The sequence below is a fragment of the Lacerta agilis genome, chromosome 2, assembly GCF_009819535.1.
Source record: "Lacerta agilis isolate rLacAgi1 chromosome 2, rLacAgi1.pri, whole genome shotgun sequence".
NCBI lineage: Eukaryota > Metazoa > Chordata > Lepidosauria > Squamata > Lacertidae > Lacerta > Lacerta agilis.
This window is the reverse complement of record NC_046313.1, coordinates 36897599-36969687: the sequence shown is the minus strand read 5'-3', so window position 1 is coordinate 36969687 and position 72089 is coordinate 36897599. Positions and strand designations below refer to the sequence as shown.

The 72089-nt window shown below is 45.3% G+C and overlaps 1 protein-coding gene across 2 annotated transcripts; it reads left to right on the top strand.

Moving 5' to 3' along the window:
* Positions 1-14163: 14163 nt before the first annotated feature.
* On the top strand, positions 14164-45767 carry PMP22 (peripheral myelin protein 22). 2 transcript variants are annotated; one of them, XM_033139530.1, is made up of 5 exons: positions 14164-14421; positions 17878-17978; positions 19303-19402; positions 38552-38692; positions 44028-45767. In XM_033139530.1, exons 2-5 carry the CDS (start codon positions 17901-17903, stop codon positions 44192-44194), a joined length of 486 nt encoding a protein of 161 aa, XP_032995421.1. In that variant the 5' UTR covers positions 14164-14421; positions 17878-17900; the 3' UTR covers positions 44195-45767. The 2 variants fall into 2 exon arrangements, with proteins under 2 accessions (XP_032995421.1, XP_032995422.1); XM_033139531.1 differs by lacking the exon at positions 14164-14421 and adding an exon at positions 15953-16083.
* The last annotated feature ends 26322 nt before the right edge of the window (positions 45768-72089 follow it).

Here is a 72089-nt window from a genome sequence, read left to right as displayed (position 1 = left end):
AGTCGTCTGTCATGACTGCTTTAGCTGAGATTGCTGCATTGGAGGGGTTTGGACTAGATGACTGTGGAGTTCCTTCCAGCTCTACAACTCTATGATCATATGATTCAAAGACCTTTTGTTGCTTTTGCTGCAACATAATAACATAGCCACCCCTCAGGAAGTTGTTGTCAATATGTACATAACCACCTGTCCTCTCAAAGCTATGGTGCTGCAAAACAGGGATGGGTTTTCTAGAAGGTGCTCAGATCCAGATCCCATCATCCCTGACCACTGACCATGCTGTCTGGGGCTGATGGAGCTTGGGAACCCAACAAATATGCTCCTGCCAGTGAGTTTCCACCACACCAGCCTCTCCATCACCTTGCCCCTCTACCTCTCAGTGAGCAACAGCAGCCCACTTTCCAAGAAGCCAACTAAAGTTGATTAATCTATGCTGTGTGTAGGTTAGCTAAGTTTAAAAAAAAAAGGACAGGGGCTCCTGCACTATTAAGAGTTGTTAGGCTGTTGCAAAGCCTTTTTCCAAGAAATGACAGACTAGCTGATATTGTTGGTGGTTATTGTAATTTAAATTATGTTTATTACATGTGATTAATTCATTTTATAAAAAGGGGAAAAAATAGAGTTGTCTAGGTGTGGTAGCTGCCTTACACCAGCCTAACTCACAAGGATGTTGTGGGGATAAAATGAAGAGGGGGAGAATCACGTATGCTGCCCTGAGCTCCTTGGAGGGAAAATTTGGACTACAAGTGAAATAAATGAATAAAGAAAGAGTGGGAAATAGGAAAAGTTGGGGATCTTATAGCCTATCACCCAGGGGGGGCTGTTTCTTTGGCCACCATTTCCTTATTGTGATTAGTCCCCAAATAACTCTTTTTTAAAAAAAATCCTTGTGCACATCTAGCTCAGTTTTCCAAATCTTCTGCATTCCCTCTCCATTCAGAATTCCTTTCTTTAAGCTTTCCTGTTCTGCTTCTTGTCACAATTCCTGGAATTCCCAGGCTGTTTTTATTGCCACCAGGACAGCAAACTTTCTCAACAGCCAGCCAAGCTGATATAATTAGTTTGTGGAAATTCCCTTTTATCCCAGAACTATATCCCCACCCTTCCTGCTGGCCTATTTTGTCTGTCATTTGGGTATATTCCTGTGCTGTTTTCTTTTTTGTTATTATAGTAACTTCAGTAAAGAAAATTCCTGTGATAATGTAACTATTTGAAAGTTGTCAGGCTTGTGCATAAGCATAATCAGGCTAGAATCCCAAAGCCACAAAACCATTGTAAATTGAAGGTTTTAAAAATCCTCCTCCTCCTCCTCCTCCTCCTCCTCCTCCTCCTCCTGATTTATAACTTTGCTTTATACCTTTCTTCTGCTTCTTTGGCAATCGCACATAGTCAAGTAAGATTGTCTTCCATAAACACGGATTTTAACAATGAGTCCGTAAGTCACTGTGGAGGCCAATTCTGGACCCACAAGTCCTTCCACAGTGGGGATATTGGTTCTCGGGCAGGAGTTGATCACGGTGTGTTTATAACATTAAAACACAACAGAGAACCATGGGGGATTCTGGTGGGGATGAACTGAGCAGCCTGATTCTGTCACGTTTCAGTTTTGATGGCAATCTGTCATACAGTACATCTATTCTATCTTGTTTTGTGCAGGGGTTTGGTTTTTTGCACATTTTTTTCTATAAAGTACACTATTTTCAACAAAATATACATTTTGTTTTCATTTATAAAATGTGCAGTTTTGTGCACACTTTCTGCACACCAAAGTCAAAAGATAGCTCAGTCAGTAGAGTAACAGATTCTTAACCTCAGGGTTGTGGGTTTGAGCCCCATGTTGGGTAAAAGATTCCTGCATTGCAAGAGGCTGGAATAGATGACTCTCATGTTCCCTTTCCTCTCTACAAATGTATGATTTTAATCTCAAAGTTCTAAATCACAAAATCTAGAGCAGCAGGTGACCTGGTTGTGTTTACATCCACATGCAAGTTTGGGAGTGTCAGATTGGGACAGTCCGCTGCAGAAAGCAGACTGAATGAATTCCATCTCCGTCCCTTGAATCTGGTATTTTAAAAAACCACGCAAGACTGAAGGATATCTACTCCTGCTGCTGCAATCCCACTTTGTACAGCAGCCTGTCATATCTATATATAGCAAGACTACCCACATTAGAAATGATTCTGAGTCATTATCACCCTCATTATCCTAGCTGCAAACAAAATACCCAGCCCACTGTCATACCAACAATAGATAATCTTGCCACAGTATATTTCCATGGCCTTCCAAATTGCCCAGAGTTTCCTGTTTGACTCAAACAATTCCAAACCACTTGTAAAACTCAAACAGTGCATCCAAGATGTCAGAGGAGGGAGAGAACGAGCCAGTGATCTCCCTCAGAATCATAGAAATGTAGAATTGGAAGGGATCATGAGGGTCTTTTGCCCAATGTGGGTTCAAACCCGCAACTATAATATTAAGATTCTCATGCTCTACTGACAGACCCTGCAGGTGTCCCTATTTTCCAGGGACAGTCCCAGATATGCAGAAGCCACCCCACTTTCTGATTTGAACCCGGTATGTCCTGCTTTTCTGTAGGAGATCCCTATTTTCATCGGAGAAATGTTGGAGGGTATGGAGTTCTGAAACCCCTGAGATAAGGAGATAAGTAACTATACAACCTTTAGAAGACATCTGAAGGCAGCCCTGTATAGGGAATATTTTTAATGTTTAATGTTTTATTTTTATTGTGTTTTCATATAAGTTGGAAGCTGCAAAGAGCGGCCGGGGCAACCCAGTCAGGTGGAGAAGGTAATAATAATAATAATAATAATAATAATAATAATAATAATAATAATGGAATACGACATCCCTATTTTCATCAGGAAAATGTTGCAGGGTATGTACTGACTGAGCTATCCGGTTTACTTCACTGGTGTTTCAGCAGAATACTCAATAGATCATGATTAGTTTTGTGCTGGTCAAGCATGAGATATAACATGCAAGGTGGTTTCCAGGCACCCCAAACTGAGCAGCAGCTTGGGCTCTGTCTCTGTCTGAGAGGAGCCAATCAGAACAGTACCAATGGCAAAGTAACTGGTAACCTACCCAGGCCACAGAATCATGATCAGACTTTGAGCCCAAGCCCATCAGTTTGGGGTTTCTTGAACAAAAGACCTGGGAATCGGGGCCTCGCAAATTCATGCCCTCAGAGCCTGCACCACCACAAAAAAACCTGACAAGGGACCCACATCCCTGTTTTCGCCTGGCAACTCACCTGCAGGGGCTTGTCGGAGAGGAGGAGGAGGACTGCTAGGATTCCAACCAGAACCCTTCAAGGAAAGGGCAGAACTTGTGAGACTTTTCAGTCAAACGATAGGTAGCATCATTTGGAGCTGTCCTTACTCTGATTAAGTCAGTGACTGCAATGAATTTCCTTTTCAGTAATTCTGTTACTTAGCTATTGAGGAAACTGCTTTTCCAAGACCTTTAGATATCAAAACCATTTCAAATGAATTTCTTATTGTCCCACTTTATGAATCTTTTTGGGATCCTTGTTTAAATATTCATATGATCTTATTTCCATCTTCTTAAGCTCCAGTTTTCTTTCAGCAACTAGATAGCAGGCCAATGATGGCCATGGCTTTGCAGTACTTCTTAGTTGTATTTACATTTCAAAGTTGTAATGCAAAATCAACAACACATGTACTAATTTATGAGGCTTGCATAAGAAGTGAATTATCCAAACGTAGGATTCTGTTTTTCTTTGGGGGAAGGGAGTATACAATTTCTCAGTTGGACATGAATGCTTTTTCTTTTCATATTGATTGATAGACTGCATTTCTATGCAGCTGCCCAATAACAAAAAATATGTGACTTGTGTTAACAGTTTCTAAATCTCCGTAACAATATGCAAACTTTATGAAGCTCTCATTGCTGAGCAAATGACTCACCTCTGCTCTGGTGAGACTGAATGAGGCATCCCGTCTCAGACAGAGGGGAGGGGAGCTCTCACAGTGATATTGAGCCAGTTCCAAAACAGACTTTGCAACAATCCAGAGTGCAGGCTAATCAAAATTTGGATTTTGCATCCGAAAACACAGTACAGCAATATACATTTCTGCCTGCCCAGCTATTTAAACAAAAGCTACTTCCGCAGCTTCTCCATCGCCATTCACATCCACCCATTTTCCAAGCTCTTTATGAATTCCATGTTTTCTGACCTCAATCTAGACTTCTGCCTCCCCCTCCCCCCTTCCTCAAGCACATTCCATTCCCCCTCGCCATCCCCCTGCTTTGTATGGTTTTAATCCTCAGCAGAGGAAATGAGAAAACCATTCCAAAGTTTCTGGTGGCAGAACAAGGCTGTTACATTAAAACTTATTTTTTCCACAGAACGCATGAAACCCAACCCTCTGGGCTACATTTAGGGGGTCAGATGCATTCATTCCGCACACCTTGAAGATGTGTGCAAGTGCTTCTGTGCGGGATGTTCCCATAGCCCTCGGCCAGCACCTTCCTTGCATCCAAGCTGTAGGGGTTTTCATGAGATAATGTTTCCGTCTTTATATAGTGTGTACAAGCCCCAACCTTCTTGGTGCACAAGCTCTGTCATTCAGAGAAGAATGGCATGTGAGCTGGGTAAGATTACAGAGCCTATGGCAATTCCCTGGATAGCAGCAACTAGAATAACAGAGGCAGAAATCAATGATCACTTCCCACATTGCATTCTTCCTTCTTGGCACATGCTGAAGGATGGCCAGGACTCCCCATGTAAGCAGAAAGAAAACCCTATGGGGTAAACCAACCTACGCATTATATTTCTTAAAGAAGGTGGGGTGTAGGATGGGAAGGACCCTGCTTTTAGATTATCTGGACAGCCCCTGGCCTGTGCTAAGTCTTCTTCCACCATTGTATTCTGTCTGTAGACATAGATTCTTGAAGGATCTACACAAGCTCAGGTCATTCAGGTGTCCTGAAACTGGGTCTATGAATAGATCACAGGGGCACGCAGGAAATGTGCACAGCACAAGAACAAACCTTGAGTTGTGTCCAACAAAACTGTCCTGTTAGTGCAAAAACTTCCACTTGTACAATGAGACTTCATCTCTGTCTCCTTTTTCTCTGTGTCCCCTACATCTGGTTTGGGAATTTCCCCAACCTTCTGGAGCCGATGGAAGTGGGCACCCAGGCAGAGGCGACAGAGCAAAAGTCCCATTGCACAGATGGAAGCCCTTGGACTAACCATCATATGGCAATTTCATTGGATAGCTATCATATTCTCAATGGGCAAAATTGAGGCTTCTGATTTTGTGTGTGTGTGAGGGAGGAGATATTTATTTCCATTTGGTTTTCCTATTTATCTGACTTGTATAAGGTTTGTGCAAGAGTGATGTAAAAAGGTAAAGGACCCCAGGGTGGTTAAGTCCAGTCAAAGGCAACTATGGGGTTGTGGTGCTCATCTCACTTTGCAGACCGAGGGAGTCAGTGTTTGTCCACAGACAGCTTTCCAGGTCATGTGGCCAGCATGACTAAACCGCTTCTGGTACAACGGGACACTGTGACGGAAACCAGAGCACACGGAAATGCTGTATACCTTCCAGCCACAGCGGTACCTACTTATCTACTTGTGCTGGCATGCTTTCGAACAGCTAGGTTGGCAGGAGCTAAGACAGAGCAATGGGAGCTCACCCCGTCGCAAGGATTCGAACTGTCAACCTTCCGATCGGCAAGCCCAAGAGGCTCAGTGGTTTAGACCATCTGCAACATATATGGGCTGGGATTTTGATGCCCATTCCTTTATGCTGGCACAATGAAAAGCAAAATAAAAGGGAAACCCCTAGAAAAGTGCATGAGAAATTGGTTATTCCACGTGTCTGGGTATGTAAGCATGTCTCTGTTGCCAGTGTAAAATCTGAATAGCCATGCCCCCTAATGCATTCTCACTGCTGAAGGCAGGCAGAATAGCTTTCCTTTGTGGCTTGTTCACATGATTAAAAATATTTGGAGGCAGCACAGTATTAAAATCCCTGGAGCTATAATGGAAACCACATGCGTAATAAAATGTCCAGGGGCCCCAGTCTGCTTGGATCACTTTGCTTTTCAAGACAGAAAAAGAGAGAGAGAAACCTTTTTTCTGAGACAGACTTGCTGGTGGGATGGGATCTCATGTATGCATTTCCTTCTCATTTCCTAATCTATAAGATTGTGCCAGAAGAGTCTTCCTTAGCCCCAGGCTATGCTGAACTTGTGTTTAGGTTTTGCATATTTCTCACTTTAAAAGCTGTGCTTGGCATAAGGGGAAGAAAGGAAGCTCACCCTGGCCAGTTTCTTCTAGATAAAGGACAAGACATAGCCTCTCTTTGCAGCACACATGCCATATGTGTAGTTCCTCCGTCAGGATCTAAATGTTTTACAATTTGGGACATTCATTATTGGTGTTTTTATTTGAGGAGCAAGTGTTATTCAGAGTTCAAAACTCTGAACTCTGAACACAAAAATTCAGAGAGCCAGTGTGGTGTAGTGGTTAAAAGCGGTAGACTCGTAATCTGGGGAACTGGGTTCGTGTCTCCGCTCCTCCACATGCAGCTGCTGGGTGACCTTGGGCTAGTCACACTTCTTTGAAGTCTCTCAGCCCCACTCACCTCACAGAGTGTTTGTTGTGGGGAAGGAAGGGAAAGGAGAATGTTAGCTGCTTTGAGACACCTTTGGGTAGTGAAAAGCGGGATATCAAATCCAAACTCCTCCTCTTCTTCTTCTTCTTCTTCTTCTTCTTCTTCTTCAGAACAAAACTTAGGCACTCTTAAACACGCTTACCCACTAGATACCATGAGGCCCACCTCTGCATAACTATGCCCAGAAGTGCACTGGTAATATATAAGCTAGCAACTCAGTTTCTCCAGCTAAAAAATAATCTGCATTACATTTTGGAGCTTCCTTAACCCAAGAATAACCCTGGATCAATGCTGAACTCATGGTCTTAGGCATTAGGCCAAGAGCAACATATTTTGGCCCAGAATTTGCCTGTCTTTAAACTGTGCCCCAAATTAGCTGCCTGATGAGGTGAAGATTTCAGACTGCCTCATGATGAGGCCAGCATTGGCTTGGCCATAGAAGTTGCTGCAGCTGTGAGATGTCAGCTCACAGATTAAATAGCTTGTGTACATAGACTTTTTCTTGTGAATGGAGGGAAGAGGGGGGAAATGGTCAAAGGGATCGAAGGCTATTGAAACGTGGTAACTGGGAGTGCTTTCCCACTGCGACTTGCTGAATCAGCTCCCTCATGGAAGGCTTGAAGTGCACGAAGTGGGAGGTGAAGGAAACCAAATGCTGGCAATCCTCAATGTGTGTCAAAGCACATTGTTGCAACACACATCATTTTTAAAGACTGGCAGCAGTTTTTTAAAATAATTATTATTTAAGGGTTTTCCACCCTTGTAGGAACATAGGAAATCGTCTTATGCCAGGTTAGACCATTAGTTCATCTAATTCAGGGTTTCCCAAACTTGGGTCTTCAGCTCTTTTTGGACTACAACTCCCATCATCCCTAGCTAGCAGGACCAATGGTCAGGGATGATAGGAACTGTAGTCCAAAAACAGCTGGAGACCCAAGTTTGGGAAACCCTGATCTAGTTCAATATTGTTGGTGCTGAGTGGTAGCAGCTCTCCAGGGTTTCAGACAGAGACATTCCTAATCCTATGCAGTGATGCCAGGGATTGAACCTGGAACCACTGAGTTTTGGCTCTTCCCCGTCTTCCTAACTACGCCTAGTTCTTTGCTAGGCATACATTCAATAAGTCAATATTGTCCATTATTTTCCCCAAAATGCCCCTTCAGGGGGCTCACCTAGCCTTGTCTCCTGTTCCAAGTATTTTTTCAAGTTCCAAGTTGAAATCATACAGTGATATGTATTCTGACAGGACAGTATACCGCTGACACCACCATCTATTTATCCTTAACATCGGGGGTGGCTGGGGGAGTCATTTCGCTCTGATGCTTGCTCAAGGACTGCAATCCACGGATGGTGAACCTGCTCTACATCTCCTGAACCAATGGCCATGCTGGCCAGGGATGGTGAGAACTGGAGTCCAACAATATCGCTATGGCACCATGTTGGCTACCCCTGGTGTAAGGAGCAGTTCTGTGAATTGACTGAGATTGAATCCAAACAGGACTGAATATATCAGGTGGATCAGTGACTTGGAGGTATAGATAGACACCTGCCATTGGCGGCATACTGTTCTTCCTGGTCACTGAGTCATGCAGCCTTGAAGTGATCCTAGAGACCTGGATTCAGATGCTGCTCCAAGTGTCTCCACCAAGTAGCCCGAGGCCTTTTCAAAGGCAGGAGGACACACCCAGACCATGGAACAGTCTCTCGGATAGGCTTAGCTGGCATCTTCTTTATGGTCTTTTTGTTGCCAGTTAAATACCTTTTTATTCACCTTTTTCAAAGAATCATAGTTCTGTAGAGTTGGAAGGGACCCCACGGGGTCATCTAGTCCAACTCCCTGCAATGCAGGAATCCTGCCCACAGCTGCCCCTGGGTAGGCTTGAACCACCAACCTTCTGGTTAACAGCCAGCCGCACTGACCCAATAAATAACTTGTGATCTAGTTATATAGTCTATCAATGCCTGATCTATGTTATGTTGTATACCTATACCCTCTTTTTTTCATTTGCTAGTTTTAAAATTCACACACACGCACACACACACACAAAATCTAGAACAGGCATGTCCAATTTCCATGAGACTGCGATCTACCCCCACTATAAAAAAAACCTGTTAGGAATATTATAAGGATAGTTAAATAAGTGTTTGTTAAGATTTTTGTATTTGTATTTTTGTAGTTTTTGTAGTTTTTCTTTTGTAGTGTTTTGTAGTGTTATGTTGTATTTTGTGTTTGTTGTATTATTAAAATTTAATAAATTCTTAATAAAAAATAAATAAAACAACTGGCAGTGATCTACCCATCTAAGTTGTTGAGCTTTTCTTGGGGAGGTTGATGAGCCAAAGTTGTTGAGCTTTTTGGGGGGCGGGGGAGAAAGAGCCAAAGTTGTTGAGCTTTTTGGGGGGAGAATCAGCCAAAGTTGTTGAGGTTTTTTTTTTAATGGGGGGATGGCGATTGGGGTCCCGTGATCGACCAGGATCGACCAGGGACACCCACGATCAACTAGTAGATCGCAATCAACCTGTTGGACACCCCTGTTCTAGAAAATGCATGTTGTTGAGCACCTTATACAAAAGCAACAAATAAATAAATGGCAAACCACACTGCAGAAGTATCATATCAGGATGGGGAGGGGCTGAATTACGGCCCTGGTTTGGGTGCGATTGCTGCACCAGCTCCAAGCTAGGACATTGACTTGCCTCTCTACCGTCTGTCCTGGAAAGTGTGAGCAGCAAGGCTGTCAATACAGCGGTAGCCTGGCATTTCACTAAGTCCCATCAGACAGTGCCTGGGGATTGGATTGTGCCCTAAATAGCTATAAGGGTGTGTTTGTGTGTGCACTTATTTTAAACATTTAATATTTATATCCAACCAGGAATTAAATTCTAGTAAGTCTGTGCAATGCCATCCTCACGTGTCTTAATGCTGCATATGAAACAATCTCAGCTTATTTTCCCCTACAGCAGCAGCAGCAGCAGCAGCCTGGTATCTTACTGGAAGTCCCAGTCAGCACAGCCAAGGGGGACAGGGTTGTTGGCAATAGTAGTCCAGCAACAGTTGGAGGGCACCAGGTTGGGGGAGGCTGCCCTACAGCAGTCCCTCTTCCCTCGCTTTCAAGCAGCTGGTCGGGACTCTTAGTTAGAAGCCAATTACTCTGCACAACGCTAACGCCAAGAAAGTGGGCATTGTGCATAAGGAACAAAGTGCCTACTCAGTCTTCGAAACAAACTTCACTTTATCTGCACATCATTAGAAACTAAGAGTGCTTGAGTTCTTCCCCCTGGAGAGCACATGCCCATGTTTGGAATGCCTTATGGATGGAATACTTGAAGTGAAAGGGTGTGTGTGTGTGTGTGTGTGTGTGTGTGTGTGTGTGTGTGTGTGTTAAGGGAAAGGAGGAGGAGAGAGGCAGCTTCTTATTCAAATAGATCTCTGATAGTAGTGCTGATAAACTTTTGGGGGAGTTTTTGGATTCATTAATCTTGCATTTTTATGTTGTGAACCACTCTGAGATCTACGGATGAAGGGCAGTATACAAATTAAAGAAATAATAGTAGTAGTAGTAGTAGTAATAATAATAATAAATTCAGATCAGAACCTGCTTCTACCCTGATGAACACATGATTCAAATGCACACCCTAAGAAAACTCTGGTTTGTATAATAATTCACTAAAAGCAACAATGAGGTTGCTGGATTTTCCATGGCACTTGGATGTCTCCTCATTTGTCTCTCTAGCACTTTGTTGTTGTTCAGTCGTTCAGTCATGTCCGACTCTTCGTGACCCCATGGACCAGAGCACGCCAGGCATGCCTATCCTTCACTGCCTTTCGCAGTTTGGCCAAACTCATGTTAGTAGTTTCGAGAACACTGTCCAACCATCTCATCCTCCGTCGTCTCCTTCTCCTTGTACCCTCCATCTTTCCCAACATCAGGGTCTTTTCTAAGGAGTCTTCTCTTCTCATGAGGTGGCCAAAGTACTGGAGCATCTTTGGTTTAAGTAAAGTCCTTCATGGATCTAGCACTTTACTTAAACCAAAGATCCTAACAAATTGTGAACTGAAATGTATGATCAGAGAGGACATACGAAAATATTACAGAGGACTCCTATCAACAAAAACAATGGTTAGGTTTCCAAGGTAAGCAGGGGCAAAATCCAAAAACACCTGCTTTCCTAGTGTCACTCAAGGTAAATAAAGTATATAAAGGTAAAGGGACTCCTGACTGTTAGGTCCAGTCGTGGACGACTCTGGGGTTGCGGCACTCATCTCGCTTTAATGGCCGAGGGAGCCGGCCTTCAGCTTCTGGGTCATGTGGCCAGCATGACTAAGCCGCTTCTGGCGACCAGAGCAGCGCACGGAAACCCCGTTTACCTTCCCGCCGGAGTGGTACCTATTTATCTATTTGCACTTTGACGTGCTTTCGAACTGCTTGGTTGGCAGGATCAGGGACCGAACAACGGGAGCTCACCCCGTCGCAGGGATTCAAAGCGCCAACCTTCTGATTGGCAAGCCCTAGACTCATTCAACTCTGCTGATGTTTACTTATAAGTAAGTTCAGTGAAACTTACTCCCACCCACATAAGCATGCACAGCACTGCAGTCTTACAGACTATTGCACAACATCATAAAATTGCTGAGCTGGAACAAATGTGAAGGCCACCACACCATTTGTTCAGCATGATTCTCCATTTCTGGCTTCTCCTACATGATTTGCTGGTGCTGTATTATCCATCATGTTGTAGAAAGCAACAAAAAGCATGGGCGTAGCCAGGAGTTTTGTTAGGTTTTTTTTTTAATCCAGTTGTTGAGCTTTGTTGAGCTTTTATTTTTAGGAAATCAAGGTTGTTGAGCTTTTCTTAGGAAAACATGGATAAAAATACCCCGTAAATAGGACATTGCACAGGGCAGGCTTCTGCTGGGGGGTGCAAACCTCAGATAATTGAGTACTTTCGATGCTTTTGAATAATATTTGTGGATCCCCTGCCCCCCCTTGACTACACGCATGGGTACAGTATATGGGGAGGAAAGGGGGAGGAAATGAAGTGGCAGGCAGCCTTTCCTCCAAATCCTTACCTAGTTTGGAGTGAGGCATGACTTATTTTTATTTTTGGACTGCTCATTTTTGCAAGCATGGTAGATCACAAAAGGTGCATGTGCACTTGTAAACAAATACTCATGGATCTCAGGTTTCCTGGCTTGGAGCAACACACCCACACCCACCCACCCAGTTGCTGTTTTGTGCAAATCTGATAGATTGAGAAACTTGTATATATATAAAAAAAGGTTTGTGCTTACCGTACAAGTAAACAGATACTAGTGTGCATGCCCATAATGACCTCAGGGAAGGCCAGCCCACCCAAGAAGTGGTGTGAATTAGAAGCCCCCGAGGCAGGACCCTCATGGGCACCTCCTGCCAAGCCCCCACCTCTGCCAGAGAAGCGGTGCCAGTATAGGTGCTGATTTCCTGCAAGATCTTGCAATATCTCATCAAAGTCTTGCAAGATGACAAGGAGAGCAAAAGATCTCATGAGATTTGGGTGAGATATCAAAGGCCCTTTCACAGAATCAGCACCCGTGCCAGCACTGCTTCTCAATAAGTGGTGGAGGTGACACAACTGGTGGTACAGCCGCAGTGCCACCGACAGGTGGCGCTGTGGTGGTGAGCGTCCCACAGGTGGTGGTATTGGTGGTGGTGTGGCAGAGCTGGGTGGCACTTCCTGTTTTGCCTCAAAATGGGACGTACCACCCCTGACCTCAGGATTCCAGAACTTACAGCTGTCCGCCCAAGTGGGGCTTGCTAGTTCGGGGAGGAGGTGTGTGATTCTTCAGCTGGAGTAGGCTCAGGACAGGTGAGGGTCAGGTGCCTCATCAAGCTCAGGAGGTATGAAAGGAAAGCCATCTTAGCCAGGCCAGTGATTTGGACTGGAGCCACAGTCCAGAAAGAAAGGATGAGATTGCGATCTCCAATGTGGTGTGCCCAGCCCCTACTCACAGTACTCCTGTGTTGTGAAATGTGGTGTTTGGGGGGTGGGGTTGATTGGGATACTGCCTGTTTGTGGGTGATAGGTTATATATACATACACATACACCTGTGGTCAGTGCTATTTTTCTAGAAAAAGATGTGCCGGAAATCAACACAAACACCTCCCTTGTTCTCTTAGAATGGCATTGGTGTCCACCTGGGAGGTGCCGGAACTGCGGTTCTGTGAGTTCTGGCTGAAAAAAAGCCTTGCCCATGGTGATGTTTTGCTGGGTGCTGTCTCCCTCCATCCCCTCTACTTCCATTTTGCTTGCATCGGCCCAAAGTAAAGGCTGCAGTCTGCCTTTCCCCACAACCAGGTGCTGAAGGGACAATTTATGGTATTTCTATTTTTACAATTAAAACAGCCCTATTACACAGAAATGCATTTGTACAAAAGAGCAGTATTAAAAATAAAAAAGTTCCCCTTGCCTACAAGCTGGACAGAAAACACATTTAGCAAAACAAACCTCCCTTGTAAAATACAGATGCGTGTAAAAGATGCAGGTAGCGATGGATGAACCAAACCAGATTTCATCTTCTGAAGTTAAGTGAACAAGCTAGCTAAAAGGAATTTTCAGTATCAGACCTTAAATTGGTCCCAGATGGACTGGACAGTGGGCTGGGACCTGGGTTCAGATGCTAGTTTGGACTCCTTTGGAAGCGTTGGCTATATTCTATCCAGCTTCCTCAGCAGCGAAGAAATAAGCCTCCTTCAATAAGTTGTTCCTAGGATAAATAAATGTGCTGCAGTCAGTAGAGTGGAATTAACAAATTCCGAATTGACACCCTCCAAACATGATGGCTTTTAAACAGAATCTTCAAGTTCCATTATCAAATCCAGAGGATGTTCCATGGCAGGGATAGATCTGTGATTTTCACATGGCAGCAGGCATGACCTGCATTTTGAGGGTGCTTTGGAGGAGGGGGAGAAATGTGACTTTCCCCCTCTTCTCCCCTGTTTGACTGCAGGCATCTCCTGTAACTAAACTTACACATCTGCCCCACCTCCACCAAGGACATAATCAGCCAGTCTTCAGGGATGGTGGCACTGTGGTTCGGAGGAGAAACCCTTGTGCGATCGAAATGCAAAGCGGGGAAAGTCCCTAAAGGCTATGCATCTCCCATTCTTACAACCAGGTGAGCTAAACTGATGTTGCAAATCTATTCAGTGAAGCCACTTATTGTATGGCACGGGAAAAATCAGAGCCCCTGGTTCCATCACCTTTAGCACTGACTGAGTCCCAGGACATCTTGTCCGCTCTACTTTTGCTTCGGTCTTTGAACGACAGCTGACAACGGGGTGATTGACAGGGTGTACTTCATCGTTCCGGACTTTTCACCCAGCCTTTCGACCACGGAGATGTCAGGCCGGCCACTCCCTCGCGGCGGAGTAATCCTTTGCTCACCCTAAATAGGCCCTGCGTGCTGGCTATGTTCCCTGCCGGAGGATAAAGATAGAGAGGCGCTGCCCCTTTAAATAGTAAAGGGTGTTCTGTCTCAGGCCACCATGACATATCTGGGCGTTGGAACGGGGGCTGAATAAACGGGGCGAGCACGAGACCTGCGGATGCAGTAAAGGGTTTGCAACCAGCGAGGGCTCATTCGGCGCGCACAGGAGTTTAGAGGCAGATCTGCTTCTGTCCGGGATCCAGCAACTGGAGTTTAATCCCACCTGGCTCTCGCTTTCTAGGGAATACTGCTTGGAAAAAACAGCAAGCTCTTTGGCCTTGGTAAGTTGTTTATTATTTTTATTATTATTTATTAATTAATAATAAAAGCTCAGATCTAGCAGAGATCAGGATCGGGACACCCTTTCCTCTCAGAGGCTCGGGGGTGCCAAAGATTCACGAGGAGCACAACTTAGAGAAACGGGGTGGCTGTTCTCTTAATTCGGATTGCCACCGATACAGCACTCTAGAACTGATGCTAGATTGATTTCCACTGCTTCGGTTACTATGGGCGGGAGGTGGTGGTGGTAGGAAGACAGGTGTGAAATCCTAGCAATACAATCAATTTAAAGAGTGAGGTATTTATGCTACCTCCCACCGTCGGATTCCTCTCTGGGTGTCAGGTGAGCGGGACATAAATACAGATAAACGAAATTGAGAGAGGAACGGATGTGATCGGCTTGAGAGAGAGCGTGCAACAGAGGCAACAACAGGTTTTGGGGTGAGGGTGGCGGGGACAAACTGGAGCCTTCTGGCTCAGGAGCAATCGGACGCAGCTTGCTCTTGCACGCATCAGCTTGTGGGGCACAGAGCGGTTAAAACACCCACCGGGAACATGCCAGAAATCGAATCAAGAGCAGCTATAAGGAGAGGGGGTAGGCTAGTGGTCTCTTCTCCGGGTTACCGATGGAACGCCTTGCGCGTGTGTTGTGTGTCACACACCGCATCCCACCCCAGTGAGACGAGCACTGGGACGGGGCGTGTGGGAAAGGAGGCGCTTTAATGGACTTTGGCGAGGACGGACTGTGCTGAATCCGTTGTGCCTAGATGAGCTTCCTAGGCGCGCCAGGCCGCCGGCCTCTTCTTCCACTGGATCCCCGGAACCCACCAGCGGCTCCATCGTAGCTGCGCCTGCCTGGCCATCGTGCCCCTGCCCTGCGCCCCACTCATCGAGGGATCTGCATCCGCAGCCATCCGAGGACGACCGGACGCGAAGATCTCCACCGCCGCCGCCTCTTGACCCGCCTTGCCTTTCAGCAAGGAACATCGCTTTCCCAGGACCGGAGAGGGGAGAGTGCTTGGACCGCGGGGCCACGATCTTCCCATGCCCTCCGCCATAGGAGCCAACTCGTAGGGGCTGGAGTCCCTCCCCCCACCACCAATAAAATATTTGAGTTGGTGGGCGTTGTCATTCCTATGGTGTGGGTGCCCCTCATTTTGTAATCGATTATCTGGGGCGGGGCTTACCTGGGGCCCCGAATATTTTACTCAAGTTGGCACCCCTGCCTTCCGCTTTCCCACTGGGGATAAGAAAGAAAAAAAGAAAGAAAATCCCAGGGGGACTGTAGCTATCCGGGCTTGGATTTTCTGGGGCCCACGATCCAAGGCGGCTGCTCCGTTTGGCAAAGCGATCGTCCGCGCTCTCCCTTTTCCTTTCCCGTCCGGGAAAGTATTTATAGGCGCCCGCCCGTTTCCCCTGCCCCGCCCGTCGGCTTGCGCCAGCGCCCTGGACCCGCCCTGCTTGGCGCCGGGCCACCACTGGGCGTTGTTCCGGCGGGAAGGCGAAGCTCTTGGGGTCCCCGCCCATACGCGGGCTCACTCGATCTTCGGACGGGGAGGCACGCGGGCGCCCGCACTCGGCGCGCAGTCTTCGTCGGAGAGAGCAAGTGGCCAGGTCGCCTGCCAGGGGGAGCACGAGCTTTTATTTTATTTCTTTGCAGACCAGTAAGTAACCCGCCTGCCTTCCCAGCGCATTCTTTTTCATATATGTATTTGGGGTGGAGGGGAGCAAGAGATTTTTCCCCTGAAGAGCCCCCTGGGACCTCTCTTCGCAACCGGCCCCATGGCCCCTCTCCGGTCTGTGCGCGCACTCTAGATTTGGATATAACGTCACCAGCAGCCCCACCCAGCCTTCGACCCCTGGATGCGGGACCCTACTCGACCCAGCTCCCCAGAAAGTTTATTGGGGGCTCGCTGCGTGTTGATGCCTGTTGCACTGAACCCCACTTTGTAGGACTATTGTGTCTAGCGGTGGGAGTGGGGTGGAGAGCTCTCCCCAAGGCTTCGCGCCGCTGAGAAAGTCCGCTACTCCAGGCTGGGGCTGATATAATTAGAAACGGGTTGAAACATTTTAGCACGTAGATCTTTCCCCCTCCTCTTCCTCCCCCACTCCGCCGGCCCTGGAAGAATTCCACTCCTCATAACAGTCGCTTGGCAGATTTTGAAGTGTGCGTAAAGGGGAGCGCGAGAGAGTGCATGACGCTCTTCTGTGAAAGAAAACTTTTCTAGAGAGATTTCTCCCAGCTGATTATAAAGATCCCCCCCAACACACTTTTTAAAACAGTATTTCAAATAACTGATCCCTTGGTCCCTCCGAATCCGCAGGACTTGCTCGTTGTGCCTGCAATGCTCCCCAAATTCCATTTCTCCCACATTTGGCCACCTAGGAATCTCGCCCCCCCATACACCCAAAAAAGGGGGAAACCCATGTTTTTGTGTGAATATCATGCCATCTCTATATTTTTGTACAGTTTCCACATTCTGTTTAGAAGCTGTGGGGAGATAGCTGGCCGGCCGTTTGTGGGGCTGGTGGTTTAATGGGCTCCAAATGTTGATTATTCAAGGGAGAATGGTGGCTTTGTGGCATAACGGTTTCCATTCCCCGCCTCCTGAGCCAGTGGAGGTCTGGTCCAAGCAGGGTGGCTGTTTTCCTGCTTTATTTTAGACTCTTTTCTTTTCTGCTTTGGAGCTCTTTTTTAAGCACCCATTTAGAAGAAAACAGATACTTGGTGTCTGTATATATCACCTCATCATCCTCCGGCTGTTTGGAAGCAGAGTGTAACCCACCCCCACCCCACCCCCCACAATAAAATGGAAACTTTGAGGAATGTGATGCCGTTTCAGTTTTTCCATATGCCAATTGTCAACATAAGTTTTCCAAATCTTGGGGGTGGGGGCAGGGAGGGGAAGGAATCCAGCCCTGAAAAGGGAAATAATCTAAAAGATGTGATATTTTAGGGAGAGGTTGGAGGGGAGTTTCAGATCATTTATTCTGGCCCCCTTCAGCTCTGTTTGCTTTTTGATGGGTATGTTCACTGCACCAGGCTCTGGGTCTGGTTTATTTCAAATCTCACCCTTTACTTTCCAAACCTGCCAAATTGGTTGAATTTCTTCAGACATGCAAGATTAATTACTCCCTGCCCTGCCCCTATTGGCTAGTGCTTTTCATCTTTTTAGATCTCCTAGTCAAGAAGTTTGAAAACTTTCCGTCTGCCTCCACCTTCAGTGTGTGTGTGTGTGTGTGTGTGTGTGTGTGTGTGATGTATATTTTTTATGCATTTATTTAGCTTCCTCAAACCATATGGTGTATATTTTCTGTCTCAGAGGCACCCTCTGCTGTTCATATCTCAAATTTAGACTTGCCTCATCATCCCAGTATCGTACAGAAGACTGTTCACTGGTAACCTTTCTCCCTTTACTTAAATGTGTGTGGTTTTTTGTTTTGTTTTTCCCTTCCAGATCTATCCAACACTTTTGCCAAAATGCTCCTTTTGTTGTTGGGAATCATTGTGCTCCACGTTTCAGTGCTTGTCCTTCTCTTCGTCTCAACAATTGTCAGTGTAAGTACAAACACCCCTCATTTGTTTTCCAATTCCCTTCCAAGCTGCTAAAGGGCAGAAGGGTGAACCAGAGCTTTCGAACTCTGCTCCTAATGCGCTCTGCCTAGATGCGATTCCATTGGAATCTGTAGAAGTTTACTTTGCATTGAAAAGTGCACTTTCTCCATTGAACTCAGTGAAAGGTCTGAGCAAACGTGTTAGGGTTAGGCTGTTTTCGTTTGCAACCCCAATGCTTCTTTATGGAACTGATCACGATGGAGATCCAGTGGCTTCTCATGAAAAAAGAAGCTGTTGCAGCCAAAATGGTTCCCAAATGACTTTATTGTTTGCGTCTCAAGAATAACTGAAGAACCGTTCCACCCCCACCCCACCCCACCCCACCCCCCCACCCCGGAAATCAGGTTTCTGGAGCTTATGAGCATCTTGAAGCATATGAAACCTTTATAAATATTGTTAGTCTTTGCTAGTTAAAAAGAAAAGCCGAACTAGGAGAGTCACAAAGCTTTGTTAAATCTGAGCCAGTACTCTGTCCCAGAGCTGGTTTTAAGTTCTAGGGAAGAGAGAGAGCCTGAAAATCTACCGAGCACATTTCCCTCTCTACTAAGTGACTTGCCTATACAGTCAACGACTACATATTCAGCATCCTGGAGAAGAATTACTATGCTGCTGGATGCATTCACATTTCCATATCTATCTGTTAGCTAATCTGTTACCTTAGGCAGAGGTGTGTCAATCAATGCCTGATTGTAATCAATTGTGTAAGCAGCTTGTTTACTGTAGGCTTGTTTCATTTGCATGCTTTTCAAGAAGATCTTATAAAAAAGGGGGGGGGGAAACAGCCAAGGGAGTGCATGAAGACCTGTTTTCATAGTCTGCCACTGGGAGGTGAGGCTTGGGGAACTGGATTTCCCTTTCCCTGTGGATTTGGCAAAGGCTTAAAGAGAGAGGTGTTTGTTTTTCTTTGAACACTCTCTCTCTCCTTTTGCAATGGATGCAAAGAATGGAAGTACGAAGCACTTTTTCTTTATTTCTTTCAGTCAAATTAAATAGGATTGTGTGTGTTTTTGTGTGCCCCACTCCCCGGAAATAAGCTTTTAGTTATGCACAAAGGTTTTTTTTTTTTTTTAAAGAAAGCTTAAAGTGCCTCTTTACTGCACAGGGATTCATTTCACTCCTTAAGAACAAAGCAAGAACGGACATGCGGATGAAGTTGCACCAGGAGATGGATCAGTTTTAGTACATGGTTTCTCTCAGTGCTTAGTTTGTATGTGGCTTTGCTCCTTTTAGACTCCCCCCCTCACTGTGTTCTGTCCTTCTCTTTCAGCAATGGCTCACTGGGAATGGGTACACATCAGACCTTTGGCAGAACTGCACCCTCCAGGGATCCCTGACTTCGTTTCATTGCTCCACATCGTCCACAAATGGTGAGGATTCTGTCACCTTTTCTTCACTTTGCCTCCTATGATACCTTTTAAGAAATAGATTTGACAATGAGCTAGTCCTCAGGGCTTGCTCTGAGTGCAGTTTGGGTGAAATCCTGCACCCTAGTCCCATCAGTGAGTTGTCTATGTGTCTTGCAATGTTCTCCTCACTGTTTAGCACATGTTGCTCAAGGGATGGTCATCTGCCATGGATGCTTTAGCTGAGATTTCTGCACTGATGACCCTTGGGGTCTCTTCCATCTGTATTATTCTAAGGACCTACATCTTCTGACTTCTTGCCAAGCCTTTCAGAAATCCTAGAGTCTGATCTGTAACATTTTTTAAAAAGAGAAAGAATTGGCCCACCATTCTCTAAGATCATGTGAACTTACAGGAATGTGTGAAACTGCCTTATACTGAGTCAGTCCATTGGTCCATCTGGCTTGGTATTGTCTACCCTTGGAGCACATCTTCGGGGCTTCATGGATTCTGTTCTACCTGGAGATGCCAGGGATTGAACCCAAGACATTTAAAATGCAAATCATGTGGACAACCACTGAGCTATGGCTCTTCCCCTTCTGTTGCCTGGCTTTCTGGTAGAGAAGAAAATAATATCCATGAATGCTTAATCCAGAGATGGCTGCTTGAAACATAATCTTGTGTATGATATACTCTGGCTGCCTACCCACCTGCTTCTGCCTACTCACCTGCTCACTACTTGACATAAGCTTATGGTCAACATTTGAAACCTAGACTCACTTGCTGCGTTTTGAGTCTTGGCTGCGAATAAAACCTGTATAGGTGGCACCCTCTTAGTGGCATAACGGACAGCTCTGTGGGTAGGAATATTCTACGGGCTGGATCACAGTTGTGTTTTGAAGATAAGCTAGTAAGAACTGTAATATATTTGGCACACTAAGGCTGCAGTCCTGTGCACAATAACCTTTGAGAAAGCCCTATTGTGCACAGTAGGTCTTAACTGGTCAGTGAACATGCATTGGATTAAGTTGTTAAGGTAAAAGTACCCCTGACCGTTAAGTCCAGTTGCGGATGGCTCTGGGGTTGCGGTGCTCATCTCGCTTTACTGGCCGAGGGAGCTGGCGTTTGTCCGTAGACAGCTTCTGGGTCTTGTGGCCAGCATGACTAAGCCGCTTCTGGCAAACCAGAGCAGCACACAGAAACGCCTTTTCCCTTCCCACCGGAGCAGTAACTATTTATCTACTTGCACTTTGGGCGTGCTTTCGAACTGCTAGGTTGGCAGGAGCTGGGACCGAGCAACGGGAGCTCACTCCGTCACAGGGATTTGAACCTCTGACCTTCTGATCTGTAAGCCCTAGGCTCTGTGCTTTAGACCACAGCGCCACCCATGTCCCAGTTAAATAGGTCTTAACTGGTCAGTGAACATGCATTGGATAAAGCTGTAGAAGCTGTTAGTAGCAGGTAAAACGAGGCTCCATGTTAAAGGAAGTCCCAGTGGAAATATAAATTGGGAACTTTACTAACTTGCCACAAAGTTGCTGTTGGTTTTTGTTTCATCTCTAAGTATCCAAACATTTCTGCTTGCTTATTTGCTTGCAGTTGATTTGTATTTGTTACTATCACTGCATACAGCTTGTTCACACATCTCATGTTGGCTTGTAGCAAAATACTTCCATGGCTTAATGGCTAGAGGTATCCTGTTTCCACAACTTAGGAGTTGGATAATTCAGAAGTTGGTGAATCATAAATCTTCTGCATTCAAGACCATTTAAACCACTGAGATTATTATTAACTAATTAGATGTGAATGCTATGGAGAAAGGCTTGTCGTAAAGGCAATCATGATTCTTTTGCAGCATTTTCTTATTCCTACAAAAAGGACACTTTGCTAAGAGGCCAGTAACTAGTTAAGGCATGAAGCTGGGAACATGCATAAATATCCAGTTTTCTCAATGGACAGATGGGTGCAACAGGTCTATATTGACACCATAGCTATTGTGCTTGTTTCATGAATTGTCTGGAACTAGAGGCGAACAAGGAAGTAGTCAGGCCAACTGACGATCTACTCAAATTTATGACAGCAAAACACCATGCAGGTAGCAAAGACTCTTTTGAATCTAGTTGTCAGGACAAAAAGATGGCAGCTTAGATTTTGGAGCAAGTTTGGATCACTGTTTTCTTCACTCCTTGTGAAAAAAATAAAAATATATATTATGGAGCTAGAGAGGGTCCAACAAAAACCTCCACAATTAAAATGATGAGGGGATCGACTATCTCTTCATCTGAAGAAATGCTTAAGAATTTGAGGGTGGGGCATGGCGTCCAAAAGATGGTCACCAACTTGGATGGCTTTAGACCAGTTAATGGAGGATAAAGCTAATAATGGCTGCAGTAGATTGTTTTGAATATGAGTATGAGTATTCCTCTGAATACCATTTGCCGGGGCTCGTGAGAAGGAAAGTTTTGTTTTGCTCCTCCGCTACTTGTGAGCTTCCCTTAGGCCACCTTGAGAACAAAATGCTCAACAGTGGAGGCTGGTCTATCAAGTGGCCATCCAGCCCAAGGGATGGCACTGGCTGTCAGTTCCCTCTTCCTTAGTTTCAACGTTGCCATTGTAAAACACAGTAGGGAGGAAGATGGAGGTGAAACTAGTTGGCTCTGCCTCTCATTGGCTTGGCTCCACCTACTGTTGGGCTCCCTGCCTTCCACCCCACCAGTCCCAATGGGCACCAGCCACCACAGATGCTGGACTAGGAATCCTTTAGTCCAGTGGTGGCCAAACTTGGCTCTCCAGCTGTTTGGGGACTACAACTCCCACCATCCCTAGCTAACAGGACCAGTGGTCAGGGATGATGGGAAATGTAGTCCCAAAACAGCTGGAGGGCCAAGTTTGGCCACCACTGCTTTAGTCTGATCCAACAGGGCTCTTCTCCCTCTGGTATTAGGGTTAGTTTAGGGAAACCTTACAAGTGGAATGTGATAAAGGCTTACAAATTCAGGAAGGCATGGAGGGAGTGTAACTTGCTTTCTATTAAATGAATTTGGTGACTATTAAACTTTGATTCACAACCTTCTGAATATTTGGGGAGTCCTCTGAGTACAGTGGTACCTCTGGTTACGTACTTAATTCGTTCCGGAGGTCATGTAGAAGCCATTACCTTACATTTGTGTGGTTTTGTTGCACCCCCTAAGCAATAGGCAGTGGCACACAACCACCTGCGTTTCCTATTATGTTAGACATGGTAGCTAAAAATGGAACCTCTGAGTTCACTGGAGGAATATTAAGCGCTTGGAACAATCAGTGGGGGAGAGCTCTCCCACTGGGATCATTATCTTGCCTTGCTTATAAGGCCTCTAAAAGCTTTTGTTGGCCACTGGAGTAGATGAATGTTTGGTATGATACAGCAAGACTATCCTTACGTACTTGTAGATTTGCAGCTGCACTGTGTGGGAGCAAAGCATCTCCTCCCATTCTCCAGAGTTAAAATCTTAAACCTAGATGATGTAAGCAGAAGCTGAATTTTGCCCATAGAAAAAGGTGGAGAGAGAGAAACCATTTTGGAGTTACGACCCCAACTGAGCCCTTTTCCATTTCAATTTGTAAATAATCACTCTCCTAAGATTATTCTTCTACCCAGCTCAAGTCCTGGAATTTCTTAGCAGCTGTGGGAGCTGTTGTAGACCAGGGAGAACTAATCTGAGTAGACATGCATAGGATTGGGCTGTTTGACTCTGGGCCTTAGTTGCTGATAGTGTTTCTAATTTGCAGTTACCTCTCCAGTTTGTTCTTAGGGTGTGGCAAAGATGGCGTTTCCTAAGATATTGTGCAGCTGCTATCAACCACCATTCTACTTGTGGTTTGTTTCTGTTCTGAGGATGCCCTAAGGCCAACTCCCAAGAGACTGCGATCTACTCAGAGTTAAAAACTGGCAGTGATCTACACCCTGGGGGTTCGGGTCAAAGTTGTTGAGTTTTTTCAGGGAGGAGGTAAAATGTTGAGCTTTTTTAGGGGAGCCACAGTTGTTCGGCTTCTTTGAGGTGAGCCAATGATCTACCAGTGATCTACCGCAGACGTCCAGTGATCTACCGGTAGATCATGATCTACCTGTTGGACATGCCTGCCCTAAGGAAGTGGCACCAAGTGCCAGATCCATATCATAGTTGTTGTCACCTCCTACATCAAATTGTCTCCTAAGGTCATGTGGCTTTGAGGGCACTTAGTGATTACAGATGTTCCTTATTCCATCATAGCTACTAAAGAGCAGGTTTCTTCCAGTCATAACTTGGCCACTTTGAGTATCTTCTCAATGAGTCACTAGGAGTCGAGTCCCAAAGCATTTCTTAAGGCATGCAATGTGAATTGCTCCACTAATGTATCCCCTCCAGGCACATTTTTTTCCAAAAGCTGAACAGAGTTGAAATGTTCACAAATCAGTGCCTTGAAATTGAGCATTTATTTATGTGTTCTTAAGTGTGCATGCACACGAAAGCTCATACCAAGAACAAACTTAGTTGGTCTCTAAGGTGCTACTGGAAAGAATTTTTATTATTATTTTGTTTTGACTATGGCAGACCAACACGGCTACCCACTAATAATTAAGAGTTAATATTAAAATTGTGGTTGTGCAGTGGGCCATCATTTTTGTTCTTCGTTTAGAACAGCTCACTCTGGTAGGATGATAGTTGGTGCTTCCACAGGAGCTGGAAATCCCATGGGTTGTGACAATTGGTGGGACTGGCCATTCAGCAGTTAATGGCGAAGTAAATCTAGGAATCAATGCCTGATAGCAACTGGAGTGCAGTCACTCCACACATCACCCAGGTAGGTGTTCAGGAAATTAAATAATGATAATTGTGATGTGGCAGTATTGTGGAAGGTCACACTTCTTGTATTCATTTATAAGTTCATTAACAACTTGGTCCAGGATACCTTGAAGACTGCTCAGTACCTTATATCCAGTGTGATTATTGAGGTCTTCAGGGGAGTCACAGTTAGTGATTCTCCATGGTTCAGATGCATAGCTCACTTCCACCAGGAGTGTTCAGTATTGTGGGTTCAATTCTGTGGAACTCCCTCCCAGTTGAACAGGGAAGGTGCCTGTTTGATGTCCACTTCTGGCACTTAGTGAAGACTTCCAAAAACAAATCGGTGGGAATTTTAAGTGAGATGTTTTCCCCCTGATTTTTAATTGCTTTTATGTTGTATCCTTCATGTATCCCTCTTGTATACTGCTTATATAACTGGTATATAAAATATGAAAAAGAAGGAAAAAAGGATAGAAGCAAAATTTTAAAAAACTGGTTGGTATTTCCATACAACCTATGGACTTCCAGGTGTAGTTGAACTCTGACTCCTATCATCCCTGACCATCTGACATGTCGGCTGGGCCAGATGGGTGCTGGGGTCCCGCAATGTCTGGAAGGCATCAGAGTTTCCCATACCTGACGTATAAGATGAGTTGTAGACCTGAGGCTTGGGAAGGTGAGACATGGTTGCCTTCTTGCATAGTTTGGGACAGTGACTATTTTGTTTTTAAATATGGGCCTTTATTCTTCTCTCACTCGTGTGGCATGTCCATATGAACATACTTCTTGCAGCATTTTCAGCTGTAGCATGTCTCTCTAGAATCCTTGGCTCCAGGGAATGGGAGCATGTGTGTTGCAAACAATGAGCTCCTTTTGCTCTGTAGAAAGTTTATGAAGGAACTGGTGTGACCTTCTAAATTGCTGCAGTATATTTTATGCTGGAGCTCTGTGATACCCTGGGTTTAAAAGATCCCTAGGTATCCAGTAGTTGTTGTGGGAGCTCAGCGTGGAGGCTTCTGCTGGAAAGTTAAACTGTGCTGAAAGCTTCAAGGCCCATGGCTGCTCTTTCCCCTAGAACAGAAAACTCCGCAAAATGGGTGTGTGTGGATGGTGCTGTTTTGTGCCTCTCTGCTGGCCCCTAGTGGTGCCAGCTCCATATGCAAGCGCCTGGGTACATCTGTGTAACAATGTGGCAGATTTGCACGGCTGCAGTGATATCCTTAATCAGCATTCAGTGGCATTAGTTTCGGCATAGCTATATGTGCAGGGTAGGCAAGCCGTTTCAGAGTTGCTCATGCGTGGCGGAATTTGGCTGTGTTTGTGTTTCCAATAAAAGATGTCCTTCTTAATTATGTCCTGCAAATTGGGGGTGCCTGTTAGCACAGCAGGGAAAAGCTAAACTATTATTAGCCATATAAATTTATAGTGGTAGATGTTCCAGATTTTACCAACTTATGGAAAAGAAGTACATTCCTTATCCCAAAGGATAACCACAATTAAATAATAAAGAACTGTAGAGTTGGAAGGGGACACGAGGGTCAGCTAGTCCAATCCACTGCAATGCAGGAATCTTTTACCCAACATGGGGCTCAAACCCACAACTCTGAGATTAAGAGTCTCATGTCCTACTGACTGAGCTATTGATTGGCTTTTGTTTTGGATAAGTACCAGTAAATCATGAGAACAGGAGGATGGCCCATAACAAAACTTGGATTCCTTTTCTCTGCCTCCTTATTTCTGTTACTTTGTCGTCTTCACTTTGACACTGTTACTCAGGATGAGGCTCACAATCTTGAACTGATGCTAAGGCTTCAATTGTATTGAAGGCTAGAATGCCACAAGTCTCTCAGAACGCTGAGTGTTTTCTGCTCCGCCCTGTAATAAACCCAAACTCCGCCTGCACCCTGAGAGCAGGTTGCTGCCGAGACATATTGCATCTCCTTCCCAATGCATGCGGGGAACATGGCAGAGCATCCAGCCATTGTGTGTGTGTGTACATATGGCATGGACCACAGAGGGAGGTGATCACCCCTACTTCACTTAATGGGTATCAGCGACCAGTTGGTCCTCACATCCTGGGATGTGGTTCCATGCTTACTAAGCATAGCCTCTCATCTGGAGGCTTGGAGAAGAGCAGGCCTAGTCTAGATGCTTATAGGTGAGGTGCAGAAAGGCCTCGAGAAATGGTGGTGTGTTTTAGTATCCTCCGTTCATGGCCAACACTAAGGGGGTAGGATTGCAGTTCATTCTGTGAGAAGTACCTGTACCCTTTGCCAGCTCATATGTGGTGTAAGCTGATATAGATCTGGTATTGACGACACCACAGCCCATTCCCCAATGCAAAGCTGGCAGAATTCCCAGGGGCAATTGTGGTGTCCATATACATTCTGGTAAGCTCCTGAGGTAATCAAGAGCACCCCTTTTCAAGAAGCTGCTGTGAACCTGGAACTGTTTCAAGTTCAGATCTGCTATCGGGAAGCCGTATTGGTTTCCCTTGTCAACCACAAATGTGGCATGAGTAGTTTGTGAGTGTGCATTAATAATAATATCGCCTTCTTGTCTCCGGTTCTGTGGCCTGTAGGATTTTTTTGCTATTGAGCCCTATAGGTAATGGATTTTACCAGTTGTGCTTTTCATTCACACATGTTGTTGTTGTTTTTTAAACCACCCTTCCCCACAAAACATCATCAGTCGCAGCATTGTACTTATTCTATAAGAGGGGGAAACTGAGGCAGTTGCCAACACACAGCAGGACTGCTGCAGCAATGCAAAAGTCCCAGGACAAGAAATACCACATATACTTGAGTATAAGCCAACCTGAATATAAACCGAGGCACCTAATTTTACTACAAAAAACCAGGAAAGCTTATTGACTCGAGTATAAGCTGGGTGTGCATGTGTCGGCGGCAGTGGAGGAGGAGGAAGCAGCCGGAAAGGGCTTTTTCGGGCTGCTCCCCCCCCCCCCCGCCTCTCTCAACGGCAGGGATCAGAGCCGCGGTTGGGAGAGGTGCTGCGCTGTGCCTCTCCCAACCACAGCTCCGATCCCTGCCATTGCAAGAGGCGGTGGTGGTGGGGGGTATATTGGCCCAAAAGGGCTACTTTCTCGCTGCCGCCACCCGCCTCACTCGAGTATAAGCTGAGGGCGGCTTTTTCAGCACAAAAAATGTGCTGGAAAAACTTGGCTTATACTCGAGTATATGCGGTAGTTGCTGACCATGGTCTTTCAAAAGTCTACAGCTGCCTTTCCTCACCTAACACAATTGGTATCCTTGCTTCTGGCAGAACATTGTCAGAAGACTGAATTCTACACTGGGAGGGGGGAGTTACAGAATTAAGCAATGTGGTAGGATTGAGGCTCATTTCAGGTATTATGAATTGAACACACCTTTCCTACACACCTTTCCTGACTTCTCTTCAATACACGATAAGTTCACAGGAGAAGGAATGTGGCTCCATGGTAGAGCATCTACCTGCCTTGCATGCAGAAGGTCTCAGCTTCAGTCCCCAGCATCTCCAGCTAGGGCTGGGAATGTCCCCTGACCAAAACCGTGGAGAGCTGCTGCCAGTCTGTGCAGACAGTACTAAACTAGATGGACCAATGGTCTGACTTTGATATAGGGCAGCTCCCTATGTTCTTAGTGGAGGTTAAATTCTGTCCACTGGAACGTCTTTTGAGTGGCAGCACCCCTGCTTGCTAAGGCTGAGAACATCTGGTGATGATGGCTGGAGAGCGGCATCAGAAAATGGCACCATGATAGCAGAATGCCCTCCTCCCTTAGCATTTCATGTCTGGGACAAGCTTGTTTGATCTGAGCACATTTTCCCCAGTAAGGATAACTCCTCAATTAGCTGATCAGTATGCGGTCATTGCATGTTCAAATGTTCTGGTCATAGTTTAGTTTGTTCTGCCAGACATTCCTCGTGTGGACTTATCTAAGGAATTCAGGACTGAATCCCACTCGTACCAAAATGAATATCTGTCAGATTCTCTGTTGAAGTGATGCCACTGCAGTTGGTGAAGTATAGCCTCTCGATAAAGCCCATATAGCATTTTTCAAATTACATTTCTAGGGACACCCACACCCACCCACCTTCTCTTCTCAGTGTTCTTACTTTCTCAACATGGTTGCAGGATCCAGAGTCTTGGGATTGTTTAGGTCTTCAAAGTCTTGACAAGACCTTGGAGCTAGGTGTGCAACCTCTTCTCATCAACCCTGTTTCTGCACTGTGAGCACAGGACTGAATGAAGCTTGTTTGCCCTATTTCCCCCCTGATAAACATGCTATGCCTTCAATAGTTTGCATAACAAGCGGAAATCCATCAGGTGCAATTTCATTGCAGGTCATTGCATCTACTGTATTTGAATTTTTTTATGGCAGGCTGCTGCTGTGAAGACAGAACCTGTTTAGAATGGAATTTGTTGTGATGATGGTACATAGCCCTTTATAGAAATATCTCTGCTCCTGAATCTGCTTTAGTTTGTACTCTGGATGTAAACAGGACAGAATTAGGCTAGCTTCTACCAGTGCATAAAGGTAAAGGTGCTCATCTCGCGTTACTGGCCGAGAGAGCCGACGTACAGCTTCTGGGTCATGTGGCCAGCATGACAAAACCACTTCTGGTGAACCAGAGCAGTGCACGGAAACGCCGTTTACCTTCCCGCCAGAGCGATACCTATTTATCTACTTGCACTTTGACGTGCTTTGAACTGCTAGGTTGGCAGGAGCTGGGACCGAGCAACGGGAGTTCAGGGATTTGAACTGCCAACCTTCTGATTGGCAAGCCCTAGGCTCTGTGGTTTAACCCATAGCACCAACAGTGCATAGGAAGATCATATTTTTCCTGATGGGGTTCTTGTGCCCCCCTCCCTGTGAGGATGGTGAAACAGCACCTGTTGAATCTGTTCTGTAGCTGTTTAAAGGCAGAGGAGCACTGCCACAAATTTGGCAAGCATACGGCCCTGGTAATCACAGAATTGATACGGCCCTGGTAATCACAGAATTGATACGGCCCTGGTAATCCAGCCATACAGCCCTGGTAATCACAGAATTGAGAGCGGAATATAAGGAAACAGCTGACTGCTTCAGTGCTTAATACAAACAGGCAGATGGAGACACCTCTTTGCACGATGTATGATGAATTTATGGAGTTTGATGCCGCAAGATTGGGTGCCAGTCACTGGCTTAGATGACTTTCAAGGAAGACCAGGCAAATGCATGGAGTATAAGTCTTGTCAATGGCTATTACCGGTAGGTGCACGAGGAATGTATTCAACATCTCAGCGGTGGTTATTGTCTTCATGTCCTGTTTGCGGTTTCCCCAGAAGCATTGGTTGGCCGCTGTGGGAAGCAGGATTCTTCTGCTTGACCTATCGGTGCCCTTTGCAGAAGAAACCTGATGGGTTCCTCTTATGTTCCCTAGTTCCCTGGAGCTCTTGAACCAGGGTTGAGGAACCTTTGGACCCCCATGTGTTGCTGAACTACAACTCGCACAATTCCTGGCCATTGGCTGTGCTTTCTGGGACAGATGGGAGTTGTAGTTTAGGAATATCTGGAGGGCCACAGGTTTCTCACATCCATGAAATCAAGAAATGGGGTTTTAGCAGCCCTGCTTTGTTTGCAGATTCTCCCATCGCAATATCCCTGTTCCAGGCAAAGCGCCGGCTGCATGTCTGGCCCGGTAAGGAAAAGTCAGTGGCAGCACTATAAATTGGGGTGTGGTGATATTTAGGGTGGGATGCTTTCTCAGCCCAAGGATTATTGTGTCTCCTAGGAGTACCATGAAGTATTCTGCAAATGCCCTGAAGCATTGCAATGGAGCCTAAGAGGCATTAGAATTAGGCAGGAGAAAAACGCAAGGCATGCCAAACATCTCCTTGGGATGTTCTCCTCTTTGGAAATGCTTAACTTGCTTGTTGAAGCCACCAGGCAGGGAGCACATAAGCGAGTCATATAGACATGCATAGGAAGGCACCTCTCCCCTCCCCCCCCCCAAAAAAATTCAAAAAGCTTTGCAATCAACTAGAAATCTTGTGTATTTGCAAATGCAAGCAGCCTCTGCATGTGACGAGCCTAAGAGGACCCAAGTGCATTCTTGTCATTCTTTCGTTAGAAGAATCTCAATTTATGGCTTCTCTGCCCCCTCCTCACTAGTAAAGAATTCTGGTCTGTTAATTTCAGTTCTCAGTGAAATCTGCTTGAGAGCCTGGTACTGCAAGATAGCAAACAGAACAAAAAGATAGCGCCCATATTTTTCTTTCTTTTTAAATGGCACGGTTGCCCTTCTGGCTTGGACCTCATGACCGTAATATATAAATACATCCAGGGAAAATAAAACGCTGCTAAAATTACAGATCAAAACAGGCAACTGAAAGGCCTCCCACATCTAATTCTCTCAGCCTGCTTAGATAGCAAAAGTCTTACATCATTCTTGGAATATACCTAGATGGCAGTCTGAGCTAGAGACCAGCTGCTTGCTGGTGGTATTTAGGAGCATGAAGGCATCGTTGGGAGACTGCAGTGGATACAGTGGTACATTGTGGGGGCATGATACGATCCTGGTAATGTAGTACTTTAAGTTAAAGCTCCCGCCGTGGGTAATCCTCCTCAGCATGCTGACACTCTTTGGATGGGATTTATGCTGGTGGAGGCATTCAGATATTCAAGTGTTGCTGAACTACAATCCCCATCAGTTCTAGCAAGCATGGCCAATGGCCAGGAATGATAGAAGTTGTATCGTGTGTTCTTTTATATTCTGTTGGAAGCTGCCCAGAGTGGCTGGGGCAACCCAGATAGGCAACCCAGATGGGTGGGGTACAAGTAATAAATCATTGTTTAGCAACATCTGGGGAGCCAAAGCTTCCCCATCCCTGAAATATGTGGTGCCCTACCTGCTGTCAAAATGGCACAGTCCAGGAAAAATGGGACCCCTGTCGGTGACTCGGTCCCTCCATGGCAAAAGACCTCCCAGCTGTTATTGTTGCAGCCTCCTCTCAATTCATCTCACTCCCATCCAGCCACTCAACTATAGTCAGATGCTGCCCTGTACAAGATTAGCTCAGTGGTACCATTGTGAGATTGGGTTACACAAATCCACAAGGTTAGGCCACACCAGTTAGTTATGACTGATTCCTGCCACTTGCCGTGTTCTTTTGTTTTGCAAGTGCGAGAGAGCCAGGTTTTGTCCAGAGGGCTTATAATGCAGGGGAAACAAGCGAGGGAACTGGAGTACCAATGTACTGCTTTGGAAAACAACCTGCCTTGGTCTAAATTGCTTCCCTAGTGTTTTGTGGATGGTTGGTCTGAAAAGAGCAGACAGGAGAGAGGGTGCCCCTAAATAAGAAAGCTGCCAAATTGCCGACAAATTGGCCCACTGGTTATTGTACTCCATCTTTAAAATTGATTTGAGGAAAACTAAAATGGGTTTGGTTTCCTTCCCCAAAATACTGGGATTGGAGGGTCTGGGTAAAATCATTTCCTTGGATTACATGCTTGACAACAGAACTCCCTCTCCTCCCTCTTCTCTTCCTGCCATTTCCTTAATGTGGCTAGCTCTATTTTTGGGGTGATGGTGGTGCCCAAGTTACTGACTCATCACAAGGTGCTTTAGGGGTGGGGTTCCCACTTCAACTTGGGGCACCTTATCTTTACGTTTGCCAAGCCCTGAACTCCACCAAAGACTTTGGGTTTGGCTTGGGATTCATCTGAAGCTGCTACACACCCCTAGAAAACAGGAAGATAATTATTTCAGTGAACCCATGTACTTACAGTACATGTTACATTGTGAATATGGACTGTGAAAAGGATCTGTGTTTATTATCTTTTTGCTTGACAATCTTGAAAGTGCTAATCTCAAAAATGGGTTGCCAGGGGGCAAATAACATGTATGAGCTCACTCATCGTACAATGCATTTTCATTTGCTTCCGCAAGGCTGCAAGTTCAGTCAAGAACATGCAAGGCTGCCAAACCAATGATCCCTCTGTCCCAGTATGGTTGACACTGCTCTCCAAGGTTTTCTGGCCAGTCTTAATTGGAGATGCTGGGGATTGAACCTGGTACCTTGCATGCATAATGCTGTTGAACTGCAGCCCTTCTCTCAATGTTCCATGAATGGGGGAAAGGTGTACAGGACTAGCAGCCTTAACAATGTGTGGTTAAAACAGTGGTGAAAAAGCAGTCCTCTTAATGCAAAGACTAGGTCTGGTGAGGAAAATATTCACTGCAAACCTTCTGTCTATCGGTCTGTCTTTCTTTTCTTTTTAAATACCGGTATATTCATTGTGTTTTCAAAGACAACATACAAACGCTTAAAGAAACAAAGACCCAACGATGGTGTGGAGAACAATATTGCAGTTAGACTAAGACAAACTGAATGTTCGGTATAGTTTTGCAGGCATAATAATAACATGGATTCCACAAAGTGACGTTTTGGAAGTCAGAGCTACATATCAATAAGGTAACCACGCCGCACAGAGGCGCGTGTTGTTGGGGGCCTGTGCAGTGCACAGTTTTTATTTATAAAGCATATAAATGGAGACCATACAACATCAAAATGGTCTCCTTTCATAACTCCTCTTGAAGCCCTCTTGTGATGGCTTAGATGCTCAGACAGGGCAATGTCTCAAACCCTCTCACAGCATCCATCCCTAGAGAGAGTTCACTGCGTCCTTACTTATCTCATTCTGAATAGCTTAGCTGCGGAATTGGGTTTACTTTTTTTCTGCATATTATTACATTTGTTTTAATATTATTACACCCCCCCCCAAAAAAGCATGTTTAGGCTACCAGATGTAGTTTATGCCCTTTTTTACTATGTATTTTCCATTCATATGTAACATTCCATCCATTGTTAGTGGGCTGCTCTGACATCCCCATCGGTCCAAGCATGCCACATTCTTTCCACCTACCGTTGCCTCACTGCTGTACTGTGTTTATCTTATCAACGTCCCTCTTATATCTTCCGAGGCCAGTTCTTTTGCTCTGACAGTCTTATTATTCCGCCTTTCAAGATTTAGAGGAGTTTTTCTTTCGCTGTCATGTGCTGCAGTACACACTGGTGTACATCAACTGAAGCTGCTCGCTCTGCAGGTCATGCTCTGAATTATCTGCCCTTTACCATTTCAGTATTGTTGGCTTTAGTTAGTTGAGGCTTTGTGAGTTCTCCGGCAGAGGTTTCCCCGCCCTGCCCCCCCCCCCGAACTACTTCCACTTCAGGTCTTGCTTTGATCAGATTTTCTAGGGAATGAAATCAAGACCATTATACTTCATTTATTTGACTTACATTCTGCCCTTCCTCCAAAAGGGAGCCCAGGGTAGCAAGCAATAAAACCAGGAAGAAAACCATCTTTTAGGAAAAAAAAAAAAACAATTGCGTACAAATCCAGACTGGGGAATATCTTGATTTATGAGGCTTGTTGGAAGAGGAAGGTCTTCAGCAGGGACTGTGAAAAGGCAACACAGTCGGCAACTGTCTACTGTTCAAAGGGGGGGGGGGTTACATAGGGGAGGTGTGGCCAGATTCCTGAGGAATCAGGAATGGGCTTCCTGATAAGATGATGCCTGCAGGAGCACCCCCACCCCCACTTGCAGAGTTCAGTAGTCAGTTGGGCATATAAGGGATGAGTCCATCTTTCATTTGCATTCATGCTTTCAAAGCATTTAGTTCACTTCTTGCATTTACATCCCACCTTTTTTTCCAAGGAGCTCAAGGTGGCATACACATTTCTCCCCCTCTCCAGTTATTCCTGCAAAGGAGGCTAGGCTGAGAGGCAGTGACTGGGCCAAGGTCACACTCTAACCCAGGTGTCCCCAAACTAAGGCCCGGGGATTGGATGTGGCCCAATCACCTTCTAAATGTGGCCCGCGGACGGTCCGGGAATCAGCGTGCTTTTACATGAGTAGAATGTGTCCTTTTATTTAAAATGCATCTCTGGGTTATTTGTGGGGCATAGGAATTTGTTCATTTCCCCCCCAAAATATAGTCTGGCCCCCCACAAGGTCTGAGGGAAAGTGGACTGGCCCCCTGCTGAAAAAGTTTGCTGAACCCTCTCTAACCACTACACCACACTGGTTCCCACTAGGCTATTGCTGCTGCTCTGCTCTGTGCTTGACCCTTGGTGCATGGGGGGAAATAACCACACCATGTCAGTAAATGAACTGGGGCACTTGTAAAGTCCTCTAACTGCAGCTCCCTTCCTCTGAGAGCCTGCATTCTGGAGACAACTGCTTTTATTTGTTAGTTGCTTGCACTAGTGACACTTGTAATAGCTCTTATCTGCCTGGGGCTACATTCTTGAAAGCTCCTACAATGATAAAGGGCTTGAAAGAACCTGCACAGTGCATATTGTTCTTATTCCTCCCCATTTTTCTTTCTTTTTAATTTAGGCATTCGAAACCCTTCATGTGGGTTTCTCATTAGACTACCCAAATGATCTCCAAAATGTTATCTTCCTCTCAGATAGTTTTATTCAAGGGTGTGTGTGTGAAGAATAAAAGATCTTCCCCTGACTGCTGTGGGGTTCAGTTGCAACGTGTGGGTGGGGCAGATCATGTAGGACTTTCTCATAAAACGGGCACCCCGCCTTCAGGCGTCAATATTGTAGGAAAGCCCCATGCAATCCGCTCCATCCACACTGTTGCGTCATTCTCTCACGGTCCCCCTGCCCCATCACATCATGGAAAAGTGGCTTCTACACTGGTGTGCGTGAAGCGAGTCACAATCCCTTCTGGAATCACTGCATTTCAACACGTTGTAATCCTTCCAGAAATTCTCTTTCACTAGCAGAGGCACCCACCTGCTAGCATTTGGCTGTGCAATAGCAGCAGAGTGACTGCTCCTGTTCAATAAAAAGGGAAGCCGTGGTGGGAAGACTTGGGATTCCATCAGAGGCAGCATTGTGCCACATCTGGGAAAAGCTTTTGGGAGAAGGGATGTAGCTCAGTGGTAGATCACATGCTTTGCATGCTGAAGGTCCCAGGTTAATGGACCAATGTGCTTGCTCAGTATGAAACTACTTCATATATTTCTATCCTCTATTGTATGGTGAGATAGCTTCAAGAGTTTCAGAAACCTCAGATATACTATCATATGTGAAATCTCTTAGGAAATATCCTTGTGGTTTGTACATATTTTTGGGAAAGTGGGTATTGTTGGAAGAGTGAATTATATTTGTCCTTGGTGGTGTTTGAATTGGCTTCCATAAATTTTGGTGTTGGCCGTTCTCCCATGATAGACAGTCTGCTTGGATGAATGACTCCAGATGAAGTTCTAAGGGAGCAGGATGTACATGTGGGAGGTGAGATTTATTTGGGACACTGGAATGACAGCTGGCCCTTGCTTTTGCAAAATATCTAACATGATTGGAGCAAAATCCTAAGCACACTTAGGTTGGAAATAAGACTCATTGAAATCAAATAAGTATGCATAGCATGGGAACATTAGTGACTCACCAAGAACTGTGAATGCCCAATGTTCACCATTTTTATCTGACCCTATTAAGCCCTACTTTTCCAACTGCTTGCCATAATTGAAGTCTGTCTTCTGAGTTGCTGGCTAACTTCTTTCCACAGCAGTATCTCTAGTGGTGAAATGGAAATATTTATGGATTTATTTCATAAAATTTATACACTGCTTGATTGTAAAACAAAAACAAAAACCCTCAAAGCAGTTCACAAACGATTAAACAGTAAAATCAAGAAAAAATTACAACCCTTCTTGAAAACATACAAAAGTTTCAATGCTGAAACACTGGAATTTGCCTCCAAGTAAATGCTCTTGGGATTATGGCCTAAATATACTGAGCAAATATTACTATGTTCCTTCTTAATGCATTTATTCAAAATAATTTTTTTTAAAAAAAAAAAAACCCTGAGCTTTGGGGATATATTCAGGGCTTCTGTTTGCAGAAGCTTATGTTGTAGCTGAAATGGGGGCTGGGAGAGAGAGATGATAACAGTAAATTAAAACTAAAGCTAATATGGTGTTCACATGGAAATAATCAGGATATCTTAATTTTCTGCTTAAGAAATCAAGTGCTACGGCCAAAACCTCTTTTGAAAGCTGTGGCTTCAAAAGAACTATGGCGATATTAGATAATATATGTACCCAGATTCCCAGTGCCCAAATCTTTAATGTTTTGCTAAGGAAGATGGGATACATTGTGGGTCAGGATGGAACTCTTCTAAGGCAGAGAGGACCTGGGCACCATAGACAGAGACAGCAGATGGTACAGACTTGACAAAACACAAGCCTCTCATTCAAAGGAAGCTCCATTGAGGCAAGGCCCCTCTTGCTTCCAAAATATGCAAAGCTAGGGCTGTGATGAAATTCTCAGAGCCTGCCTTAGAATAGCCAGACCACCAGTTTGCAGGTTTCTATGTCTCCTAGAAAGCAGGTGGCACTGTGGGTTAAACCACAGAGCCTAGGGCTTGCTGAACAGAAGGTCGGTGGTTTGAATCCCCACGACGGGGTGAGCTCCAGTTGCTCGGTCCCTGCTCCTGCCAACCTAGCAGTTCCAAAGCACATCAAAGTGCAAGTAGATAAATAGATACCGCTCCGGCGGGAAGGTAAATGGCGTTTCCGTGTGCTGCTGTGGTTCGCCAGAAGCGGCTTAGTCATGCTGGCCACATGACCCAGAAGCTGTACGCCGGCTCCCTCGGCCAATAAAGCGAGATGAGTGCCGCAACCCCAGAGTTGTCTGTGACTGGACCTAATGGTCAGGGTTTCCTTTACCTTTACCTATGCCTCCTAGACATAGCAGCAGTAGTAAGAGGCCTAATCATTGAAAGGCCGTCTGATGCATGTGCAAGTCCGTGATCTTTTTGCTTGGTCTGCTAACTTTCAGGGAGCTATAAATAGGTGGAGCTGTTCCACTGGGTTAAGCCAGCCCTAACGTCTCCCTTTTATGCCTGCAGGAGTATACTGTGTTATATAGAAATTTAAAGGTTCCTGGGGTGAAGCAGTGAGCTGTTGTGGTATTTGGAGTTCTCATTGTAGTGTTTGTTTTGCAAGGACACTTGCCCGCCCACAAGGCATGCAAATAGTTCAGCTCTGACTCAGACATCAAGGATGGCCTTTTGACTGAGCTCATGTTTTAAGTCTCCTGACTTTTGACAGCTGTGCTGCAAGTGCCTCGCCTAAGGTTCCAAATGGGGACGGGACTGTCACTTAACGATGCTTGGTCATTTTGGACTTTTGCAGCTGTCTTAGCACTCCGGTCGAAGCAGCAGCGATGTTGGGGCCTTTCTAAATAGCTGCTGTTCTACCCCCCTCTGGAGATTGCACAGCTGCTTCTCTAAACCCTCTTGCCAGTGTATTGCTGCAAGCACAGCTACTATGGAGAAATTGCAAATGTTCAGCGCCTCAAGCCACTGATAAGATCGGTGGTTTGGAAACTGCAATTCTTCTCCCGGCAACTTCAGGTCATTCAGATGAAGTGCTGTGGTTAGTGATCTGAGTCATCATGGGTATAGTGCCTAGCAAATGACTGTGGAATGTGACAAAATTGGGTTGGACTGCAGGCTGAATCCTCTAGGTCTCTCTGGATGGCCCTGCTTTGCATCCCAAATAGGCAATCGTGTCAATTAGTTTTGTTTGACTCGGCCAGGAACTTCCAACCTCTCCAAATAGGTAAAATATCAAGAGCTGCAGGCAAGCTCTGGAAATGATAGAAAGGGGAGCTATGAACAGCTGCTTCATTGTATTAGGTTCTGGGAGAGTTGTGAGCCAGTGAGTAAGTTCTGGTCTCCTTGTTGTACTTTCCGTGTTTATCCTCTGAAAATTGGATCAAAAGCACTGAAGATTTGGTTGGAGATGGCAACAAATGGCCAGGAAAATTGCTCAGTTCCTGCTCACCCCAGAAGCAGCACTTATAAAACACCCTTGAATTTCCTCCTTGTATGCTTGGGATGAGATTTGCAAGAGATCCTCTTGGTGCCTTAATTCTGGAACTGCTTGGTTACCTTCCTAGGAAGAAACAAGTGCTCCAACAGCCGGGTCTGAAAGTGCTTGGCTTCTATTAATACATAGCAGGGGTAGCTATCCTGATGCCCTCCAAATGTTTGTTGGACTCCCATTATCCCTATCCAACATGGCCAATGGTGAGGGATTTGAGGAGCTGTAGTCCAACAGTCTCTGGAGGCACCATGTTGGCTACAATTGATATAGATGTTTATGATAGTCAATAGATTTGTACTGTAGCTTTTATACAAAGAGAATCACTGGATCTTTTTTTTTACTGCTTTGCTATGTCATGTTCAGCAGTCAGAGAAGGGAATTTTCTGCCCTTGCGCAGATGAATTTGTAGAACTGCTACCTCTGGTCTTCATTGCCCTAATTGTTTTTTTGTGTGTGTCTTCATTTTTTTTACAGAATGGCTGCAGGCTGTCCAAGCTCTGATGAGCCTTTCCATCATCTTCAGCGTATTGTCTTTGTTCCTGTTCTTCTGCCAGCTCTTCACTCTCACTAAGGGTGGACGGTTCTACCTTACTGGCATTTTCCAGATCCTTGCTGGTAAGTAATGGGGAGTGGAATTGCATATCCTGGAACACTGCCAAGGGAAATTGTCCAAGATGGAGACTCCAGAATAGCAAAGCTAAGATGCAGAACATGAGTTTTTCTAACCTGTCATGTGCTCTGCATGTATGTAGGATTATTCTTAAATTTCTTACACAGCATTCTAAAAAAAGGGCGGGGGCAAGACAACTTAAAAGAATATAGGATATTCAATATTTTAAAAATATTTTAAAAAGTCATTTAGATGACAGCACATTTAGCAAGTGAATTTTAATAATTTAAATGATTAATAATTTAATAATTATGCTTCCTATTGAAAAAGGCCTGTTACTATTTTAAGCAACAAGAATTCTTTGGTTGTATTGAACAACATTGTGCATGCTTGATTTAAGATTGCCATTTAAAAAAAAAAAAACCTGGCTGTGCACCTGTGGCTTCAGTTTACCTTGATCTGCCAAATTGCTTCTTTTGATCTGTAGCAGTTCAAACAGACAAAGTCGTCCCCCCCCCCCAACATTTGTCTACTTTCCAGGAAAAGCATAGTTGACTAAAGTTTTGTGTTCCAAGCTCCTGTTAAAAGTCACAGAAGTGATATAGTTTAAAAAGGAGGGTGGGCATCAACAATAGCAGAACACCCCTGAAGCTGCATTTTCTCCCCCAGAGGAAGTTAGTGAGTTTACCATTTTTATTTGGAGATTGCCATCTTCATGTGGAACAGGGATGGGGAACATGCAGATCTCCAGATGCAGCGGGACTCCAATTTCCATCAGCCCCATCCAGCACAACCAATAGTCATGGAGGATGGACGTTGTAGTCCAACAGCATCTGAAAGTCCAGAAGTTCCCCATCCCTAATTGGGAATCAACCAACACCACAGCTCTATGGGGGATAAGAACTGTGCTCCAGATTAGATGGACAGGACATCCCCCACAGCTGATGGAGCACACTTTCCCTACACCAGAGGCTTTTTAAAATGCAGGGGTAGGGAACCTGTGGCCCATATCCCATGAGCACTGGCCATGCTGCCTGTTGCTGATGGGAGTTGGAAGCCAGTGACATCCAGGGGGTCAACATTCGGCCAGTCCTGCTGTAGACCATGAATTAAGCCTTGGTCTCAGAAGAAATTACAGCAGCAGCTTTGCAAAATGTCTCGGTGATCCATGAAGACATTACATTAGCATTGCCTTTGAGGATGCTTGGCTGGCAAGTGCTTCTTTTGCCATTAGCCTTGGCTTCTTGCACCCGTAATGAACAGATGGCAGGTGTCAATCTGGTATAGTTAGGTATAGTATCATTTATTTATATGCTGCTTTGGGGCCTGGAGGTTTCCATGTCTGTGAGGTAAACCAGGTTGTTGTGTAGTGAGCCAAAAGCCTAGACTCGGTAATAAATATTGGGTAAATCATACTTATTACATCTGTGGCAGCATTTCTGAAAAAGAATGGGAGGGCCTGTGGGCCTGGGCTTGACAGTAAGGCCTACAATCTTGCCCAGACAGCCCCAGCCTGGTGCTCTCCAGAGGTTTTGAACCCCCATTATCCCTTGCGCTTGTTCTGGTTGATGGTGGAGGGCTGGAGTCCAACAGCAACATATTGAGTAGGCCAGCCTGGGTTGTGCTGCTCTTGCCTGGCCCTCCTGCACTATGCTGCTGTTTCACTTTCACTTTCCTGGTCCCCCCCCCACCCCACCCCCAGATCAGTAGACTTCTCCTAAGACAGTGGTGGCCAAACTTGGCCCTCCAGCTGTTTTGGGACTACAACTCCCATCACCCCTAGCTAACAGGACCAGTGGTCAGGGATGATGGGAATTGTAGTCCCAAAACAGCTGGAGGGCCAAGTTTGGCCATCACTGTCCTAAGATAATCAGGACTGCCTTACATACTGCCATGCCTTCTGCAATGGCACCATCTCTTGGACTTGTCTTGTGGCACGCTTGCCAACCACTTTCCCAGGGCTGAAGTACCATCAACCGCCATTCACCAGCTCAGTCCACAGTTCTGACTGCTGTAGCACCAGGCTTGAAAGGAAGCTGCTGTATGTTTCTGAATAGTTCTTGTGTCAGCAGCTTCTTCTCCTGTCCCTCATCTCACTGCGCTTCAGCCTAGGATTGGGTGAGCATTCCACACCCTGGCTCCTAAAAAGAGAGAGAGAGAGAGAGTCTGTTTAAGAGCCTCCAGAGTGGGAGCTGTTTTGGCTTGTGCTCAGATTAATTTGCATTCCTCCAAAAAGGTTTGCTTTTTCAAAGTCAGGGTTCCATTTCCTCATAACATTCCTGGGGCTTTATGGACATTAATCCATACCTTGTATATACCGTTGCTGGTAGCTGTGAAGGTTTAGGAGCCTCAGCAGCCAGCATAAAGATAGCTCCTGTTCGTGTTTTTCTTGACTCTCCGGCCAAATCGGTGTGAGCAATTGGAACCTCTGTTTCTGTTGGGTGGAGCGTTTGGAAGCCAGCCCTGCTCTCCAGTCCATGAGAAAGCATTTTCCAAGCTGTCAATCACTTTCTTTGCAGATGATCTTGCCCCCAAGGCAACCTTGCTTCCTGTGACTCAGCCCTGTGCTGCTTATAAACTGCAGTTTAAATATGGCTGGTTTTAATGTGTAACTTTCCAGCATCTTCGGAAGGAGCAGGGTGCTGGTCACAGGGAACTGTCTGGGTAATATTAGGTGTGCTTCTGCTCTAGGTGTGGGTCTTTCAGTGAGAGGGACCCAGAGGTTCATCTAGTCTAACCGCTTGCAGTGCAGGAATATGCAGCTGTCCCAAAAGGGGATCAAACTTGCAAACTTGGCATTAGAAACACCATGCTCTAACTAAGTGAACTATCCAGGAAATGCAATTAAAACTGAACTCAGTCGAATAGTCTGAGAGTACATGATGGTTACACAGTATTGTAGCTTAAGTACGTCTAGTGTGTGCCTGGATAGGGATATTATATAAATGTTTTCTTTTTTTGTAAAAAATAAAATAAATTGAAAAACAAAATCTGAATTTTGAGCATATGCTTTCATAATAGGTTTCTCATGCCAAATTCAGTAACTTTCATGCATATATATTTTTACAGTGACTGATTGATGCCATCAGCATCTGAATACAGCATGTTATGAATCTGTATCAAATCTGAAGGGTTTTTTTCTGCAGAAGTGGATCAGATTACAAGATCAATTTGTGTGCATGGCAGATACTGACTTTCGAAATAACACTAGTGTTTTGGTTCCCAGTTCTAGACTCTGAATGCAAATGTTCCATAGCACCAGGTTTCTGTCATACAAAATTTTATCCTGGTGTTTCCAGTGGCTCAAATACATTGCTTTGAAGTTTCTTCCAATGCTCCAAGTTGGAGAGCTAAATTTTATGTTAGGCCCAAATCAATTGACTGGTGCCATCTTTCTCTCCTATCCTATACAGGATAGTGCTTCCAACTTCTTCTGTGTGTGCCTTCCTCTTGCTAGAGATGCAAATGCGGGCTGTAATTTCAACTCTATTCTGGGTTCAGAGATGAACCTGGTGGCCTTTGCTCCACCAGTGTGTGTTCTCCCATGGAGATTGCATCAGATATTGTCTCTAGGAACTGGCTTTCCATTTCCTTCTGAAAGATGGGAACAGAAGACGTTTGCATTAATTCCCTACCCCTTTAAGTGCCTTCTCTCTCCACCCACCCTCTACACTTGTTGGAGGTCCAGTGAAATTTTTTTGGTTACTTCAAGCAGAAACAAAACCACCACCATCTCCTGGTCCTCCTTCCCAGCTCTTCCCATGCACAATCCACACTCTCTTGCCTAGTGCCAGTAGGTGATTTGTGGCACCACTGCTCTGCTCTCCCCCCACCCCACCCAGAGACAATTGCTGGGTGCTGTGGCTGTGGGTGTCCTCTCGATGGCCCAGAGAATGGGAGCTGGATCAGCAGCTTCTGAATTCAACACATTCCCACTCCTGCACTTTTCTGCAAACAAAGGGGGCAGTGTGGAGGGAAAGAACAGTTCAAATATCACTGTGGTTAGGTGTAGGTGGTCCTGAGGTCACAGGGCTTTGGAACAGAGACTACTCTGGTGGCATATTGAGCAGGTTGTGGAATTGCTGGGATCAATGAAAAGGCCTTGTTCTGGGCACTGAATAGAAGAGCCATTGTGTAATCCTGGCAGTCGCCGGCGCTGAACTTTTCAGGAGGAGGGAGGAAATAGTTCTAGAGCTGGTATTGCTGAGGTGGCAGTACAAAGATGCTGAACTTAGTGGCATTAGCACAGGAAGGGGGGGCCTGCTTTGACCCGCTCACGCTTTGATCACAGGGGCTTAGGGCACTGGAGGCAGCAGAGTGGAAAAGAAGACGACAAACTTCTGCTTTAATAGTTAGCAGCAAGGCAGGATTAATCATTCCCTAGTACATAGAGTAGGGCCTCAGCCAGACCAGGGTACCTGTTGAAATGCAATGGAGCAGTCTTTCGTAGGAAAAGAGGGCTGATCCAATTTCCTCGATTGGGCATTGCAGACTCCTCCCAGCTCAAACAAGAGGATTGGTGGCCATTTTTTTTTTCAATCAAGAGGAACTTTTAAGGTGGCAGTTTACTAGCTCAATGTGTTTAATAGGGAAAACTTGGGTTCTGTATACCACAGTAAATCCAAGATGTGGTGTTTCTGGAGATAGGCTGATCCTGCATGAATTTAATTCTCTTCTCAAAGCGGATTAAAAACAAACAAAACTAAGGTCCTTATATTGAAGAATATAAAATTGCATAAGATAGTGATGCCTTGCAGAACCTTTGAAAGTGAGGCTCTTCTTGGCAGGCACCTGCGTGATCCGGCTTTCAAAGTCTCTTTCCCTGTTGGGTTTCTCTTCCTCAACAGGGAGATATGTTGAAAGCCGGAAGAACATGTGTGCACAGGCGCACATGCTCAAGCACTCACCCAGTTGGCCCTTGGGGGGCAAAAAGGCTGCTCCCACCTGCGTGCAGCCTGAAATTTCTTGACATAAGAGGAACCTTGCCGGATTGGGCCAAAGGCCTGCCTAGTCTGGTATCCTACTCTCACAGTAGCAAACCAAGTGTCTTGATGTGCTCCTAAGCAGGATACGAGCACAACAGCTCTCTCCCCAGCCACTGGCACTCGGAGGCGTATCTTGTCAAGGTCTGTGGTGAGCAGACATTGAGAGTCTTGTCCTCCATGAATTTGTTCAAAGTCCCCCAAGCTTGATGGCTCTTGTTAAATATTGTGGTAGAGAAGTCCAGAAGGAGTTAGGTGGGGAAGGAGAGATGTTCATTATAAGGGACACATCCCAGCTTGATCTTCCATGTTGGACCTGGATTAACTTGCTTACTCTTTGTTGGCTTCTCTTTCGCAGGTCTATGTGTGATGTCCGGCGCCACCATCTTCACAGCGAGACATACAGATTGGCACCTCCCCACAGACAACCTCTCCTTTGGCTTCACGTACATCCTGGCCTGGGTGTCCTTCCCGTTGGCTGTCATTAGTGGGGTGATCTACGTCATCCTGAGGAAGCGCGAATGATGTGTCGAGGGTGGCCGCTGAGACTACAGCACTCAGGACAAGGGGGCCTTGATGAGTTAGGAAATGGAAACAAACAAATAAAAAGGAAGTTAACCAAAACAATATCAACAAGGAAAAAAAAAACCAAACTGAAAGAAGGGTTACTGTGTTCATTGAAGATGTATATAGTATCTATGGTTTAAAAAAAACCTATTTATAACACTTTTTACATATATGTACATAGTACTGTTTGCTTTTGTTTGTTGACCTGCCGCCATGTTTAAAGCCTAAAGAAAGTGCCTAAGGACTCTTTAACCCCTAACAGCATAATCAGAGTGCCGTTCCCCCCACCACCCCCCGCGCTGTGGAAGCAAATGGATCCCTCCTCCATAGCTCTCCACTTCCGATCCCCAAGCCACATGACAAGTCAAGAGCCATAAACTGGGCCCTCAGACAGGTGTGATATGCCGCCCACTGCACTGATGTTTGCTTATGCCCCTCATATGCTCACAGTAACTAAAAGATGGGTTGCAACAGCCACGTAGAGGGCAGGGGAATGTCATTGATGCAGAAGGCATGGTTGGGCAAGCCCGGCTTTAGAACCCCTTGGGATGGTAGTCAAGATGTGGTCTTTGTGTGTGAAGTATAGTCCCACCGATGCAACCAGAAGCCTGCATAATACCACCTCCTCCTCACCCACCCCCCTTCGTATGACAACTGGAGCTCCTGGGAGCACAGAAATGTTGTCGGTCCGTAATAAATCCCTCTTGGAAAAGGAGGTACCTAGAGCTAGCGCTCCTTTCCATATGTTAAATCGGGTCCGTTTCTCCGTACTTTGAGGTGACCAAGATGAGCACTGATGCCAAGAAGAAGAAACATTTGAGGGAGACACGGGACAAGAAAGAAGTCCGCCATGTTGGTTTGTAACTAGTCAAGGGTGTGTTGTGTGTGTCCCCCCCCCCACACGCACACCTTGCCCATTGAAAGAATAAGCTAAAGTAGGGGAGAGCAAGGAACCCTTCTAAGTTGCAGACCCCCACCCCTCTCCATAACCCCTTTTACAAAATTGAATACCAAATCTGTGAAATGGTGCTATCTATTTACCATTCCTTATATCGCTAAGCCATTTAACCTTACTCACTGGAAAGTCAGATAACGATTTTTGAGATAAACCAAGGAATAGGAATGATAAATAATTCTTGTATAATATATACAGCCTGTAACTGCTTTTGTACTTAGGAAAGTTGCTATCATCATTATTATTACTATTTTTTTTAATAAAGCATTTATAACCAAGGTATTTCTCTCCCCCGCTCCTTTTTCTTCATGGTGGGGAGGGAAGTAAGTGAACCTTCTAGCCCCTTGAGGATCCCTCCCTCCTTCCAGCTCCTCTGTAACCCTTTTCTGTATTTCCCTCCCCCTAAAAGTGTGTCTGGCAATGAACTGTATTGGCAGCCGTGTGTAGATGTGTAAGCGGTGCCTTTTGATGCTAAGACTCCAGACATTATTATATGATTATTTTGCTTTGCTTTTCTGATTTTATACCAACTTGTGTGGACTAAGAAGCAACAAAATAAAAGTCAGAATAACTCACCTGCTTTGGCCTTTGGTTGTATATCTTTGGGGAGGACGCAAGTATATGCGGCTAGAACAATAAGATGCTGTGTGTATTTATTTAAGGCAGGGGTAACCAATGTGGCACCCTCCAAATAATGGCCTAGAAATCCCATGGTCAATCATCAGGAATGCTGAAAGTGGGCATCCAGCAAAATCTGAAGGGCACCTGTTGGTTATACCCATTTGGGGCTAGCATATCCACTAGCTGCCTGCAATGAATCATTCCTTAGGAAAATCTCGTAACTCTCTGTATTCTGAGTCATAGGCTTCATCAGAGGCCTAAAGACGACTGTAGCCTTTTTGCTTTGTGATGCTGGATCTTAATGGGAAATTGATATGGCCGCTGAAGCAGGCTGCCTCCCTGGGGGGGGGGGGGGTTAGGGGCCAAGAGGTCATGAGTTAAATCCCACATGGGGTTGGTTGGGCTCCTCCTACATCTTTGTGAACCAGGCTGCCTGGGTGGAGCTTGGTCAATAAAACCGGTGATGCTCCACTCACTGTTTTTGTGCTTAAATTGGGACAGTTGACTTAAGAGGCCAAAATGGAAAGAACATTGCCCTACCAAAATGCCAGCACTTTCCCACTCAGGCTCTCTTACAATCTGCTGTGGTACAGGTGACATGGAACACTTTAAGCTGGATTTGGTTTTTTGGGGGGGAGGTGTGTGCGCGCTAGACGAACAGTCCTAGATATGGCTGCTTCTGCTCCATTTGAAGGAGGAGGGGGAGGAGTTCGGATTTGATAACCCACTTTATCACTACCCGAAGGAGTCTCAAAGTGGCTAACATTCTCCTTTCCCTTCCTCCCCCACAACAAACACTCTGTGAAGTGAGTGAGGCTGAGAGACTTCAAAGAAGTGTGACTAGCCCAAGGTCACCCAGCAGCTGCATGTGGAGGAGTGGAGACGCGAACCCGGTTCCCCAGATAACGAGTCTACCGCTCTTAACCACTACACCACACTGGATCTCCACATTTGGCCTTTGGCCTCTCTGTTGCCCTCACAGTGGTTAACACTAATGGGTTTGATAAGCCTTGCTGAAACCTAGTTCCCTCCAGGTATGTTGGACTACAACACCCATCAGCCTTTAACATTGGCATTACTGGCTGGGGCTGATGGGAGCTCCACATATCTGGAGATGGTTGGGAAATGCTGGATTTCAGCTTTGACGTTCCAAGTGGCTGGTTGGCATTACAATATTATAAGGCAGTCAGAAAAAGTAAGTGTGTACTCAACATCACATGGGCAGAAATATGGTCTACAGGGTGTATGAGGAACATTTGGCCTTCCAGATATTACTGAACATAACTCCTGTCAGCCCCTGGCAAGTTTGGCCAGCACCATACAGTTATATTTATCTGTCAAATAATGGAGATTCAATGTCATTGGGTTTTGAAACATCTGATAATGGGTTGGGCAAAGAATGATTTTCCCACAATGCACTCAAATTGCTTTTTAAATCTTGGCTGAACTTGGAATTCCCGAAACTCTATCTTTCTTCCTCATAATCTCTGCCCTACATGCACAGTCCTGGAAATTATAGAGCCTCATGCATTTGAGGGAAGCTTTTCAAATGCTCCCTTTTCATTCAGAAATGTTTGATCTGTGAATTTCCACAGAGGAAAAGCTTGGCTGATATTCAATACACCTTTTGCAGGCACTAGACTGGATTACAGACATTGCTACACTGAAGAAAATTGTGTTTGGTGTCTCAGAGAAAAGGCATGTTTGTGCTTGAGCAAAAACCAAACAAACCCCTTTATGCTTGGCTGTAGCAGTTTAGCCACTCTTTAAGTCTTTATTTAACGATGGGAAAGATGGTGAAACTCTGCCATCTCGTGGTGAAAGGTGGCAATAGCAGCAATTGCTCTTCCAGATGTAATTTGAAATGGGAAGAAAAGTTATGGATTTTGCTTTTGAGCTTTTAAAGGTTACAATAGTTTTGTTTTTAATGCATATTTTTTGGGGGAGCTATAAGACCACAGGGAAATGGCCTAAGCTTTCTGTAAATACGAATCCACTCCTTTACAGATTTTGGTCTTTCAAATTTCAGCAGTGCCCTGCACAGCACCAATATTCAGGGCCCCTGCCTCTCACCTTCTGTTCTGCTCAGTTCACTATGTGTCATAGTTGTGACGTCCTGCAGTGCTCCCTAGGCTTGACACCCAGTGTGGCACAACCAGTTGCACTGCCCTAAATCTGCTTCTGCCAACTGATGCCCATGGGAAGCTCACAAGCTATTCAAATAAGAGAAGCGGAGCAAGAACAGTACTACAAAGTCCAAGAAAACAGCAGCGTGATTAATGAGCAGAGTCAAGGAAGCTATTAGAGTCAAGTAAGCTTCATTCAGAAAATGGAGCTCTTGCCCAAATGGGAACAACAAGGAGCCCAATGTTGGCACAAGAAAAGCAAGCGGATGCCGAGGGACGTGAAAATAATATGAGCAGTGTATCTCTGAAAACATTTAGACCAACCATAGAAATATATTTAAACAAATGAGAAAGGAGGTGATTGGACAAGACAGTTAAAGGTGTGCTATAGAAGGACAAGAAGATTGTAGAAAAGTTTTATGACCTCTATTTGCACCTGTCTTCATGGTGTAAGATGTAGCAACCTTAACTTCACATATACATTGACATGTATCTCTCATTGAAACAAAATAGAAAATTCTTTCCAGTAGCACCTTAGAGACCAACTGAGTTTGTTCTTGGTATGAGCTTTCGTGTGCATGCACACGAAAGCTCATACCAAGAACAAACTCAGTTGGTCTCTAAGGTGCTACTGGAAAGAATTTTCTATTTTGTTTCGACTATGGTAGACCAACACGGCTACTCACCTGTAAATGTATCTCTCATGTCATCATCTGCTGGGCAGCAGAGTGGGGTTAAACCCTGTGTGTTGGCTGTGTGCACCTGTTCCCAGCAAGGAACAGGGATGCACCGTCAAACTGAGCAGGATTCAAACTCTGATCTCCTCTGGAGCTGGGAAGACACTGAGAGGCCAAACTTGCTCTTTGTGCTGCAAGCAAAGCTATGGCTTTGCAAGAGGGAGGGAGGGCTGGAAACCAAATAGGGGAGCAAGATCTGTTGGAGCACTAAAGCTGCAGACACTTCCGTCGTATGCTCAGCCTGTGTAAATAAAGCTGCCGGTATATATTCAAAAGACACCAGTCTCCGGTGGGCTTCATTCTGAGGAAGCCAAATCCAAGGTATGTATTCACACCCCTTAAATCTCTCACCCCTTGGAGACTGGGGTTCTCAGGATGCTATCTGCTATATCCACATCATGCATGCACATCTATCCTGCTCCCCTCTTTAATCACCTTTTCTCCAGACTGAAAAGGCCCATTAGGGCTGGTACATACCAGTCCACTTAAGTGTACTCAGTCTTTATGGCCACATTTCCACACACACCCCATATTCACCTCAGTACTTTAAAAAAGTGTGCCGCTCCAGACACTGGAGAGACCTGTCAGGAGTAAGCATGGACCAATGGTACCAAGAAGTATGGGAAACAGCCCTATTAGAAAAACTAACCAGTAACCTGAAACTGACACAGGGACAAATAGAAGAAGACGCCTTCACCCCGGTATGGCTCCCCTTCATCACACACAGAGCCCAACAAGACAATGACAAAAATCTACCGACAGCATACAAATCAATATGGCTAACCTAATCCAAAACACCCACCAACCCCACTCACACAGGAAACCAAAGACCACCACAGCCAACGACAAATGGACAATCACACCCTACACCAACCCCGACCTCTCTCACCACCAAAGGAGCACAAGCAAACGACAAAGAACCTGCACAAACAACACTGACACCAAACCCTACATATATTAAGTAAAATAGAAACATCGTCACCCCACCCCACCTATCTCCCCACCCCGCCCACCTCTTTCCCCCCTTTCTTCCTAATGTCTCAACAAATGAAACTGGTTTGTAAAAATGTTACATGGAAAAAATGCGAGACATTGCACATACCTTTGTAAACCAAGAAAATCTTCAATAAAAAAATACTTTATAAAAAAAGTGTGCTGCTCCTATTTTTGGCTGGGGAGGGGGGAGATTGCTACAAAGTGGAGTGTCTATAAAATGCCAACAGTGAAAATGTGGTTGGTTAAAATGTGGAATAACGTAGAAATGTTGTAGAGTACATTCAGTTGCAGGAAAAACCCTCAATTTTTTCTGATAAAAAATGTATAAACCTTATGGGAAATAGATATGGATTAGATATCAACTGCGAAAGTACATTCCAAATAACTCGGAATGGTGTTATGATGATGATTAATAATTATATTTGGAAACTTGGCCTACATTACACTTTATTATATTTGCGCTATCATTTAAATGTACTTGATTGTATTTGGTGCTATTGATTGGTACTAACCTAGAATTAATCTGAATAAGGAAAGATGAATATGGAATAATATTGGGTAAGTAGGAAGGGTGGCCAGGTTTCTGAATATTGAGTTGATTGTGCAGATATTAACAGTTTTTGCTGTATCTACCAGGTGCAGATTGACTGAACTCTTCTTTTTTACTACAAATCTGGATTGAAAGTAAGGCTAATTATATGTATATATGCACACACACATTTGCATACATTGCGCTGTCCCCGCAATTTCCTTCCCTAATTTCCTGGTGACACTTGAATAGATCTTGCCGTGTGTAGGCAGATCTGAGGCAACTACGTTTGGAATCCAAGGAACCTCTAGAATCTCTGCGCACTTCCATGATGGCTAAATTATAGCAAAACTGCCTAGGAAAGCAGCTGGAAAGGAAAACAGCATCAACATGCTGAGAAACAATCCACAGAGAAAGAAAGAGCACCTATGGTGGGGAAATATTTAATGCATGCTGCGTCCTAAAAGTAATTAGTTTAACAAGTCCTTCCTTCCTGCACTCGACAATAAACCCTTTTGCAAAACGTGTTGAGCCAATATCTTTGTCTTTCACTTGCCACCTTGTGAACGCCAACATATAATTGTAATGCTCTCTCTGTGTTTTTTTTAATTTCATTTTCGTTGCATGTGTACTTCCTTGTTTGGCCACATGGTGGCAGTACTTCCTTGTTTGGCCACATGGTGGCAAGATTTAGCTGGGTGTAGACACATATCTATGGAAGGCACTGTAATTGAATTACTTCTTCTTTGACTCTGAAGACTTCCCAGTGGATGTGAAAGGAGTGACAGCAGCAAATGCTCCGTTCTCTCTCTCTCTCTCTCTCTCTCTCTCGTTTTTTTTGCTGTCACAAAGAAATAAGGTGAGCAAAAGCCCGAATGAGGCAAGAGAAGGCCTGTTTCTGTCAGCAGTGTATCCAGAAGCAGATGTGTTCTCATATTATAAGATGTTCCCCACTATCAGGCTTTGTTCTTAACATGGGAAAAGCCTTATATAGAGTAGAACCATTGGCCAATCTAACTCAGTGGGTATGTTTAGCCTGGAAAAGAGGAGTCTGAGAGGAGATATGATAGCCATCTTCAAATATCTCAAGGGCTGTCACATGGAAGAGGGAACAAGCTTGTTTTCTCCTGCTCTGGAGGGTAGGACCCAACCCAACAGCTTCAGGTTACAAGAAAGGAGATTCTGACTAAATAACAGGAAGAACTTTCTGACAGTAGGAGCTGTCTGACAGTGGAAGAGACTCCTTTGGGAGGTTGTGGACTCTCCTTCACTGGAGGTTTTCAAGCAGGGGTTGGATGGCTATCTGCCATGGATACTTTAGTTGAGATTCCTGCATTGCTGGGGGGGGGGGCATTGGACTAGATGACTCTTTGAGGTCCCTTCCAACGCCATGATTCCAACTCTATGTTTCTTGTGACTAATTCCCTGCTCCACTACAGGTGTAAACAGGAGCAGTGGGCTCCTGCTGTGGAACTGCCATGCCGACAATAAAATTGCTTATGAGGATGGTGCAAGAGCGGAGCAGGTTAGTAATGAGGCTGGGGTTACACAGACACCCTAAAAGGAAACCTGTATTGGCTCTGCCAGTGCACCCACACAATCCTATCTTCATTATCAGTCTGTCCCTGTCTGGTAGGTGGCAGTGACACCAGTAGTAGGAGGGCAGCTCCATGCAGGGCCAGATTTAGGATGGTGCAGCAGGAGGTTCCCCTGCACAGGTCACCCAGCAGAAGGGGCACAAAATTGAGAAGATCCATTTGGGGGTGCCAAATGTTGTTCTCGCTCAGGGCACCATATTACCAAAGATGAGCAAAGTCTGCCCCTACTCCATCAAACCATGATGGATGCTCCCAGGAGAGTCCACTTTCTGATTTCTTACTTCTAAGGCAGCTCATGAGCCACAAGCCTCGTGAGTTGCCTTAGAAGTATTGGTAACAAATATCATTAGATATGTAAACCCATCTACTTAAAATAGCATTTTAAAATCAAAACTCACAATTGCTTGTACCTTATGTGTTTGTAGATCTCTCAGAACCCATTTTGTGCAACAGTTTTCCAGCGGTAGGTAACCCGTTCTTTAACTTCATTTTATGCAGCAATAAGAAATTTCCAGTCTCACACTGAAGTAGCAGAGCTAAACACACACACACACACACACACACACACACACACACAGCATGTTTGTTACGTACTGAGCTGAATCCTAGAACAATAGGATCCAGAATGCAGCAGTCTGATTGGTCCGCAGGAGGCACCCAATCCAGCTCCTGGAGGAAGTGAATCCGCAACCTGATTGGCCTACAGTAGTAGCCAGGAATAGCCAATCATGTGGGGCCCATTGTGTAAATAATGTAAATACAGCAGACGTTTTGGGGAAAGATTCATTCCTTGCTACTATGAGCTGAATAAAGAGCATGAAATTCACACTTGACTCTGAGTATATTTCACTGGCGATGAGGGTGGGATCCCACTGAGCTGACCACCACACACTGCACTGCAGCACCGCCACCTGCCGCACCGAGTATATTCCAATGTTAAAGCAGCTTGTTCAAATTTTCTTCAGAAAAGCTTTAGGGAAAAGCCCCTCATAAGGAAAAGCCCCTCTTCTTTCGCCACCTCCTCCCCAACATCCACCTTGCATAAGAAAAGACTATGTGGTGCTAGAAATCAAAAAGCACACGAGGAGAGGTGAAACCTCAGACTTGTGCTCAAAAGCAGTAATTTATTGTTGCGTGCTAATTGCCCAAAGCATTCAGTAACCATCTTCCTATGGTACAGTATAAATGAACAACACATGTGAAATATATATATATATGACACGACACACCACATTTGTATTTATCTTCCTTTTGAAGTTGGACATTCATTGATTTGCTTCAAGATGTTGCTTTCATTTTAATGTCTATTTCATATACGTTATTCATTTACACTGTCCCAAAGGAATGTGGCTGAACATCAGTTGTATAATTTATTGCCTTTGTATCCCTGTCTTCTTTCAGGAAGTTCAGGACGGGTTACACGACTCTGTCTCTCACACAGACCCTTTTATCCTCATACCTTGTGAGGTAAGTTAGAAGGAGATACAGTGACAGGTCCAAGGACACCCAATGAGTTTCATGGCTGAAGAGGGATATGAACCCTGGTCTTCTTGGTCTGAGTCTGTCACTCTAACCACTGGTGTACACCGCAGCATCTCCAAAATGTGTCAGGTGACTTACGTGGACAACTTTTCAGCAGTACACTGAAGCTCCAGCGTTCCCCTTGGGTTATTCTTGTTGGTTTTCTTGTGTGGCCCCACTTCTTTTCTTCCTAGAATTCCAGACAGCAGCTGTTTCCAGCCTTACCTGGAGATGCTAGGGATCAGAGGCACCAGTTTGTGAGTGTTCTGGGGGGGGGGGGCAATGTCACACACCAACACAGGGAAATCCCCTGGGACCTCTCACAGTGCACAGAGAAGTGAGGTGTGTGCCTATTGCCCAGATGTACATAAAGAGGCTCTCCATGCAATTGGGAACAAAGAAGGAAGTTGGGTGAGCAGATCCACTGTGGAGGACCCAATGCAAGAAAGCTTTTGTGCAAGCAGAATTTAATAGCCTCTTCCCAGATCTGACATAGAGAACCACCACTGACAAACATGCCAAGGCACCTTGATTTCTAGGCATAGTATAATTTGTCATCCGCACATAGTTTCACCTTTCTGTTTTTCTTCCTCTCAACGCTAGGTTAATGATCCCACCTGTCTTACACTCAGCCGGCCTCATTCCATTGACAGTCCTCCTTCCTTGGACAGTTTTTCCTGATATCTTGGTGGGGCAGAAGGAAGAAGAAGAAGAAGAGTTTGGATTTGATATCCCGCTTTATCACTACCCGAAGGAGTCTCAAAGCGGCTAACATTCTCCTTTCCCTTCCTCCCCCACAACAAACACTCTGTGAGGTGAGTGGGGCTGAGAGACTTCAAAGAAGTGTGACTAGCCCAAGGTCACCCAGCAGCTGCATGTGGAGGAGCGGAGACACGAACCCGGTTCCCCAGATTACTAGTCTACCGCTCTTAACCACTACACCACACTTGGTGCAGAAAACTGACAGCCCACTTCCCAAACCTGACACTCCTGTGGAAGATAGCTCCTAAAATTGAAGACAAAAATCATTTCTTGTTTTCATTATCAATATTATACACACACTGTTAAATCTTTGGTAGCAAGTCTTTATTGTTTTTCAGAGTCAGCACAAAACCGTAAAATAATATATAAACAACAATGTTCATGAGTTCCCCCCCCCTTGCATTTTTCAGTTCCTAGACAAGGTTCTTCATAAAATCACAGAACTGTAAGAGCTGGAACGGTCCCCAAGGGTAATCTAGTCCAATGCCCTGCAATTCAGGAATCACAGCTGAATCCTTGAAATTCAGCTATCCAACCTCTGGTTTTTTAAAAATATTGCTTTTATTAAAGATTTTGTTGGGCTACAAAGGTACATACATTGTCTCTGTTTTCAGAGCAGAGTCCACCACCATTCGAGGTAGCCCATTCCACTGACAAACAGCTTTTACCACGAGAAAATTCATCCTAATGTTTAGCCAGGTACAATGGCTTGTACCTGGAAGCCATTGGTTCAAGTCCTATCCTCTGGAGCAGCAGAAAACAAGCTTGCTCCGTCTTCCATGACATCCTTTGGTATATTTAAAGATGGTGATCATATGACCTCTCAGTCTTATCTTCCCGGGGCTAAACATGTCCCACTCCATCCAACCATTTCTCATAAGGCTTGGTTTCCAGGCCCTTGATCATATTCAGCTTGACTTACCCACTCAGGAGCCGCTTGCTGCCCTTTCCCCATTACTCCTGTCAAACACATCCAGCAATGGCTGCTCTGCACACCATCCAAAGTCCTCTGCATACACCTTGCCGCAGCTTATGCTGCCAATGAGTCACTGCGCAAGATTTATTGCATTCAATTAGCAAAGCAACGAAGTTTGTTAGCCACACGTAATTAATCAGCCAAACAAAATCGGGAGAGACGAAGTGCCCCACCTCCCACCCTGGCACCTTGCATTCCACTCAGTGCATTTTCTCGGCCCGGTTGGTTAAAGCTTGCTCAAGTTTTTATTAGGCAAATAAAATGAGCTACAACAACATGCACTTTTATCGCTATCTTTTAGCAGGATGTTTTTCTCACCCTTGTTGTTTCATGTGGCATAAAATTTTACGGCGGCACTTTCACCAATGGGGTTTATTGCCACTGAAAATCAACCACGATGCAGGAAAGAAAACATTTTGCTTCTCTGGCCAATGGCTTGATCTAAGTGGCTTCTCAAAATAATAATAAAAATAATAAAAAATAAAAACAAACAGCTACATGAAGGATCAATAAAGGAAAGACAATTAAAGGGGAATGGGGGAATGGAGTGGCTGAATGCATTCAGTTTTCATAAAAAGTTCCCCAAGCAGCCTTGTTTTGCAATATTGCACCCCAGGGCACCAGAGGTAAAGGTAAAGGTAAAGGGACCCCTGACCATCAGGTCCAGTCGTGTCCGACTCTGGGGTTGTGGCGCTCATCTCGCTCTATAGGCCGAGGGAGCCGGCGTTTGTCGGCAGACAGCTTCCGCGTCATGTGGCCAGCATGACAAAGCCACTTCTGGCAAACCAGGGCAGCGCACGGAAACACCGTTTACCTTCCCGCTGGAGCGGTCCCTATTTATCTACTTGCACTTTGACGTGCTTTCGAACTGCTAGGTGGGCAGGAGCTGGGACCGAGCAACGGGAGCTCACCCCGTGGCAGGGATTCGAACCGCCGACCTTCTGATCAGCAAGCCCTAGGCTCTGTGGTTTAATCCACAGTAGGTGCCTGTTAATGTGCTCCCCAAAGCAGGAGAGTTTTTACATCTTTCCTTAACACCTTCAAGGTTTTTTTTCCAGGCCCTGATTGGCTAGCATCCTCTTCCTAGAGGATGCCTAAAGTAAAATCTACACAGTAGCCTTAAGACTTCACCACCATTCCATCTCATTAGATAATCATGGGACTTGTAGTTCTGGGAGTTGGGATTGGGATGTGCAAAATAATTCTCAGTGGGTCCAGCCTTAGACTAATTGGTGCCCCATGTGTGGAGTATCTTTTGCACCCTCTGCCATTTGAAACCAATTTCACAACACTGATTAAATGATTTGCATGCCATGGTTTATTCCTGTCATATAAAACAATAAATTTGCACACACACATAGATCTGATCAAACAAACACTCATGTGCACACAGTTTGTTGAATCCGCACTGCTGTTGCACACAATTTTCTCACATTTAAATAAAACCATGACTGTTAAGGCAACACTGGTCAGGCAGGTCAATGCTGCCGGTGTTACAAGTGAAGATGCCATCCTGCTAGCTACCCTGAGCACCAGTAGGAGAAAGGAAAGGGTCTAAAAGGTACAGGAAACAAGCAAGCAAACTCATCATCCAAGGTGGTTACCTGAATCACTGGCCTCTAAATCTGGCTTTGATTTTCTGCATGATATCAAACTACAATTTCCAGGGTTTGGGGGGGGGGGTGGAGTGGGAATGATGGCACTGAAATTGCTTTGAAAGCAATGGTTATATGTGTAAGTATGCATGCATTCATATAGTGTCTACCCCTCAATGTCTGACAAGAATCAAGCAAGGTGGCTTACACCATTCATCAAACACAGGAAAGCAAAACAATAAAAGCAATTAAAAGGAGAACTGAAACAGGGAGCAATGACAGCAATGAAAAAGACAATACAGTGGCACCTTGGTTCTCGAACTTAATCCATTCCGGGAGTCCGTCCGACTCCCGAAACTGTTCAAAAACCAAGGCGTAGCTTCCGATTGGCTGCAGCAGCTTCCTGGACTCAAGCAGAAGCCATGTCGGACGTCCGGCTTCCCAAAAACGCTTGCAAACTGGAACACTTACTTTTGGGTTTGCGGTGTTCGGGAGCCAAGCCATTCGAGAACCAAGGTTCCACTGTAGTAATGTTGGGATATAAAAGCCACGTATCACGTGGTTTGCTGCCAGAAAAATACAGTCATCAGCAAGTCAGGATTTCCCCACCCAGATTTCCTTAAATCTTCTGCCTTCAGTGCTCATCCTTCTACAATTTTCTTGGTCGCTGATCTGCATGGGAATTGTAGCACTTCAAAGCTGATGGCAAGATGAAACCCATCAATCCCAGAGCAGATGCCCGATACATGCCGACAGCAAGGTTAGTTAGTAGATGGTTGGCCATGGTGCTGTGTGATGTGCACTAATATTTATTATAGCGGGGGACTTGGAAGAAGCCATTCTTGCTGTAATTGTGGGGGGGGGAACAAATTTTGAGGAGCACATATCCTATATGCACTGGGGGGGAAAGAAAGGGGGCGTGTGTCCTACCCTGAGTCTAGCCCAAAGTGCCGGAGCTCAGGGTATCCATACAAGCACTGCTTGCAATTTAAGCTCAGGGTATCCATACAAGCACTGCTTGCAGTGTTGATGAAGAGAGATTTGATTGGATGCCATCTCTTAGGGAGGGAGGGAGAGAGAGAGAGAGAACTCAGGCCACACTGCTTTAGCTGTTGCATCCCACCAGCAGGAGGTCATACAGCCCTCTTGGCTTTGATCTCTGCTTCCCATTTTGCATCCATCAATGTCACTTGCTATCTATAACTGCCTCTGCCCTTTCCCTTTTCCATTCCCCCCACCTTATCTATAAAGACCTGATTCCAGTATTTCAGAGAAGTGGCTGAGTGGAGGCCAGGTGGAAGAAAGGAGACAACCCCTGCCCCTAAAGATGGCTTAATTACAGCATCCCGTGGGTATATAATATCTGAAGAAAACTCGGTTGCATATAGGCCCTGCCTGCCACTCCCCCGCCCCATCCCTCCAATGGCCTCTGTTCGAAATTCACTCATTTTCACAGCTTCATCCATCAAAGAACACTTTTCATCTTTGGAAACAGTGTTAAAAGAGGGAGAGGAAAGAGAGAGAGAAAAAACTCAGGGAGCTTAATAGGATTTTGGACGACCCCAAAACACAACACCCCCCAGTTTTTGCTGCTGGTGGTGTGCTGTTTGCTTCTTTAACTCTCCCATCAAAAACTGCTGTGTTTAGGAAACCTTAGGAAAAAACATCAGAAATAGCACAGCTGCTTTCGGCAGAATCTATTCTAGGCGCTGAAAAGAGCTGAATTGGGGTTGCTTTTCTAGGGGTGTAATGGATCACCCTAATCCAGACCTATGTCTTGATTCTCAAAATTGCAAAGGGATGTCCATTGACGTTGTTTTTAAAACATTTGTACTGCAGAGAATCCAGGGGAACTTATTCAAGCCTGGCCCAGGTGAACAAAAAATCTAAAGCAGTCTTTTTTGGGGGTGGGGGTGGGGAAGAGCAACAATATTGCTTAGGGGTGCCAATCATGGGTGGAGCCAAGGGAGGGCAGGCGGGCAGCTGCCCCCCCAATCAATCAAAATCAATACAAATCTGATGTTCTGCCCCTCCCCCAACAAAAGCCTGCCCCCCTTGACAAAAATCCTGGCTACGCCCTTGGTACCAGTGAAGAAGCACATGATCTAGAAGGTGCACCCCAGAATCTTTTGCAATGTCATAGAGAAATGCATAATGTTTGGAGCAAGTGTTGCCAGCAGCAGCAGCAGCCCTGGGATAAAAGGTCTTCAGCCTGCTGCTCACGAATTAGCAGAGTGCCTCCTGCAAGGAAGGACCAGGACTCAGTAACACAGCATCCATCCGTAGTTTTTTGTTTCACATTACGTCCCAGATTTTCTTCTTTATTGAAGGTGTCCTATCCATTCCCCATGCAATCAATATGTGAGCTTCTACTGTTATGTGACTAATCAAAAGACGTTACTCCGTCCTTGAAGTTTTAGCTATCCCAAAGCATTGTTACCGGATTCAGCTGCCGTTGACAGCCAGTTGTTTCTTTAATCCACCTCTGCCAAATATTTAATTAAGCAACCATCCCATCATATATGGGGGGGGAGGGGAGGAAAGTACCTTTAACTAACCTTCCTACATCTGCAGCAAATATCTGATACCGTTCCATACACATTAATTTATCTGGAGTATAATACCTGCTATATGTTATTTTATAAACGTCTCCTTTGAGGTTCACGCTAATTAAGTTTACCGCTCTCTGTTTGCATGCATAGCCCCATTTTTCACCAGAAATCTCAAAAGAGGCATTTCAGGGGGGGGGAATGAACTTCTTTTGTTCTTTATTGGAAACAACACCCTGCAAGGGTATCAGTTTTGATGGATATTCCAAGCCAAAAGCGCTGGTTAAAGACACCAGCTTGGAGCTGGCGAGTCAGTGTTGACAGTTACATGAGCTACATGGATCAGTGATTTGACTCACGATACAACAGCTCCTAAGACAGCAGTGGGGAACCCTTTCCAACCTAAGGGCCACATTCTCTTCTGGGCAATCCTCCAAGCACCACATGCTAGAGTCAAAAGTGGGTGGAACAATAAATACAGGTTTTACTTTTGTTTTGTAGGCTGTTTTCTACACACATACTCATCTCTATCCTCCATCCAGACAAACAAGAGGCATTACCAGAGATTAAGGGCATCTTCTAGCCACACTTGGGGCTTGTGCAGAGTGCCCATTCCTCATGCCAGCAGAACACAGAAACACCGAACATTTCTAGGAAGAGTTAGTTGCTTTACTGACAGTATCATGCTGTTTCACTTACATACAGCTGTAGATACAGTCTTTCCAGCATCACAGTCTCCTTACAGCACACAGACCACACTCTAGCCAAGGGCAGGAGCCAGGGACAAACTTGCCTTAAACACAGCAGCATTTATACTGTAGATTGTGCTGAGTCATTCGCACATGCTTGCTGACTCATTCTCACATGCCTAACTAGCTACAGGTGCAGGACAGAACACACCCAAATTAAACAGCAAACTGAAACCCTTTCTTATCCTTTTCCCTGCATGTATAAACCCTTATACAGTGGCTTGGGGAAAAGGTTTCAGGGCCTGAGAAAAGTTTACTTACTAAGTTTTGGGATAAAGTGCTGGGCAGTTCAAAGAAACCTAAAATTTTCAGCAGAATTTTCTTGTGCTCTGTCGGAGGGGGGCATCCTCTTCCCAGGCCCCTGGGGGGCAGTGTGAGGAGGCACATCTTTGGGGTGGAGTGGGGGTAGCTCAGAAACCAGGGGCGGCTGCCCAAAGGAATTAGAAGGAGATGGGAGAGGAGGCTGAGGGAACACTTCACAAGGGAGGGTGTCTGAAAAGGGGTGAGAGGGTGCCAGCTCTGCGGGAAAAGGGGTGGCATAACTAGGCTCCTGAGCCCCACAGGGGTGCTGCAGAAAGAATGTAGTTGTTGACTCAAAAAGGTTGAAAACCTCTGGTTTTAGGTAGACAACATTTGCCATTCACTGTCAGGTGACGAAAAAATAATTCTCTGTTGTCCTGTTCCAAACCTCTTGGAATCTCTGTCCTGATCTCACACTGCCTTTTCTCGAAACACATACTGTGGAAACCGCTAACCTCACGACGTTGGAATTACCGTATGCTTACAATCCTGGTTATTTTCCTGGCGGTTTTTGTTCAGAGAACGGTCCTTCTCCAGTTTCGGAGACAGGGCTTCTTTCTCCCCCTGCCCCTCTGGCCCCTTCATCCAAAGAGAAAAGAGGCGATCCATTCCCCCTCAGCATTCAGGGAGGCCTTTGAAGTAAATTAAACTAAATTAGTGCCTGTGATACAGATGAACTTCAGGGCCTCCTGCTGTGGCCTAGCCAGGCCCTTTGAGGAATCCACAACCTTGCTCCCTTTCGCCATTGCTACTAATGCACCGCGAAGCACCTGGGGGGTGATTTGGACGTGATCCCATCTGCCCTGGCACAACACCTATTCCCCTGCCAAGGAGAGGGGAGCATTTAATGGGCCAGAGAATGAGCCGGGATAATGAATTACTTTCCGTTTGCTATGCTGTGTCTAATCTTTTCTTTTTTCTTTTTTTTGCATGTGTGCGCTTGCCCTTCCCCTCCTTTAATGAGAGACCCCCTGAGTCCTGCCATGACCCACGCCTCAAGCGCTGGTGCCTCCGACTGCACAGGGCATGCCTGGAGCAGCACCTGACCCTTCAGCCACACAGAAGCAGGTGGGACAGGCTGGGGATTTCATACAGATCAGATCAGCAGATGATCATTAATGCTCCGTAGGTTACATTTCCCCAATGGGCAGGCTACTCGATGGGCTTTTGTGTGCAACGAAGCCACCTGGGAGCCTAAGGGAGGGAGCGTGAATAGGAAATAAAAGTCAGTTTGGGGTCTGGGGCGGCATGTTTCCTAATACGGCTGTAGGGAACAGGTTGGCAAACCTTTTAGGGGGATTCGCAAGCAGCTTAACTAATATTTACAATCTTGGACAGGAGGGTTTGCTTGTTGTGTTTGCTTGTTTGTTGTTTGGTTGTGACCCTTTCTTAAGACTTCCGGCTACTGCCCTCTGAGCCAGCCACAGATCTCACTGGAAGAACACCCAAGAGGTGTAAGGGAATTTAGGACCCATACCCTTAAGGAACTTGATTTCCCCCCTCCAAAGTGGGATGTCCCAAAATATGCCACTGCCATTGGTGCCATCCATTTGCAAGGGAACGGCAGAGGGGATGCACACCCAGTGCAATTAATGGCCTTGCCTTGTTTAGGGTCAGGAACTGGAATGAGTCTATGCTGTGTAGCATTCAGTTGGATAGAACCCTTACATTCTAAAAGCATGAAATCCCCTCCTAACTAGACTATGTTCTACCTCCACTGTTGACACCACAGCATGCCTCTGAATACCAGTAGCCAGGAATCACAAGTGGGGAGAATGTTCTGGTACTAAGTCCTGCCTATGAGCTCCCCATAGGCATTGTGGGTGCTGGGCTCTGGCCTGACCCAGCCGGGTTCTTCTGCTGTTCCCGTGGCTGAACAGACATCACCATCATGAATCAATGAGTGAGGACTATGTGGGGTCAACTGGGGATGTGATGTTTTTGTTTGGTACTTCATTTTTTTTTAAGTGTTGCTATTTCACCCACCCACCCCAAAAAGAAACCCTGAAGTATAAAGAAGTAGAGACTGTAATAACTCTTTGGATCCAGGAAAAATAAATAAAAGTAAAATGAAAATACACAGGCTAAAAGAAATGACCATAAACCAGGTAGAGAATCAGATTATTATTATTATTATTATTATTATTATTATTATTATTATTATTATTATTATTATTTAAGGGGGGAGAGAAGAAGGAAAAGCCAAAGGCCTAAACATTCCGTTCTCTATTTCTTCTGGGAGATAATACTTTTAATTTTTGCTACACAAAGGCTATGTCCTGAACCAGAAGGGGTTTGCCTCATTCATCATGCTTCCTTGCCACACAATGCCAGGCCTGACAACCATAACACTTGAAAATGAGAGGAGTGGACATAATTAATGCTCATGAATTGCAAAGACTTCTTTATAAAGGGCTCCTGCTTGCCCCGGACCATCTGCTTGGTATCACCAGGCCTGGAGCATCCCGAGGCTATAATAATTTGTGGCTTTAATAATTTTACCTCTTAATTAAAGCTCAGTTTGCAGCATAGTGAACACAGGCCAGTGGGCCTTGCCCAGACTGGATTTAAATGAGAGCATCCTTGATGGATGAATAACAAACACTGGACTCCATTAGGTAACATTACTGAGGGCAATGAGTGGACCACTTCCAGGTCCCCCAGCCTCTGTTGTTTGACCCATGGAAGGGGACCCCGGTTGCTTCCAGATGACCTGTTTATTAGAGTATTCATCCTGAATACTTTGCAGGGAGATTAGAAAACTCAGCTATTTATCAAACATTTTCTCTTCTTTGTTTGCAGGGTGGGTAGATGACGTTGCATCAAGCCAAGGTTGTCCCCTACTCTCTAAAATGTGTTCCCCTGGAATTTTCTGGTATGCAATTGAACCTCACCTGAAACGATAGCTGGGCTCTCCCTCGACAGTTGGAGGCAGTAATGTTTCCAAATACCAATTGCTGGAAACCAAGGAAAGGGAGAGAACTCTTGTGCTCACATTCTGCTCCTTGGGTTTCCACTCAGGCATCTGCTTGGCCACTGTGAGAGCAGGATGCTGGACTAAATGGGCCGTTGGCCTGATCCAGCAGGCTCTTCTTGTGTTCTTATCTTATTAAACAAAATGTGACTGTGTTACTTCCCCATCATCCCTCCCCTCGCCTTGTGCAGAAAGTAAACATTGCTGGATGTCTTTCAGCTGCAGCTATTCTTTGCTTAGGGAAGACTATGAGATTCCAAATAATAATAATAATAATAATAATAATAATAATAATAATAATAATAATAATAAAATAACATTCACTAAAACATCCATACATTGCTTTGAAGGGGAAACTCCTTTGGTCCCTTTGCTAGCACACCTGCTCAGAACAGGTTATCGTGAATGAATCTAATGCATAAAGAAGATTTCGGTAGGGGAGCTTGATGTGAGTTCAAGTGTTGCAGGCGCTGTCCCTCTTCTCCTTTCATCTGTGAGCGCTCAGGGGGCATGCACCAATGGCAATGCAGCGAGCTCATTGCTTATACCTGAGATCCTGGATGAGGCAACTGTGGCACTTCCCTGTCCATCTCAATTTGTAACTTTAATTGAGAGGTTTGGGCTTTTTGTTTGTTTGTTTGTTTGATGGGGGTTTCCTGCTTTTTTGGCCTGTCTTCTGTTTTGGGGTGTGTGTAAGTGCTTTGCCTGTTTGCTTGTATGTATGTAAGAGGCAGGTTTTGAGCATCATCAGTTTCTCTTCTATGAAATGGGTACTTAGATTTCCAAATGTGCACGTGCATGTGGGTGCTAGCTTATAATCAAGAATCAAGGAAGGTTCACCTTTGAAAGAATGGGGAAACAGGCCAGAGGAAATATAATAGACATCAGAAGGGCACTCTGGATATATGACTGGGCTAATGCAAAACAGGAAGGCCTTTCTTCGGCATCTTTTTGCCAGATTATTGTTTTTGTCAGGGAAATGGGGGATTCTTGCACCATCCATCTTTAGCTTGTGAATGAAGCTTTGCTACCATTTGTTAAAAGACAATGGCTCTGGAACAGGTCGACACATTTTGTCGCCTGAGGTGAAAAACAAGATGCTTCCCCCTTCCGCACACAGAAGCCGACTGGACTGGCAGTTGTTGTTGTTGTTCAGTCGTTCAGTCGTGTCCGACTCTTCGTGACCCCATGGACCAGAGCACGCCAGGCACGCCTATCCTTCACTGCCTCCCGCAGTTTGGCCAAACTCATGTTAGTAGCTTCAAGAACACTGTCCAACCATCTCATCCTCTGTCGTCCCCTTCTCCTTGTGCCCTCCATCTTTCCCAACATCAGGGTCTTTTCCAGGGAGTCTTCTCTTCTCATGAGGTGGCCAAAGTACTGGAGCCTCAACTTCAGGATCTGTCCTTCTAGTGAGCACTCAGGGCTGATTTCTTTGAGAATGGATAGGTTTGATCTTCTTGCAGTCCATGGGACTCTCAAGAGTCTCCTCCAGCACCATAATTCAAAAGCATCAATTCTTCGGCGATCAGCCTTCTTGATGGTCCAGCTCTCACTTCCGTACATTACTACTGGGAAAACCATAGCTTTAACTATACGGACCTTTGTCGGCAAGGTGATGTCTCTGCTTTTTAAGATGCTGTCTAGGTTTGTCATTGCTTTTCTCCCAAGAAGCAGGCGTCTTCTAATTTCGTGACTGCTGTCACCATCTGCAGTGATCATGGAACCCAAAAATGTGAAATCTCTCACTGCCTCCATTTCTTCCCCTTCTATTTGCCAGGAGGTGATGGGACCAGTGGCCATGATCTTAGTTTTTTTGATGTTGAGCTTCAGACCATATTTTGCGCTCTCCTCTTTCACCCTCATTAAAAGGTTCTTTAATTCCTCCTCACTTTCTGCCATCAAGGTAGTATCATCAGCATATCTGAGGTTGTTGATATTTTTTCCGGCAATCTTAATTCCGGTTTGGGATTCATCCAGTCCAGCCTTTCGCATGATGAATTCTGCATATAAGTTAAATAAGCAGGGAGACAATATACAGCCTTGTCGTACTCCTTTCCCAATTTTGAACCAATCAGTTGTTCCATATCCAGTTCTAACTGTAGCTTCTTGTCCCACATAGAGATTTCTCAGGAGACAAATGAGGTGATCCGGCACTCCCATTTCTTTAAGAACTTGCCATAGTTTGCTGTGGTCGACACAGTCAAATGCTTTTGCGTAGTCAATGAAGCAGAAGTAGATGTTTTTCTGGAACTCTCTAGCTTTCTCCATAATCCATCGCATGTTTGCAATTTGGTCTCTGGTTCCTCTGCCCCTTCGAAATCCAGCTTGCACTTCTGGGAGTTCTCGGTCCACATACTGCTTAAGCCTGCCTTGTAGAATTTTAAGCATAACCTTGCTAGCGTGTGAAATGAGTGCAATTGTGCGGTAGTTGGAGCATTCTTTGGCACTGCCCTTCTTTGGGATTGGGATGTAGACTGATCTTCTCCAATCCTCTGGCCACTGCTGAGTTTTCCAAATTTGCTGGCATATTGAGTGTAGCACCTTAACAGCATCATCTTTTAAAATTTTTAATAGTTCAGCTGGAATATCATCACTTCCACTGGCCTTGTTGTTAGCGAGGCTTTCTAAGGCCCATTTGACTTCACTCTCCAGGATGTCTGGCTCAAGGTCAGCAACCACATTACCTGGGGTGTATGACACCTCCATATCTTTCTGGTATAATTCCTCTGTGTATTCTTGCCACCTCTTCTTGATATCTTCTGCTTCTGTTAGGTCCTTTCCACTTTTGTCCTTAATTGTGGTAATCTTTGTACGAAATGTTCCTTTCATATCTCCAATTTTCTTGAACAAATCTCTGGTTTTTCCCATTCTGTTATTTTCCTCTATTTCTTTGCATTGCTCGTTTAGTTTACTTCAACACCCTCATACCCTCCAACATTTTCACCCCCAAAATTGGGGTGTCAGGAGGGGTGTGCCTGCTCGTCTGACACTCTGGTGATCGTCCGCAAGGTTGCACCAGAGTGCCCTTTGGCTCAGGACTCTGGCATGAGGACGCATGCCAGAGCACTGGAGTTAAAAAAAAAAAAGGAACATTCTGGAATCCAAACAGAAACCAGGACCCTCCATCACACTTGAGGACAGCAGGCTGGTTTAGGGAACTTTGCCCCTCAGTTCTTAGCTGCTGCTCACTCATGGTTCCACCAAGCACCAGATCGCTCCCCTCTCCGACGAACAGTGCAATGTGGCAGCAGTGCCAGGTTGTGCCACATGGGCAGATCAACAAATGTCAACACATGGTGCCTGCTGGAGTGTGTGACTGCTTCCTCACTCAGTCAGGGAGTTTTCCCAGTGATATCGCTTATGAGAGCCAGTGTGGTGTAGTGGTTAAGAGCGGAAGACTCGTAATCTGGGGAATCGGGTTCACGTCTCCACTCCTCCACATGCAGCTGCTGGGTGACCTTGGGCTCGTCACACTTCTTTGAAGTCTCTCAGCCCCATTCACCTCACAGAGTGTTTATTGTGGGGGAGGAAGGGAAAGGAGAATGTTAGCCGCTTTGAGACTCCTTCGGGTAGTGATAAAGCAGGATATCAAATCCAAACTCCTCCTCCTCCTCCTCCTCCTCCTCCTCTTCTTCCTCTTCTTCTTCTTCTTCTTCAGATGCAACAAGAGAAGGTGATTAGACAACCCAGCCCGCCCAAGCAAGCATCCCCACCACTGGAGAGCCAGTGGATGGGAATGGCTGAGGGTAGCCCCCACATCATCCACTTGCTTAGGGGGCAGTCGCCTCCTTCTGTTTAGTGGTCGAGGCAGCCCTGGCATGGCAAACTGTTGGTGTGCACTTCGTCTCTGCCACTGGTCGTCTCTTCCACTGGCTCTCACTGAGAGTGATGCTGCATCTGCCCATGGTGTGCACAGCTGAGATGTCCGCGACAGGACTTTGCAGCGAAGGTTTGGCAAGGGAGAGATTGTAGTCGCCGAGTCTAGCGGGCGCCTGCCACAATGAAACGAAAGCTAGCAAATCCTTCGACACGGTGACCGATCTGTGACACCAGCCAGGACCAGATGTTTTAGAGGAAGAGGCAAGGAATGGAGTAATGGAATAAGCTGCTATCTTTGCACCCAGACTGTCCCCTTTATCCCACCCCCCTTTGCATCTCTTCATGACCTTTCCAAAGCTGCACAATATTTAAATGAGAAGGAGTGACCGTGCGTGAAATGGACGGGGGTGGGGAATCAATTCACGCCTCACTGTTGCTAAGAGTGAGGCCAAAGGCCAAGGCCCATTAAGAAAACCAGTTATGAATTAATACCCCATAATTCACATATCTGGGGGCCGTGTACGGACAGAACATTTTATGCTGAAATGTTATTTTAATTATTAATGTGTTAATTGATTGATATAGGGCCAGATTCAGCAGGGGGGTGTCATTTAAAAAGTGAGCATCAGCAATCACTTTTAAAATGATGATCTGTTTGTCGAAATGGAGAAGTTAATTAGTAATATATAATCTAAGCTCACCATTGTGAGTTTTCTAACTGAGGGCATGTTATGCAGAGAAATAGTCAAAACAACCCAGAAAAATGCTGATTTTTCGGGAAAGTTGCTAAATGACGGGTGAAGCTGAAGCCTGAAGATCTTTGTCAGTCGTGGGGAACCTGTGGTCCTCTGGATGTTGTTGGACTCCAACTCCCATCAGCACCAGCCAGTGTGGCCAATGGCATGGGATCTTGGGAGCTGTAGTCCAACAACATTTGGAAGGCCACAGCTTTGCCACCCTTGGTACATGTTCTTGAATATTTGTGTGTGTGGAAAAGTGAGTAAATCATTTTTATTTTTTTTAGATTTTAATAGTATGCTTCATTGATTTTATTATAATGTTAACTCGCCTCTTCTGCAGAGAGCTCTAGGAGATATATCTATGCACACCCCAGCCAGACCTAGGCTCCTTAACTTCATCAGGAAATAAAATCTTGCTATTATAAAGAATTATTAGAGCATGCTATTGCTTTGCCAGCTAACTGGGCTGTTGACTTCTGTGAATGAGGTTTAGGAAGGAGCTGTAGCTCAGTGGTAGAGCAATGGTGTGGCATGCAGAGGTTCAATCCTCGACATCTTCAGGGTGGGCGGCGAGAGACCCCTGCCTGAAATCCGGGACAATCACTGCCAGGACAGTTTAGGCAATGCTAAGCTAAATGGACACAGCTTCCTATGTTCCTCTGTTGCAACTGGGAAGACTTCTGAGGTGGTGGTGGTGAACTTATTATTCCCTCTTCTGATGATAGGGTCAGATCTGACACAGAGGACAATTCAGATGTGCCCCAGGCACCGCTCCCTATTCCCATGTACCTCGGTGGGGAAAAGACTTTATAAGGCTCCATTCAGGAAGACTGCTGAGATGGAGGCAAAGCTCTTTCCCTTTCCCTTGCATTGCACTCCTCTTTTGGGCACCTCCAGACTGTCAGTATTGCACAGGAAGGATTCCAGAATATTCTGGAACTTTATGCAATTAATGCGGATGAAAGGGTTCTGTCGTCCTAGTGGAAAAAATCCACTTCAAAAAAGTACAGTCGTACTTTGGCTCCTGAATGCCTTGGGAGTTGAACATTCCGGCTCCTGAACGATCGAAAACCGGAAGTGAGTGTTCCGGTTTCCTACCGTTCTTTTGGAAGCTGAATGTCCGACGGGGCTTCCGCGGCTTCTGATTGGCTGCAGGAGCTTTCTGCAGCCAATCAGAAGCTGTGCTTTGGAAGTCAGACGTTTTGGAAGTCGAAGGGACCTCCAGAACGGATTCTGTTCGACTTCTGAGGTACGACTGTATTGGACTTTTTTGCGGTTTGGAAAGTGGCAGGAAAATGCATTGAAAAGCATGGGGTACATGAATAGGGAGATATGTAAACACCCCATGACCAAATCAGGAAAAGCGCCTTGGTTGTATAGCTGCCCTGCAAACAAATAAGGAAGGGTATAATCTAGCCTCAAACAGGATGAATGCTTAATGAACAGGTCATGTGGGGTAGCCTTGTCTTTTATGCAGATGCACAACCTAGGCACTTCGTAGTTCCAAGCATATGAATGTACAGAGTTGAAATCTGACCAGATTTATTCTTGCAGTGGTAGTCTTTGACCTAGTAGCTAGCATAAACCAAGCAAAGCAGCAGCGTGGGGGAGCCTGTAGGCATCATGTCCCCCCTTTTCCCCACTAGAGGGAGGCTTTGAGCTATGTCCCTTGATTTATGCAAAGAAATGTCTTTTTCTTAACCCCAACTCTTTTCTGCAGCTGTATTAGATGAGCTTCTCCCGAGGACAAGTGTATCGAAATACGCGAGGAAGCGACTTCCACTGTCATTCAGTGTGGTGGGTTTTATTGGCAACTCTTAAATCCCACTGAAGTCAAAGGAAGTATCTCTTTGCAATATTCAGGAACACACACACAAAAGTAAATTCCACATCTGTTCTGGTTGGCAGGCCTGGGATCCATCCACTTCTGATGGATTCTGGGTCTGAACGAAGAAGAGCATGTGTGATGCGCACTGGGCTTCCCAGCACCCATTCCAAGCTCTGCAGCGCAACGCATTAAGGGGTCGATGATGTCACTAAAGCTCATCCTCTGCTCCCATTTCTGCAATACAACCAGAGGAAAATAGGAGAGCTGCATGAGACTGCTCTTCACTTTCAGCTGTGCCCCAGGGCAAGAGAACTGCTTGCACCAGCCTAGCGATGCTCCTGCCTTTGGGTTTAATTGGTTTATTTATTTTGAGGAATATTATGAAAAACCACGGTGACACCAGGGCTAGATTTGGGGGCAGGTGTCCATCTGAATGAGCAGCAGGGCAGGCTTCCCACATTTTGAACTGATGAGCATCTGAGCTCATCAAGCCTGGAGGCCAAAATTATCTAACTACACCATAGCAGAGAAAGCCCTGTTGTTTACTCTGCAATGTGTAGCATGCATCTCTTGAACCATGTGGACTTGTTTTTAAACTAATTGTGGGCCTTAAACGTGCTTTTGCAGCGGTGCTGGACTGAGGAGGAATGGTGGGAGCTCCCCCCCCCGCCTCTCTGCACCTTCCTGAGAAGAGGAGGACAGTATAGATTTAGAAAAGTGGTTTGCAGAAAGGGATAGTTCAGAGCCTGCCAAGGGGAAAAGCTGGGAAATTTTGGGGGAGCAGCAGGAAGGAGAAGCATCGGGGGAGAGACCATTAACAGACTCAGTGTATCTTGAAAGCATTCCTGACCCCCCTCCCAGAACCAGGCATGCCTTATGAGTAGCAGAGCAGAAATCTCAGAGGCAGAAAGCACTGACCAGCTGGCGCAGGGGTGATGTAGGGACTGAGGGGGTCGGGCTTTACTTGGAGCAATGCCATTATCTAAGACAGACTGCAAGCAAGCCTGTCTCTCTCTCTCTCTGTGAATATTGAATAAACTCCTTGGTAAGAACTCTTCTTGTTTTTTCTGCTTCTTGGCATCCCACATGGGAGGGATAGGATTCTCTTGAAGCCTTGACAACATCATTCTCACAATTGTCATTTTTTATTAATTTGAACCTGACATGGCTAGAGGGGCTTTAATACTTTGCCCCTGACTGTGGTCCTAATCCAGTTCAGGCTCTTACACTTGCAGCTTGTATTGGAAGGAAAGCGTCCATTGGTACAAATGAGAGCTTTATCTCCATTGCAAACAGTGGGCATGGATCAGGTTCTCAGCAGCAGACAAAAAAACCCACTGTCTCCTTCCAGGTCTCATATGCCATATGGCTCCTGAATTTTGTATTTCCTTTTTGAATGCCATGCATTTCAAAGTTGCTAACTGCACGAATGCCATCCTGTTCAGTTTTCTTTCGGCACCATTCTTGCTCACACCACTCTTATAATTCAGGGCAGTGAGGTGCCTGTTTAAGACAGCAGGTGCTGTTGGGTAGCGAATGGTTCTCCTTAGACCAACCTGCTAACCTTTGTTGTGCTGGAGGACACTGGCCATGTCCAAGTAAGAGTCATTTTTGCATGCATTTGGGGTTGGGGATGAGGATCACTTGTCCTTTGCCTCGGGTGGCAAAATGACCCTGTCCTTGCAAACCTGCTAGCTGCAGAGAAGGGCTTTTAAGCAGCACAGGTGATTCTGTAAACTCCAAATTCAGGATGACTGGAAGCCTAACACACCTTTCTCCTCCTCAAGATTCTGAACTATGTTTCCCTTCATGTGGTTTTCAAAGGTCCCTCTAGTCCTCAGATTTATTTATTTAGATATTATTTTTTCACTTTGAGCACCTGGTTCTCATACGCGAGCTGACATGAGCGAGCGGAAACTGAGGTTACGCCGTCTCCTTCTAATGCAATTCCAGCATCCATTAACACCAGAAAAGCTTTTTTCTTCTTTCTGTGCAGAAATCATAATAATGATGGTGGGGTGGAAGGGGGGAGAGGAACATAAACTGTAGAATGGAGAAGCAGAAGTCTGGAGAAAATATCATTAATAAAGGAGAATAAACATACCGAGCAGGGATTTTCAAAATGCATTTAAAACCGCAAATGTTCCATGGCATTTTGCCTGCTAACAAGTAAATGGAACATATCCTAAATTATTGCAAACTGTCAAGGGGAGCTGGGCGATGTGAAACCACTATTCTATGCTTCAGGGGAATTTAATTCCCAAAATCAAATGGGCTGCGTAGGCTTTGATTCAGCATGAAATTTTATTTTTCCCACTGGCAAAATGCATTTTTTAAACTGAAAGATTACAAATTTCAGCCCATTTTTCCAGAAAATGCTCAGGAGGTTTGTCCATCGCTTGATAGAGGAGGGAGATTTCCATATTTTTCATAAAAATAAAATAAGACCAGTATCATTTTTAGCATACAAGAGCC

Coding starts and splice junctions, on each gene's coding strand:
- PMP22 (XM_033139530.1), top strand. CDS start 17,901: ATGCTCCTTTTGTTGTTGGGAATCATTGTGCTCCACGTTTCAGTGCTT. Junction 17,979..19,302: donor TCGTCTCAACAATTGTCAGT/GTAAGTACAAAC, acceptor CTTCTCTTTCAG/CAATGGCTCACTGGGAATGG. Junction 19,403..38,551: donor CTCCACATCGTCCACAAATG/GTGAGGATTCTG, acceptor TTTTTTTTACAG/AATGGCTGCAGGCTGTCCAA.